This window comes from Puccinia triticina, chromosome 15A (assembly GCF_026914185.1).
Source record: "Puccinia triticina chromosome 15A, complete sequence".
NCBI lineage: Eukaryota > Fungi > Basidiomycota > Pucciniomycetes > Pucciniales > Pucciniaceae > Puccinia > Puccinia triticina.
This window is the reverse complement of record NC_070572.1, coordinates 344,647-397,977: the sequence shown is the minus strand read 5'-3', so window position 1 is coordinate 397,977 and position 53,331 is coordinate 344,647. Positions and strand designations below refer to the sequence as shown.

General features: G+C 46.0%; 5 protein-coding genes across 5 annotated transcripts; 2 read left to right on the top strand and 3 right to left on the bottom strand.

Moving 5' to 3' along the window:
* Nucleotides 1–28,307: 28,307 nt before the first annotated feature.
* PtA15_15A48 (uncharacterized protein) lies at nt 28,308–28,816 on the top strand (the record flags this gene model as incomplete). Its single annotated transcript, XM_053163699.1, has 3 exons — nt 28,308–28,494; nt 28,574–28,665; nt 28,730–28,816. 3 exons carry the CDS (start codon nt 28,308–28,310, stop codon nt 28,814–28,816), a joined length of 366 nt encoding a protein of 121 aa, XP_053027214.1.
* A 222-nt stretch (nt 28,817–29,038) lies between these two features.
* PtA15_15A47 (uncharacterized protein) lies at nt 29,039–29,649 on the bottom strand (the record flags this gene model as incomplete). Its single annotated transcript, XM_053163688.1, has 2 exons — nt 29,039–29,443; nt 29,590–29,649. 2 exons carry the CDS (start codon nt 29,647–29,649, stop codon nt 29,039–29,041), a joined length of 465 nt encoding a protein of 154 aa, XP_053027213.1.
* A 6,634-nt stretch (nt 29,650–36,283) lies between these two features.
* On the bottom strand, nt 36,284–36,967 carry PtA15_15A46 (uncharacterized protein; the record flags this gene model as incomplete). The annotated part of the gene is made up of 3 exons (XM_053163677.1): nt 36,284–36,303; nt 36,388–36,759; nt 36,910–36,967. The coding sequence occupies 3 exons, from the start codon at nt 36,965–36,967 to the stop codon at nt 36,284–36,286; spliced, it is 450 nt and encodes a 149-aa protein (XP_053027212.1).
* A 428-nt stretch (nt 36,968–37,395) lies between these two features.
* On the bottom strand, nt 37,396–42,623 carry PtA15_15A45 (uncharacterized protein; the record flags this gene model as incomplete). The annotated part of the gene is made up of 10 exons (XM_053163666.1): nt 37,396–37,821; nt 37,902–37,965; nt 38,094–38,217; nt 38,383–38,548; nt 38,611–39,501; nt 39,812–39,852; nt 39,928–40,350; nt 40,399–41,961; nt 42,082–42,187; nt 42,255–42,623. The coding sequence occupies 10 exons, from the start codon at nt 42,621–42,623 to the stop codon at nt 37,396–37,398; spliced, it is 4,173 nt and encodes a 1,390-aa protein (XP_053027211.1).
* Nucleotides 42,624–45,107: 2,484 nt separating this feature from the next.
* On the top strand, nt 45,108–49,678 carry PtA15_15A44 (uncharacterized protein; the record flags this gene model as incomplete). Its single annotated transcript, XM_053163656.1, has 6 exons — nt 45,108–45,210; nt 45,283–45,441; nt 45,514–46,589; nt 47,657–47,915; nt 48,001–48,689; nt 48,716–49,678. The coding sequence occupies 6 exons, from the start codon at nt 45,108–45,110 to the stop codon at nt 49,676–49,678; spliced, it is 3,249 nt and encodes a 1,082-aa protein (XP_053027210.1).
* Nucleotides 49,679–53,331: the final 3,653 nt, after the last annotated feature.

Here is a 53,331-nt window from a genome sequence, read left to right as displayed (position 1 = left end):
TTTCCAATGCTGGCAACAGATTGACCCAATCATGTGTGTACCCGTCACTGTTTTTAAACTCTAATCCAAACGCACAGAACCTTCTGAGTAGGTCTTCTAATGTTTGTATCATGCGTTCTGCTAAGCCATCTGTCTGCGGATGGTATGCAGTGGAAAAAGCTAGTTTAGTACCCAGCATATCATGCAAGTTTCGCCAAAATTCTGACGTGAATTTAGGGTCCCTGTCACTTATAATAATTTTTGGGATACCTACGTCAGCCATTATTCTATTCCAAAATAATATGGCTACTTCCATAGCTGTATCATCTTTATGATGCGGGATAAACCTGGCTCTTTTCGAGAACCTGTCTACTACTACTAGAACAGAGTTGTAGGAGAAAGGTCCTCCCGGAGGTAGGCCAGTTACAAAATCCATGTTGATAATTTCCCACCGCGTTTTTGGTTCTGCAACGGTTTGTAATAATCCAAATCTCTTGCCGGTTTGTTTATTAGACTTTTGGCAAATTTCACATGACTTAACATATTCTTTAACTTGGGTTTTCCAGTCAATCCACCAGGCAGTTTGTTTGACTCTTTCAACGGTGCGCTCTTCGGAGAAGTGACCAGAACCAACATTGTCATGGCATTCTTGTAACATATTTTTGATGTGACTCTCTTTGCTTAGCACAATTACGCTAGAGTGTCTATGACGAAAATAAATTATGCCGTCTAAGAGCGTGAATTGTCCGGCTTTGTAAGGAGTAAGCCATTTCTCCTGTAGACTAGCAATTAATTCTGGCGCACTGTTTTCATTGTCCAATATATTGATTAATTTAACTAGCTCCATATCTTCATTGTAACTAACTCTGACTTCTTCAAAGAATACATCATCAATGTCACATACATGAATGCCCAAGATTGGAAATACGTCCTCATCTTCTGGGTCGTACGCTGGGTTATCTGGAGTATTGGGTAGAGCCCATCTACTTAGTCCGTCGGCGTTAGTATGCTTAGCTCCCGCTCTATGAATTATAGTCATGTGGCCTCTATATTGCTGAATTGCAATTTGCCATCTGAGCATGTGACGGTTAGGTGTCTTCATATTCATGAGAGTTTTCACAGCAGTACAGTCGGTGACTACTATGATTTTACAACCTTCCAGATAGTAGTGTAATTTTTCTAATGCCCAAACAAGGCAGAGACATTCCATCTGACTGGCACCGTATCTCATCTCTGTTTTACGGACTTGTCTTGATATGAACAAGATTGGTTTTTCTACTGGTACTCCATCTATGATGAATTCTTGGTGTAACGCGGCACCTATTCCCTCAAAACAGGCATCTATGTACAGGATAAATGGCAAAGCCTAATCTGGTTGAGCTAAGACAGGGGCAGTAGTTATGAGTCTCTTTAGCTGCTCGTAGTCTTCCACTATCCCGTAGGTCATCTCAAAAAAGACATCCTTGCTACATAGTTCATACAAACTTTTGGTTATATTTGCAAACCTAGGGATGTGTTGACGGTAATAGCTACAGAATCCAAGAAATGACTGCATTTCTGTAATTGTCTGTGGCATAGGTTTGAGTAGTACTGCCGCCACTCTATTTTGATCTATAGCTAGTGATAACCCTGAGACAATGTGGCCTAAGGCTTTAAGTTCTTTGAATCCAAAGTTGCATTTCTTAATGGACATTTTCAAACCGGATTTTATAGCTGTGTTGAGTACTAATCTTATTTTCTTAAGATGTTCCTCCCAGTCCGCAGAATATATGATGATGTCATCTATGTACACCATCATCCAGCTTTGTCGGATAAAAGATCCAAATATGGTATCCATCATACGCTGAAAGTGGGACGGCGCATTTTTAATACCAAAAGGCATGCGTAAATATTCGTAAACACCCAAGTGGCAGATAATTCTCATAAATTGCCTACTCTCTTCCTTAATAGGAATTTTGTGGAAACCTTTAAGCACATCCATTGTCGTGATAAACTTCGCGTTAGCCAAGTTATGTAACAAGTGGTCTATACGGGGGATAGGGTAATTATCCGCTTTCGTATAATTGTTAAGCGCTCGAAAGTCTCCTACCATGTGGGACTTCTCATTATGCCATGCTATTATTACTGGTGTAGTTATTTCTACTTGCTCATTATGGCCTACTTTCCTCAATACTTTAAGTTCTAGCAGTTCTTTAATGTGAATTTCTAGTGCTTCACGGGACTTAGGGCTTGAGGGATACGCCGCTCTCCTCAGCGCGGGGGGATAAGGAGGTTTGCAAGTAAGTTCTATCTCAATGTCATGTCCGGAGATATTACCTATGGGCTCCTCTTTTGTGCAGAAAGCTTCTTCATGTTCAAAGCAAATTTTTAACACATCTAGATGTTGGTCTTTGCTCAGCGTGTCACTGACGGCAGCTTGAGACATGTAATCTTGACGGAAACGGTTCAGCTCTTTCTCGTCTTGGTTTCCTTTTACAGGGCTCTGGAAATTGATGTTACATATCTCAAACTTCCTTTTCCAATCTCCACCTATAGTGTAGAACCTGTCTTTACTTTGGAAAACATCTATCCCGTAAAGACAGAATGCATCATTTCCCAAGATTAGGTAATCACACACAGCATCTTCTAACACTACAAATTCTATATGTAGTCTAAGTGAACCCTTGGTGTGCGGGAAAATTAGTGGCATCTTTACAACTCCTATAGGCTTAAGTGCAGAATTACAACTACTAAACTTGGCACGCGGGGTTGGGAGTAATTTCTCCCGCCATCCTGGATAGTACCGGCTCAACAAGTTGGTACTGGTACATGAACAGAAGGCTCCAATATCTAGGAGAGCTTTAACTTCTTTACCATCATAGAGCACAGTAGTGTAACTTGTTTTGCCTAGGGTATAACTCATACCTTCTTCTGGCTTATTAGTCATCAATTTGGCATCAGATACATGTCCGACTCCAGCGGAAGGGTTCCATTTTTGTGGCAAGTTTGAATCACCTTGGATTACTGTAATGTGAAGGGGGTCACCCAAGTCTGCTTGAATCACGTTGCAGCGGGCTATTGGTTCGGATCCACAATCCCCGGTGACACTCTCCCGGTCATTTTCAAAATGTACTATATCAAACTGGGATCCAGTGTCAGAGTCGCCTTCGTCATCTGTAAACACCTCAATGTTGTTAATCCTTCTGCGGGGTTTGGGGCACTCAGGTCTCTTATGGCCCTTTTCCCCGCAATTATAACACTCAGGAATATTAGCCTTTTTTGGCGCAGTTTCAGCAGGTTTTGTGCCGGTGGGCGCATTATCTCTATACACAGCACTCTTTCTTTCTTCATAAGATTTGGGCTTCTTATCTAAACCTTTTGCAGCAATCACCAATTCTATAACTGAGACTAACTCTGCTAAGTCTACGTCAGGATCTCGCAGGCGACACATTACATCATGCTCTAAGTCACCCCGACACTTTTTCAAGATTTTCTCGGTGACAAATTTTTGAGAAGGTTGATCATATATGCAGTCAATTCTCTTCTTTTGTGTCAAGCACCATTTGTAAGGCACATGTTTCATAGGGTCAAAGAAGTCGGTTTCATATGCGGCAAGCATTTTATCTTCCCAGACGTCAGTGCCGTATTGTAAGTGGATCAGTTTCTTCCATTCCTTCCAGCTGATTTTGCCAACTGATTTCTTTTTTCCTACAAACCAATCTAAGGCCATGCCTTCAAACAATCGGGGTAATCTGGATGTCACTATTTCATCTGACGCTTTGTAGGACTCAAGGAGATGATCTATGTAATTCATAAAGTATATGTGATCATATTCTCCTTCGCCGGTGAATTTGGGCCATTCTTTGATGGGTGGCAAGAGTTTGTTCATTGCAAACATATCAAAGTTGCTCAAATGTGATGAGGTCTGTCTTGCTTGGTTTTGGTAAGGAGGGGTTTGTTCAACAGGTTCCTCTTTTTTGGGAGGCATTGATCTTTCTTTATGTTGAAAGACTCTCTCTTTTGTGTTCAAGAAAGGGTTATTGAATTGTAATTCTTCTTGAACAATGGATTCCGCCTTATTGGTCATGTGGGGCGGAGTTTGAATACCAGAGGCTGCCTGTTTAAGGGACTTAATCTCAATTTTCAAAGTGCTAATTTGTTCCGAAACAGACTGAGTGATTTGTTTGGCAACTTCTTTGATTGTGTCATCCTGGTTGCTGACAAGGTCAATCAGAATTCTTAACTGAGCAGATTGGTGCTCCTCACGCTCACGCTGAGCTACCATTATCTCAGATTTAATCATGGTGATTACTTCATTTTTGAAGTCCGCCAGGCTGATGTCAAGATCAGTTAATTTGTCCTGCGCTGTGAGATTGGAGTCTCTTACTGCAGCAACAGTTTTAACTATGTCACGGAGTTCTCTCTCAGTTTTCTGAACTATTTCTCTCAGTTCTGGGATCTTAACAAAAGGCTCTTGGGACAATTCCAGCGATTTTTTTACGCCGGTCTCAATCATGTTACTTGTGGCTTTATAACAATCAATAATTTTGGAGACAGTAGTTTTATGGTAATTATTTGAGTTGTAATGTAATTTGTCTAGATTACTGTATACATTCTCAAACAAAGAAAAAATAAAGTCTCTGTCTATTGTAGGTGATCGTAAGCCTTGTATAGTGTGTCCGCCACCTTCATCAGGCGCTTCCATCGGATGATGTCGTCTCTGGCTGCTTGAGTTGGGGGTGCTTTGCGCTTTTTCCCGGTGTTTCTGGCTGGGTAGAGTTGCTTCATCACCGTCCAAGGATTCCAACCCTCGACGTAAGACTCTAGCTGTTTTTGAGTCATCAACTTCTGCGCCATTTTCTGGCTCTCTTGAGCTCTGCGGAGAGCTGTTCGCAGCTCTTCTGTCGCTCCTCCTTTCGCTTGGAGAGCTACACACTCCTGCCAGTTCAGGACGTGGTCGCGGACTAAGTCCTTGGTCTTGTCCAGCTTGATTAGCTGTTCTTTCGTCTTGAGGATAGTCCTCGCTGGATTGGTCGAGGTGGTCGTCGAGGTACTCGGAACCGGAGCTGGGTCCTTCTTCTTGAATTTCAAGGAGCTCAGCTTCGGAGTCTTCTCCTTGGGAGGCTCGGCGGCTACCTCCTCGGCTTCCTCTTCCTCCGCGGCTTCCTCCTCTTCCGCCACTTCCTTGGCTTCCGCCGCCAGTGGCTTGTCGAGGATGCCTCTTGGGGGTGGGCAGAGGTCCTTCGAGATTGGGTCTGCTCAATTGGGTGGACATGTTAGTTTATGTTTTTTTTTTTTTTTTTTTTATGTTTTATTGTTTTTATACGGATTATTTGCTATAGAAACTTGGACTAACCGAGTTCGTCTGCTTCAGAATCGCTTAATACGGGATTCTCAAACTTCTCGGCTTCCTTTGCGGTAAAGGAGCTTGTTTTTTCCTTGTTTTGTTCGGCCACTAGGCGGAAGAATTAATAATTTGTTAGAATTCTTCAAAGTAAATTTTTAAGTACGCGAAAAAAGGCGATTTAATTCTTTCTTTTTTTCTTTGAATTCTATTCAACCGGTGTTCGTTGAGTAAAAAGTTCAGAGTGATTCGAGCCTCTAAATCCTTTTTCTTGCTCTTTTCAACTAGGATCGTGCCGAGTTGGATTCTTTCTTCGCAGGTTAACTTTTCAAAGTCGTCCGGCTGGTAGTTTTTAATAAACTCTTTGTTTCTGAGTTTAAGATAGCGGAGGTAATATTGGATCAGCTCGGCGTTCTGTTGTAAATGAGCCACTGATGTGGTAAAATAAGAACGCAAAAAGCAAGTTAGGGAGGTTCAAAAGCGAGTAAAGAGATGATAGGAGATAATTCTGAAGGATTAGTAGCTTCTGAATTGTTCAGGGGTAAGTTGCGCGCGAAAGAGCGCGGTCTTTGAGCTTTACTAGACTAAAAAGTCAATCTAATGGTGCGATATAGCGCGCCGTGCTCAAACTGCAGAGTTTTCTAGACACAATCTAACGGTGATATAAGCTAAAAGAGCTTTAGGGGTTGGTTTGGTTTGGTTAATTGTCAGATAGACGAAAAAGTAGGATTTTTTCTGGTTTTTTGGGATAAGTTCCCGGCCAGACCCCCAATTGTCAGGCTCGGTGATGCCAAGACACGGAGTCCTCTAGCTACACGAGTGACTGCGGCGAGTGGGCGCGTCTGTAGACGCGGTAAGATGATGGTTTATAAAGATTTATATCCCTGATGGGATGTAACGGAGGGGCCGCAAGAGCAGCGGAATGGTTAAGGTGCCCTCCGGGGCGGTTCTTACAGGGCCTGACAAGCAGGGGTAGTATGTCCTGTGTTGTCTGGGGTCCGACAAGCGGGGGTTGTTCGACAAGTTCCCAAGTATATAATTGATGGGGATTACTCCCGAGATGATAAAGAGAAAATGAGCTGGACTTACTGTTGGAGCAGGAGTCCAGCGACGAGCAATGAATCTAAAAACAATCTAACACAAGCTGAGAGCGAACTGATCAACGAATATGTTTGGCGAAGTAGTGCGCTGCTGGGCGGTTAAAGTGATTGACGATTCTGGGGAGCCAGAGTCCTCCCAACACCGGCTTTTTATGCTGTTTCTGGGAGGCTCGTCGGCTCGCTATTCTCCTGGCTGGCCTTCCAATACATTTTGTTTGAAGGCACAGCCTCTTTACTGGTCTTGCTACTCTTAAGACCCGTATCTCTTGGATACTGGTCGCAAGGAGGATTCTTCCTTCTCAGAACCTGTTTACTGAGTTCTACTCGGAATGACACGCTAGAGATCTTCTGCTCTCGAGTAGAGGATCACTAGGAGTCATTTCCTATGCGGAGCTCTTCGGCGATTCGTATCCGAGTCTTTCCGCTACTGTTGCTGCGACGGAGCTCGGAAGAAGATTATTACCACGCGACCAGGTACTGTAGTTCTCTGAGTCGCGTGGCTTGGTTGTTTAGACGCCTACCGGCGACTGTTGTTTCCATGCGACCAGGTATTACAGGCTGAGTGATTTAGCCGCTACCAAGCCCACGTAGTCTTCACACAACCAGTGGCTTTCTGCTGAGTATTACGTGGGTTTTCTGAGGGGGTCTTTTCATACAGGCTCCCTTGGTTTTGTTACTTGTACTTAGTTGGAATATATTGTACAGAAGAGGTTCTGGACCGCGCGGCGGTCCTCTTGGTGTCTAGCTTCTCTAGGAAGCTATTTGCAAGTAATTAAAACAATCAAAACTAATCTATGCTGCGCAGAGGTCCGCGCTGCGGTCTGCTCTGCACCCAGTTTACGGTGCTCTTGGCTGCGCTACCGGAGCTGCAGGCGGGGCTCTATTTTAGAATGGTATCCCGGCTGACAAACTTGCAGAAAAACATTCAAGAAGGTTTGGGGGTGTAGTACAATGTGACTTGCATGCAATTTTGCAACTCAGTGTTCAAGAATTAACTTGAACACAAACTTTCAAAAGTGCATGCAAGTCAGACCTAGCCAAATTTGAATACCCCTTAATTTATAATTAAGTTTGCTTTCCAGCTGAATTTGATGTCTGGATAATTGATTCTGTGGGAAGAGGTTTTGAAAGGATGTCAAAGGGAAAAATTGTTGGATGAAATGTCAAGTACATGTCACATGTAAAGTTGTGCGCCTGAACCACGTTCCAGAAGTTTCTCTCTCAGTCAGTGTCAGCGCCGGTCTCTTATGTGACTCGGTGCTGATGGGATTTTTGGTTGCGGTCCGCGGCGGTAAAGTAGCGGAAGCAAGTTTAGGGTCACACTATAGCTAAAAGCCAGTGGAAGAAAGTCCAACTCGACGCCGAGAGGCGGAGGGACTGGCACCCTTTACGTAAGTAAGGGGACGCGGCGAAAATCAGCCAAGCGCCGTTGCGGTATAAGGAGTAATCTCCCTTATCTTCTAGGTTACAGGTGTGATAATAACACCTGTACCTAGGGGAAGGATACACGAAGAGAAGATAAGGCTGTAAGGGAAGAAAAGGTTAGTAGATTATGTATAAACCCCACTCACTGTATTTTCAGTAAGGTACACGGGTTTGTATGGCAATAATCTTTGGTGGGAGAATCTCTACAGGGGAGAGACCTCCCTTTTTATATTGCAGGGATCAGCTCCCTCCTTCGAGTCAAGGTCCTGAAGGATCCTTAACTCCAAGGAGGAGTGATCACGGAATTCAGAAGGGGATTTACACAAATGGGTATGTAATCTCCCCATTTGTACATAAATTGAGCTTAATCAGGATAAATACAGAGAGATAAGATTATCTCTCTCTGTATGTACAACTATGTAATCAGTGTGAAATAAGGTTAATTACATATTCAAAAGAATGTGAAATATCTAATAAGTACATAATAATAGTACATATGAATAAAAGGTACATAATTAATGTAATGACAGGGAATTGAACTCTTGACTTCATGTACGTGAGGCAATTATTAAAGCAGTCTTTAACCATTAGGTTATAAGACATGTACTATCCATTGTAGACACATGGACTTAGTGTCTCAGTGTCTGACATTCGCCCCCACCAAAAAATTACTCTTCAAGAGGAATTTTTAGATCTCTTGGAAGCTCTGAATTGCCTAAGCAAGACTTGGCTGTTGCTGATATTCTCAGGTTCTAGCCATAGATCTTCATCTGGTTGGCTATTCTTGAACCTAACTAAAAACAACTTGCAATCTTTTCCCTGCTTCCTTACAGTCTTCTCTTTTAAAATTTTGAGGGGCAATTTTGAACTTTGGTCCACTTCAATTGGTGGAACAACTGGTACTGCAGAAGTTCTTACAGAGTTGTCATCAGGGTCAATGTACTTTTTACATAAGCTAATTGGAAAAGTAGGGTGTCTCTGATTAAATTCTTCAGACAAGATAACTTCTACAGCATTTCTTCCATGAAACCTATTAATAACAAAAGGGCCAATAAAAGCATCTTTTAACTTCCTTGGTCCTCCCAGGTTGTTAAAGTTTACAGTTGAGATAAGAACTCTGTCGCCTATTTCAAGGTTATGATCTTTATGGGTCTTATCCCAGCGTTCTTTGTTGTAGTCAGTTGCTTCTTTAACACATGTAGCTGCTTGTTCACCTGCCTGAAACATCATTTTTTGGAAACATTCAGAGCTAGGGTGTAAAGCAATCGTTTTAGAGAGCAAGAAATCCTTAGGCATATTTGGGATCCAACCTCTTTCGAGTTCAAAAGGAGTGATTCCTGTTGTGGAATGTTTGCTTGAATTATAAGCAAATTCTAGAGCAGGCAAGAGAGATACCCAGTCATGTGTATATCCATCACTGGTCTTGAAGTCTACTCCATAGGCACAATATCTCCTGATCATATCCTCTAAAGTTTGGATCATCCTTTCAGCCAAACCATCTGTTTGAGGGTGGTAAGCAGTTGAAAATGCCAATTTGGTTCCAAGGATTTCAAATAAATTTTGCCAGAAGTCTGACGTAAATTTTGGATCTCTGTCACTAATAATTACTCTAGGACAACCAACATCACTAACAATGTTGTTCCAGAAAATCAAAGCTATGTCCATAGCACTGCTATCCTTATAACATGGTAAGAATCTGGCTCTTTTGGAGAATCTGTCACAAACTACTAGGACAGCATTATAGCTTTCTGACCCTGCAGGGGGGAGTGCTGTAACAAAGTCCATGTTAATGACTTCCCATCTTCCTTTAGGTTCTTCAATAGTTTGTAAAAGACCAAGTTTCTTACCTGTAGACCTATTTGCTTTCTGGCATCTGTCACAGGAGTCACAGTACTTAGATACTTGGTTTCGCCATTCAGGCCACCAGGCTAAACCTTGTACTCTGTTGATGGTTCTTTCCTTGGAAAAGTGTCCAGCAGTAATGCTGTCATGACATTCATTCAAAATAATATTCTTATGATCATCTGATATGAGTACTACTGAAGAATTATGTTCTCTTCTGTGGTACAATAACCCATCTAAGAGTACAAATCTTTCTTCTAAAAAATGCTTTTTCCAAACTCCTTCAAGTTTCTCTACAAGACCTTGATCTGAATGTTTAGATTTAAGCAGCTGGAGAAGAATAACTGTGTTTTTGTTGGACTCATAGCTCTTCTCAATTAAATTCCAAAATGAACTGGCCAAACCTGAGACAGAGACTGCCATTATTGGTTGAGTGTCATCAATAATCTCTTCTTCAAAAGCAGGATTATTTTCGTCATTAGGTAGAGCCCAATTAGCAAGACACTCAGACATCCTCATGGGAAAAGGCAGGATAGATGTAACTGGAACAGCTGTTTCTTCATCTTCTGCGTCATAAGCTGGATTATCTGAATTGTTTGGAAGAGCCCATCTAGAAAGTCCATCAGCATTTTTATGGATAATACCATCTCTGTGAATTATAGTCATAGACCCACGCCATTCTTGGATGGAAATTTGCCATCTTAGCATGTGTCTATTTGGTGTTTTCATATTGACTAAAGATCTTAGTGCAATACAATCAGTGATAACATCAAATTCACAACCATCTAAATAATAATAAAGCTTATCAAGGGCCCAGACTAAACAAAGACACTCTAGTTGAGAAGCTCCATACTTTTTCTCTGAGTCTTTGAGTTGTCTGGAAATAAAGCAAATGGCCCCTTCAATAGGTTTATCATCAATTATTTGGATTTGGTGCAATGCTGCTCCTATTCCTTCCATGCACGCGTCGACGTACAATATGAAGCGTAACTTAGGATCTGGATGGAAGAGCAAAGGAGCATTTGTTAAAGCAAATTTAATTGCTTCATAAGCGGCTACGCGTTCTGCAGTCATTTCGAAAACTACACTAGGGCTACACAGTTTATACAGGCTGGAAGCCATAGCTCCAAAATTTTTAATGTGTAACCTGTAATATCCTGCAAAACCTAAAAACATTTGCATTTCTTTTAAGTTTTGTGGTATAGGTTTCAAAAGAACTGCAGCTACTCTGTGCTTGTCAATTCCTAGAGAAAGTCCACTAACAATGTGTCCCAAGGCTTTTAACTCAGAAAAACCAAATTGACACTTGGAAAGTGAAATTTTCATATTCATTTTAGTGACTTTGTTTAGGACTATTTTTAATCTGCACAAATGCTCATCCCAATTATCAGAGAAGACAATAATATCATCTATGTAGATAATGAGCCAAAGCTGATTCAATTCATTGGCAAATTCACTATCCATCATTCTCTGAAAATGTGATGGTGCATTTTTAATACCAAAAGGCATGCGCAAATATTCAAATACACCTAGATGGCAGACTATTCTCAAAAATTGTCTGCTGTCTGGGTGAATAACATTTTGGTGAAATCCTTTAAGTACATCCATGCAAGTGATGTATTTAGAATTATGCAGTTTACTTAAGGATTCCATAATTTTAGGCATAGGGTACCTGTCAGGATTAGTATAGGTGTTAAGTGCTCTGAAGTCTCCTACTAGTCTTGACTTGTTGTTATGCCAGGCAATAATAACTGGTGTAGTTATATCAACTAATTCATTTGCTCCCACTTTTCTAATTACTTTGAGCTTAAGTAGAGCCTGTATATGTTCTTCTAAAGCTTCTCTGCTTCTAGGACTAGCAGGATATGGTGCTTTACGAAGTACTGGGGGATAAGGTCTATCAATACTTAAAGTAATCTTAACCTCATGGCCTTTAATTGCGCCAAATGGTTCTTCTATCGTGGCAAAAGCTGATTTATTGTCAAAAAGTAATTGAAATAATTGTTTTCTCTGAATTTCAGAGAGATTTACATTTATTTTAGAACTCTCAATTACTTCTTGAGTGAAAGCTTCTTGTAATGATTGAGTCATAGCTACTACATTGTTTTTATCTTTCACAAATTGATGTTTAAAGTTATCTGTACCAATTTTGAAATAGCTGCCTGAGTCATTCATAATAGAAATTTTAAAGTGACTTAAGTAGTCATTTCCTATTATGAAGTAATTGACAACTGCATTTTCAATAACAATAAAATCAGTAGGGAAAACATAGTTGCCAAACTTAAGATGCACTTTAACTATTCCCAATGTGTTAAGCTTGTCTGAGCAACTGTGGAATTTGTCATAAGATTTTGATATGACAAATTTTTCCCAATCAGGGCAGAATTTAGATAAATAATTCTGTCCTACAACTGACTTGAAAGCTCCAGAGTCTAACAGGACTTTACATGTTTTTCCACGACATGTCATGGAAACAATCTTATTGCTACCACTGATAGGTGTGATGAAATAATCCAAAGTGTTAGGAATTACACAGAGGACATTTGGATCAGCCTTCTGGTTTCCAGAATCACTTTCTGAATCTGCTTCAGGTTTTTCTGTGTCATCCTCATCACCTATAGCAGCTACCTTCTTGGAATTTTTAGGGCAATTCCTTGAAGTATGCCCTGTCTTATCACAAGAATAACATTTGACTTCAGTATTGGACTTAGTTGAATTATCCTTATTTTTGTCTGATCCATTAGGATTAGAGTAAGTTTTGCCATTCTGCATATAACCAGGTTTTCTCTTGCCTATGTTAGTATATTCTGCAATATCTTCTAAAGCATTAATAAGAGAAGTTAAAGTCTGATTGTCTTTCATTGCATTTTGAGCAGCAAAACTAACATCTCCTTCCATCTGGGTCAAAAGCTTAAACATAAGACTTTCATGATTTGTTTGAGGTTCACAAGCCATGATCCTTTTATACTGTCTTGTGACCCAAGTTGCTGCTGGTGTAGTACCAGGAACAAATTTGTCTTTCTGGTAAATAATAAGAAGTCTGCGTCTCCATGCTGGAGTCCCATACTTCTGATTTATGGCATCTTTCCAGAAGGACCAAGGTTTATCTCCCACCATAGATCTAACACTGGAAAACCATGCATGGGCTACACCAGTGAACATGTTTTTCAATTTAGAAGTAATAACAATGTCCTCAATTCTAGAGTCTTGTTGAATTGTATCAATCCATTCAATAAAGTCTACGTGATTATATTCTCCTTCTCCAGAGAAGGTAGGCCAGGCTTCCATTTTAGACAAGCCTTGTAGTATAACTTTACTGGACTCTTGAGAAATATCTTGTCTAGTTGTTATTTGGGGCTGGTGAGGAGTAGTCATAGGAATTTCAAACAATTCATTTAGTCTACCAGGGTCCATTTCTGTTTTGGTCTGGTTAACATTGAAAAAATTCTCCTTTCCTTGTTGTTTGGGTACTACTTGTGGAATTTGGCCAGGAGAAAAGGTGCTTGTGTTATTTGGATTAACATTTACATTACTCGATGGAGCACTGGACTTAGTAACCAAAGTAGTGCTCAGAGTTTTCAACTCTTCCAATTTATCAAGTAAAGTAGAAAAGCGCTCCTCATTCTTCTTCTCCATTGAAAAAATTCTCTCATTAATGTCTTTAATAGGTTGTTCTCCTATTTCTACAAGGAAATCAAGTTTGTCATTGACTTCTTTAAGGAGCTCATGCTCAAACTTAAGTTCAGAGATTTTTTCATGGCAAGAACAAATTTGCTCTGGATTTTTATGACTGTTGGAAGTTCCTACAGCAGGTGGCAATTCAACAGAATGACATTTCTCAACATTTTTCCCTTTATCCCTGCTGGATTGAGCAGTCAGGTTTGAAGGAGGAAAAAAGTCAAGAGAATTATTGCGAGAATTTTTTAAAAGAGTTTGTTCACTCAAGGGCTTCAACTTATTGACAAACTCATTCAAATTGTTTTTATTGTCTTCCAACTTATCATAGACAAGTGCAAAGAGATTATCAAACGCTTTTTTAGAGAGGTCTTCTCTCTTATTAAGTTCGACCAAAGTATCTCGAATGTTTTTGATATCAGTAATAGAGACAGTTTGTTTGATTACCATGTCAAGCTTAGAAGAGAGATCTTTACAAGTTTTATTTGTATCTACAACAAGCGGGGATTGTTTGTACAAATATTCTACTTGAGGTACCGCTCTAACAATTTGTTGCAAAGTAGCAATAGAGTTATCGGAAGAAAAAATGAGAGAGCGAAACTTCTGCTCATACAAGTCGGATTGTCTATTCAATAAGTTACCCAAGCTAATAGTTACATCGCTGTTAACCTGTTTTGATAACAAAGAGCAGTTAGAATCAACTACCTTTTCGATACTTGTAAACAAGTTCTTAAGGATTGGGATGAGCTCACCTGAGGTTAATCCTCGAGCATCTGCTCGTCCTCGGGGTGTTGATGATGATTGTCGTATCCGGCGTTCTGATTGCGCAGAGATTCCAGCGCTTGATATTGCGCTTGGGTCGTACGGTTGAGGCGGATCATCTCGTAATGTATGGACATTTGATGAGAGATCCGCCGGCGCTCTCTGGCGTTGGTCGAGTTGTAAGGTTGATGATTCCTCGATTGTGCTGGAGGAGGGATCCAGGGGTCGGATCGGTTCTGTCTGGAGTTTCTCCGGCCTCTCCCCCTGCGATTTCCTCCCGACGGAGGGTTGCGGCGGTTCTGATCTGAACTCTCGGCAGCTCTTGGGGGAGGAGGTTGAGGAACCGTCGCCTGTGGATACTGGGGCGGAGGCGGGAGGGAATTTATGTTCTGAGTCAAGTTGGCCGTATGCTGAGGAAGCGGCCAAGCTGTCGACGGAGGAGTGTCCGTTACCATTGGTTGGTGGCTGGACAGCGGAGGGAAATGGAGCAAGGACTTCTCTTGCATCTGAGGGGTCATCGGCTCCAACGACGGTGCTAGAGGAGTCGGGCTCAACTCTTCCATAGGTTGGGGACCTGGGGTCGGAGTCGGTTCTTCGCCCCTCTTCCTCATATACATCCGGTGCTTCGGGCCGGATTGGTAATCCTCCCACTCCGCTTCGATGTCCCAATTCCCGTACAGTATTCGGAATTGTTCCGGACTGATGATATGAACGATCGTCGAGTTGAGACTCTTCGCTGCCTCGAGGCACAGGATCATCATGTCGTCGTCCTTCGTCTCCTCTGCTAGATTCCGGCCGTCCAGTTGACTTTTCAGTCCCTGGAGCATCGGGTGGATTCTGGGGTTGAGATTTTTTAGCATGTCGGCCCCTAGGGGCCCCGGTAAGATCTTGGGCCTCGAGAAGAGCTGGGCGGTTGCTCCTAGTACGCGAGCGAGACGAGTTGTTAGAACTCATCTTCGGTAGTTAGGATAAAAATGAAAGAAAATGCTGACCAGTGATGATATCTAAATCACTACTGTCAGCAAGTTGATGAGATTCACGAGTATCTTCGGAGCTCGGGATGATTGACGAAGTCGTAGAGTAGTTTGATACGACAGTTCTTCCCCGAGGGACGAAGTAATTCTCGAGCTTCTCTTTCGTCTTCGGATCGAAGGTACCGTCGTCAAATACGGATTTTTTACTCGAAGATTCACTTAGAGCGGGTTGAGAGGGGTTAGATTTCGTCTTTGACTCTACAGTCGCGGAACCTTGAGCAGGTTTGTAAACCTTTTTTATTTTAATCTGAGTGAGAGAGCCAGGAGTGTCTCGATCGATAAGCTTAGAGACTGGTTCGTTGCTTTTGAAGGGATCAGCCGATGGGGCGGCCTTCTTCGCTTTTGGTTTCGTCACCGTAGGACCGGCGGGGTTAGCCGAACCGCTGGGAAGATTGGGAGTTTTAAGGAAGGGAGAAGGAGGACGAGCGTTGTTATCGACAGGCTCCAAGTCCCACTCAGAAGGGACGACAGCTGGGCTTTTTGGTTTGCGAACTATTTTCGGTTTCTTGGGGGCCGCTACCGTTCGAGAGCTCTCTGACGCTGCGGTTGGGATCTTCTTGACAGGTTGTCTAGTGATCGCAGGGACCGGATCGGAGGTAGGAGTGGTTGAACGGACGGCTCCAGCGTACGTAAGCTTAGAAGTAGACACTATTGAAACGCAATAGAAAGATTATCGTTAGATGGTACCGAAGAAAAAAAAAAAAAAAAAAACACTAAAATATTAGATGATCTCTTACTGTTTATGATACAGGATCAGGTGAAGAGTTCGGAGAGCTCAGTCGTTTCAGTCAAGAGTACTGGTTATCGTGCGATGACCGGAAGCGAGGCTCAAGTCTGTGAGGATAGCAAGAAGAACTCTTTATCAGCCAAGGTGTTAAGTATGAGCCGACCGTGATCGGGGAAAGAGCTATAAAAGCTTCTAAGAGAGGAGGGTTGTCTTAGAAACGGCGACCGGAGTCGGAGCGGACTTTTAATGTAAAGAGATTCTTTATATGTAAGAATTATATGGTTTGCTGGGTACACAGGAAAAGTCTCCCGGCCAGACCCCCAATTGTCAGCGCCGGTCTCTTATGTGACTCGGTGCTGATGGGATTTTTGGTTGCGGTCCGCGGCGGTAAAGTAGCGGAAGCAAGTTTAGGGTCACACTATAGCTAAAAGCCAGTGGAAGAAAGTCCAACTCGACGCCGAGAGGCGGAGGGACTGGCACCCTTTACGTAAGTAAGGGGACGCGGCGAAAATCAGCCAAGCGCCGTTGCGGTATAAGGAGTAATCTCACTTATCTTCTAGGTTACAGGTGTGATAATAACACCTGTACCTAGGGGAAGGATACACGAAGAGAAGATAAGGCTGTAAGGGAAGAAAAGGTTAGTAGATTATGTATAAACCCCACTCACTGTATTTTCAGTAAGGTACACGGGTTTGTATGGCAATAATCTTTGGTGGGAGAATCTCTACAGGGGAGAGACCTCCCTTTTTATATTGCAGGGATCAGCTCCCTCCTTCGAGTCAAGGTCCTGAAGGATCCTTAACTCCAAGGAGGAGTGATCACGGAATTCAGAAGGGGATTTACACAAATGGGTATGTAATCTCCCCATTTGTACATAAATTGAGCTTAATCAGGATAAATACAGAGAGATAAGATTATCTCTCTCTGTATGTACAACTATGTAATCAGTGTGAAATAAGGTTAATTACATATTCAAAAGAATGTGAAATATCTAATAAGTACATAATAATAGTACATATGAATAAAAGGTACATAATTAATGTAATGACAGGGAATTGAACTCTTGACTTCATGTACATGAGGCAATTATTAAAGCAGTCTTTAACCATTAGGTTATAAGACATGTACTATCCATTGTAGACACATGGACTTAGTGTCTCAGTGTCTGACAGTCAGTCTCAGAATCAAACAAGCTCACAAGCTCGGAACCATCAAGATCAAAGTGAATCAAGAAATCCACCATTGTGAGAACTCCTTTGGGACGGGTGGCAGTTCTGCAAGGGGGAAATATCAGTTATAATATTTCAAAGATGTGAGAAGCTATTACAACTGTTACGGGTGGTTTGAAAGACCTGCCCCTCTATGATACTACACAAGAGCTATCACAACAAATTTATTTATTGTTGTGGCAAACTAATGATAGAGAAAACTATGTGCAGCAGTCTCTTATCAGACCTAGATCAAACTTGAATTCAGCGGAAAGTGGATTTTGTATGGGAAATGGAGTTAGAGTGGTTTACAGCAGCCTTGAGTCAGATAATGGAAATGAGTCTTAACGTAAGATATGTTTTATATGGTTTGATATGTTTGTGATATGAAAGTGGAGATAAACTGATACAAGAATTCTGTTAGAACTGATGTTATATGTGAACTATTCAAAGTGTCTTTGCCCTCTTCCTTAACCTTCAGTTAAGAGCACAATGGGTTAAGATCACTTTGACTTGTTAAGAGCACAAGTGGTGATGCTTGCTACTTGACTACTTAGAACTACAGTTGCGCAAGGCATCCTACTGTACAGCCTCGCCCGCAAAAAGATATTTGAGACGCGGGCCAAATGTACGGCCCGTCATCTGAGTAGTATGTCATGTAGATGACATTTTTGAGCTGTTTGGATCATGTAGATTCCAGTTCTAAGTGGGCTAAGGTTTCTGACCAGCCAAAAAAAAGTTTCATTTTTTTTGGGTCTGAAATTACGGACATTGGCCTAACTACATACTGTAAAGCCATACATATCAGCTTACATATGCTAAACCCATATGTATGGGTGTATTGCACCTATAAGTCCATAGATATTGCACCTCCAATCAACATTGGAGGCCCTCCAAGCAACATCAGAGCACCTCCAATGGCCCTGAGGTGACCCAGCTGGGCAATTGGGGGCCCTCATGGCAAACATGGAGTGTAATACATATGTACACCGTGATCCCAACACTTCCCAACCCCTTTTCCAAGTGATTTTGGCCGTAAAAAATCGGGAAAAAACAAAAAAACCGGCCCTAAAATTCCGGACGGGGGTCCCCCAGGGGTATTTCTTGTACAGTAGGATGCCTTGTGCAACTGTACTCTGAGGCATGAAAGATTTTGATGGGCAACTTGATTGAGATCACACTACTGGATTTTATGTGGATGTGAATTGTAACTCTGAGTGAGATGTGTGTTCTGGTTAGGATTGCCTGAGTGGCATGCTGAAAACTGAGCAGGGAAAATCTCCTCCTTTTATAGTAAAATGTGAGGTATTTTTGCTGGTGGGGATCCTTGTGAGGGATTTTTGCTGGTGTGACCACCACACAGGTGTCCATGTGGTGATGGTATCCACGTGGTTGTGGTGGTGGTGTCCATATGGTATCCACATGGTTGTGGTGGTGGTGTCCATGTGGTGTCCACGTGGTGGTGTCAATGGCGCCTACACAATTATGGAGGTGTCCACGGGTGGAGCCATGCTGTGGTACGTGGGTGGAGCCAAACAACAACCCTGGAGGTGTCCATGGCACAGGTGGAACCATGCCGTGGTGTGTGGGTGGAGCCAAACAACAATCATGGAGTTGTCCACAGGTGGAACCATGCCGTGGTGCGTGGGTGGAGCCAAACAACAATCATGGAGTTGTCCACAGGTGGAACCATGCCATGGGCAGAGCCAAACCACGCCACTACATATACTATAAATATGTCCTTGAGTCTAATTCTATACTATGTACTATCAAAATATCTCTACAGTATGTAATTATGCTTATGAACACAGTATAATACTAGTAACTTTTGACTGAGTGCAGCTAGCCTAGTGGTTCCAGTGAGTGACTAGGGGTTAAATGACCTGTAGAATCCAATTATGCAATAATACATCTGGAAATATGCCTCCTTCTCAATAGTAAACTGTAACTTTATGTGATTTGACACCACACCATCCTAGCTGAACAACGGTCTCAACACCAGGTAAAGTCGTTGGCATCAAACATCCGAGTTTCAGTCACTTATCACTCTTGCTCAAATCCGCAACTCAGTGATCATCGGGAGTTATTGCAGAAGTCAAGATGTTTGGGTGCAACTGTTCAGGGGGAGGAGGATAGGTACTTGGATCTTGTTTGGTTATTGTCTCTTGGTTCTTTTACTTAACTCATGTTTTATTGTTTTTCAGTTCACTGTCTCTTAAATTATACATCTTCTCAAGTCTGTTATTAGAGCACTAAAAATCAACCTAGGTAATACTATCACTCATTTACCCCATGATCAAATGCTCTTTATTAACTTTATTTTTCTATTAGTATTTTACTACTACTGGTTTTCAAGTGTTTGCAATAAAACAAGATCCCCCTGAAGTTGAACTACAAAAATATACAACAAATAGTTTTCTAAATGGGAAGTAAATTATTATAAGATTTATTTCTCAATCAGTGATCCTCCAATTATCAAAAGGATCTGGAATGTGCAATTTGCCAAAAAATGAAGCATAAATCTGCTCAGATTTCTTTTTCTTGATCAATGGGTCCACTGTGAACTTTTTCATTTACTTTGTATTTATTTATGGTGTTCAAAGTTGGTTTGCATAATTTTATGCATGCATAAATCATAAAATCATAAAAATATTTTGGTGAGGAAATTTTGTATCACATAATCAGACCGTCATATCCCCTGCAAAAAAGATTTTATGATTTTATGATTTATGCATGCATAAGATTATGCAAACCAACTTTGAACACCATAATTAGGGGTGTTCAAAGTTGACTGCATAAAATTATAACACCATAAATTCATAAAATTTTAATCTGAAAAAAATGTGTAACACCCAATCACTCAAAAAAGAGCAACAATTCTAAAATGGTACATAAAAAATGATCACTCAAAAGTGTTATGATTTTATGATTTTATGATTTGAAAAAAATATGATTTCAACTTTGAACACCCTTATTGGTGATGTATTGATCCAAGTTTAATAAATTCACAGAAACAAGCCAAGCAAGATCTAAGTTTTGGCATAAATTTTTCTAATTTACCATGCCAAGCCACTCAAAACTCCTTATGGGCCTGACACATCCACCTTTGACTCTCTCATACCCCCGAACACCATTGGTGCCATGGGTAGGCCCTCTAGCTTGTGCCACAGCAACAAGCAAAAAAGGACTGGCATTTTTTGTCTCAAGCAGGGGCCTAATCAAGCGAAGTAGGGGGCCTGCAGGGAGGGGCCAGGACGAAACCAGAACCCCTGGGGAAAAGTCGCTTCACCAGACCTACCCTCTATTTATGCCTCTCACAGGTTATTTTGGCCCACTACGCCTGCATTCGACATCGCCACGCCAACAAACAACCCGCCTAGGTACAGTCAACTATCCCCTGGCAACCTTCACCGCGCCGCTGCCCAGTCCAGCACACCTAATGGACCGCGCCCCGCCACGTCTCCGCTGAATTGTGATAACAGTAACCTTGACCCGTTGTGGTAGACGGAAAAGTGGAAAAATAAAAAGTTTTTTCTATACCACATAATTACTCATACTAGGCCTCAAGATACAACCAAATGGACCCCAGAAATGGATTCTACGGCCAATTTCACCCTTAGTAACCACTGGAAGCACCCCTGGACCCCCGCTAGCATGGAAGTTACACCTCATGGACACCTATCACACGGCCAGCCCAGTAACCCAGCTGTCACCTGCCCCAACCCAAGTTTCACAGTAGTACACTTATACATATCACAGGATACAAACATACATCTCCCTGTCAGGCTACACTCATTACATATTAACTACATACACTCCTTTATATACATAGTATGACATCATTTACACTGTTTCTGCAGCCTCAGACTTTGTGTATACACTAATTCCCCCTGTATGACAGCTCATGCAGTCTACTGTCACCTCATGCATGCGTTAGAATGTTCTGTTGTATATTCTGACACCATTCATGCGCCCCTGAGGGGCTATGACATCATTTGTATCTACTCCCACCAGCTAAAATCCCTCACCCTGTTGTCTAGATTAGCTGAAACCCTAACCCACAAGCCCCTTTGGGGCTCCCCTTTTGTCTATAAAAGGAGCTCTCTCCACCCCCAGTGGCCTGCTCCCCAGTTCCTCACCCAGAACTCACAAGTCACCCAACACTCATCCACACTCAAATCCTAAAACCCTTATAACAATAAATCAACCCTTATAACAACATTTCAACCCTTATAACAAAGTAATTGAAACACTTACACGTTGCCAGTCAAACAGATTTCATCTGGAACAGACCAGACCTATCACTTAATAAAACTTGCCAAGCTGAGCTTGGTGGGTCTTGTTGACTGATAACAGAAGGGCAGAGCTTGCAACTCCATCATACCCTTCACCATTCAGCAAAAGGGTTTCATTACCACTTTTGAGTCTTACAAGGGAGTCTCCAACGTGATCGGATAACCCTGTTTGATCAACCACGTGTAACGAACTTCAATTCAACCCAAAGTAATTGCCAAGGGATCACAATTGTGCTAGTGAAAAAGGATCAAGTCATCAACAACTCTAGTACGGACAGTGGCATATTCATTTATTCCGTTGGACAACTAGTCAACTTTTGAACCATCCCAGGAACCAATTTCAACTCAAACCAGAAGGACTTGTCAAAGGATCTGAACTTCTAGCGGCGAAAAGAATCAAATTTATCAACAAATCTAGAACAATCAACGGCATATTCAGTTATTCTGTTGGACGACTAGTCGACTATTAGGAACCATCTAAGGAACCAACTACGAACCTCTGAAAGGAACACATAACTACCAAACCTGAAAGGAGTGTTTCGAAGGAAGCAGCTAATTATATACTGGAAGACGGTGTGTAGTACCTAAGGATCTGGATAATTAGATACTGTTAGAAGAAAACTCTGGAGCCAACTCGAAGGAAACAGCCAATTATATACTGAAAGACGGTGTGTAGTACCTAAGGATTCAGATAATTAGGATACTGTTTGAAGAACCCTCCCAGCACGGTAAAGTTATTTATATCAATATTAAACCCCCCCCAATTTGCCCTGGTAAAGAGACCAGAGACCAGATATTATTGTTTCTTTTTCAGAGCACAGTAACAGTTACCAAGGATTGAATGTATAATGAAACTACGGAATCAACAAGAATCAACATGAATTTATTGTTTGGCGTACCAGATTTTGAAGATACAATTCTTCCAGAAACCACTTCAAGGAAAAGGCCTTTTACAGGAACTCCAGCTATGATTAGGAATATGGAAAATACAATGTCAACTTGGCCAAGGAAAGACAAAGGGAAAGGACGAGAGAATAAATTCAGAGATCCTGCTGAAGAACACTTACGTGACTCAGATGAAACTCAACAAAACCAGAATATTCCACTCAGAGGCACTGTGTCACATCAACAACCATCTGCTTATGGAATCAACAAGAATGAAGCCATTCAAGAACCTACATATCAACACAAATTTCAACAAAGACAACATTCAGAACATCATCAATATCAACAAACAACATATTATCAACATCAACCAATACCTTATCAACAACCAAGTCTATCATACCAAGAATCCGATTATCCACCGGGAATCATTGATGACAATGAATTATTCTACAATGGAAATCAATTCTTTGAATTCCTACGGAGATACGAAAGGGCAGCAGATTGGTTTGGTTCAACAAAATTTCAAAGAGCTCTTCAGATTGGACGATTTATACGAACAGAGGAACTGAAGTGCCAAATTGAGGATATGGACGGTTACGAAGAATGCAACTGGGATACCCTGCGTAAGGAAATGATTGAAACCTGGGGAGAATTTGATTCTTCAGTTTTGTACACCAAGAAGGATCTATTCAAGGTAGCAGAACAACAGGCCCAACAAGGAATCTTAAACTACCAGGCTTACAGAAGATATCTTGGAAAATTCAACACAATACTTGATTACATGATGGAATCCTACCAGGTTTGGAAGAAAGAAGAAGCCAGTGTTTTATTCTTAAGTGCCTTTTCAAGAGAAAGTCAGGAAAACATCAATCAAACCTTATTCAACAACGGCCAGCTTCAGAGAAGTAGGAAATATGAAGTTACCGAATGGAATCACCTGGTTGCCGCTGCAGAAATGGAAGTTATACAGATAGAGGAATACTTCTGGAGAAAAATCGAAACTCTGCAGCAAGAACTTGTGGAACTCCAAAAACAAGCAAAGGCACTAGACTTACCTCCGGATTACAACCAGCAACTCAAATTCACAGAAGAACCAAGTGAACATGAACCGGCCATGGAAATCACACAACCTGTTATGGATGTTTTGGAACCAATAACAGATAATTCAGAACCTATTACGGAAACGGAAACTTACTCTCAGGAATTGGTTTTTGAGCAAGCGGCCTCAACAATTCACCTACAGGATATGGTGGTAAACCAGAAAACAGTGTCAAACTTAATGGATACACCAATGGAGCTTAAACACTTTGTTATTGACATACCAGAATTTGTCTCCAATGATGTGGATATGGCAATCAGCATGGATCAGGAAGGAATTTTGGATCAATCTATTCAACAAAACCAAACTGTGGATCATCAGACACCTCAAATCAACAATCATGACTCACAAATTGAAGATTCTATCCTTACAGAAACAACAGTTCAGGAGTCTCAATTTTCTCACATCCCGGCTATAGTTCTGATTGAAGATATCAACAAACCGGGAAGCAAGATTTTCAACAAGCACCTCTTTAAACCTCACTTGGATCAACAAGAAGAAATTTTCAACAAATTTAACCTTCAAGCCCCAGGACCCACAGATACAGACCCTGGAGAAAATGAAGGCAAGACTATCAGTATATGCAACCCAAGTATTAGTACTACTACAGATCTCAGCCCAACAGACTCACAAATTCCAATCGGTCCAAATCCAATCTGTACACCCTCTGAAGACATGTTTATCTTGCTGCCTGCACCGGTACCACCAGATATTAACTCAACAAAAACAAATTCAAGTAGCAAACACAATGAATACCATTCAGAACCTAAACAAGAATTGAAAGGATCAATCAATGATCTATATCATCTTGAATCACAAAGGAATCAATTTATTTACTTATTTTACTCACTCAGGAAGCTCCTTGTTCAACCATCACTGAAGATTCCGCCTGACCTCTTTGGACTACTTCAGACACACTTCAACCGCCCAAGGCTCCTTGTTGGAATTGGTTAAACATTTACCATTTTTCTATTTTCTGAATCATCAAAACAGATATCAGCTCTAAATTCTGAAACTATTGGGGCTTAAATCTTTCAAGTTGGGGGAGGAACTCACATTCTTTCAAAAAGTCACTCTTTTATCACCATCCTCCCACCATCAATCTCACAATACACAATTCAGAATATCTCAAAAGTCTATGGAAACCTCCAACTAAATCTACCTCCTCAGCAAGAGTTTAAACTGCTTATCAACACTTGTTTTTAAAAAAACCACACTCTTTTTTACTTTTCTTTCTTTCTTACAAATAACTCACTTTCTTTGAGGTTGAGGACAACCTTCTCAGTTGGGGGAGAGGGCTTTCAACTTCATTCTGGGATTCAGAATTTTCAAATTTCATGATAAAAAGGATCAGTAGAAACCGCTGGATCAACGCTATACTGGATCAACATTATTGATTACACAGCTATTGTTACACATATTTAGTCTTGGGAACGAAGGATGGCAGCTCCAGATACAAACAGCTTTGCTTGTGTTAGGACGATTGGGAACGATTGGTCGGACGTGAACTCAATATGGACTTCAAAAACCCAATCATCATTTCTACGCTTCTTGGCGCAAGCGACAAAGCTCACAGAAGGACAACTCACCTTGTTCCGGGTTGATCGGGCTCAAACTGGAGGGCGGGCTTTGCAACAGTTTGATTAGCTTTATATCGCGCCACTCGCTAGTCAACGATAGTAACGTTTGGGCAATAGGGGGAAGGAGGACTTATCAGTTCTACACCCGAAAGCGATCATCAAGGACAAACGAGATCGACAACAATCTTTGCAATGGTTTGGGGATAACAAGCTATGCACAACAGTATCGTTTGGACGATATGGTAGTAGAACAACTAGTTAAAATGAGGACCCGATGTGGTACGGGTGAGGATGGAGATGACGAGGCGAGGCAGACCTTTTATACCCTCGCAAAACCCTCGGTAGACTCACTGGGGGGGAGGCACTCAAATCCGAACTACTGAGGCGATGACGTCGATGGAGGAGGGCTCGGCCCATGTCCAATACACACAGCTGCAGGGCTTAAAGGACCTTTGATCGACCTCGTTTGATCAGCGGCAGCAATGCGCATTAGAAGTCGTTGGAAGATCTAGAAGAACGAGACAAAGAGACGGTCGTCAGTCTCTCCGTCTTAGCACCGGTCAAAAGAAAGGAACATGTATGTACATACACTGTTGAGGGTATGGGCTATCGAGTCCAGCGAGCGAATCTGTCCGCGGCGGTGGTACGAGGAGCGCTGTCGAAGTAGAATAGGGCTGTCAGCTGTCAAATCTGGTATACACAGATGGGTTCTGTTTCTTTTTTGTCTTCTTTGGAACCAAGAAGAAGCGGGCTCCAAATCAAAGAACCGCTAGCAGAACAGAAAAGAGAAAAACCCACTCCATATGACGAAAGTGGTCCGAGGTCAAGAGAACCAACTTGAGGAAACCAAGCCAGCGGCGCCGGTGACGTATGTAGTCAAAGAGGTTGGAAGATCGGCGAAGTCGAAGGGTTGGGTGCTGGCCAAGGACGAAAGGTAGAGGATACATCAATACCCCCCCTATGGGGTAAGGTCAATATACATACACATACCCCGTGGCGGGGTAGGGAGTAAACACTCAAGACCAAACGAGAGCTTGACGGGCGGGTACGATCATCACTGTGTACCCGGGCCCCAAGCCCGACCAACCAATCATCGGAGACGGGTCGAGTCCCCGATCACTACTCGACACCCGAGGCCCGCGGCTTCAATAGCGCGCACCCTAAGGCGCTAGAGCAACAGCTGCGGCCGCCACCACAGCACAAGCAGCACTACTGCGCAACTGCGCAACTGCGGACTGCGGACTGCGGACTGCGCGCAGCACTTTAACTCCCAGAACCAACAAAAAGTTTTTGTCAAGAAAAACCCTAAAATTAACAAAAATCAAATTTTTGGCCAATTTTCACCCTGCGCAGCCTCTCAAGCCACGTGGCCCAGAAGACGTCAAAATGGCCAATTCTCCAAGGATCCTGCAAATCATCACGTAAATTCACCATGTCACAGGTTCAAAAGTTGACAGAAAGCACTTTTCACGTCAAAATTGTCTGGGGACAGACAATAATTTGGGGGAGGATGTGGTAGACGGAAAAGTGGAAAAATAAAAAGTTTTTTCTATACCACATAATTACTCATACTAGGCCTCAAGATACAACCAAATGGACCCCAGAAATGGATTCTACGGCCAATTTCACCCTTAGTAACCACTGGAAGCACCCCTGGACCCCCGCTAGCATGGAAGTTACACCTCATGGACACCTATCACACGGCCAGCCCAGTAACCCAGCTGTCACCTGCCCCAACCCAAGTTTCACAGTAGTACACTTATACATATCACAGGATACAAACATACATCTCCCTGTCAGGCTACACTCATTACATATTAACTACATACACTCCTTTATATACATAGTATGACATCATTTACACTGTTTCTGCAGCCTCAGACTTTGTGTATACACTAATTCCCCCTGTATGACAGCTCATGCAGTCTACTGTCACCTCATGCATGCGTTAGAATGTTCTGTTGTATATTCTGACACCATTCATGCGCCCCTGAGGGGCTATGACATCATTTGTATCTACTCCCACCAGCTAAAATCCCTCACCCTGTTGTCTAGATTAGCTGAAACCCTAACCCACAAGCCCCTTTGGGGCTCCCCTTTTGTCTATAAAAGGAGCTCTCTCCACCCCCAGTGGCCTGCTCCCCAGTTCCTCACCCAGAACTCACAAGTCACCCAACACTCATCCACACTCAAATCCTAAAACCCTTATAACAATAAATCAACCCTTATAACAACATTTCAACCCTTATAACAAAGTAATTGAAACACTTACACGTTGCCAGTCAAACAGATTTCATCTGGAACAGACCAGACCTATCACTTAATAAAACTTGCCAAGCTGAGCTTGGTGGGTCTTGTTGACTGATAACAGAAGGGCAGAGCTTGCAACTCCATCATACCCTTCACCATTCAGCAAAAGGGTTTCATTACCACTTTTGAGTCTTACACCGTCAGATATCCAGACCCCTCGTGCAGCTTCACCTCCCCTACAAGCCCAACCCGGCAAACAGGAACCATCCGTGTAGTACAATTCAACGGGCGCCACAGTCCCTTCCCCTTTTTCTTCCACAGCATGCGGCTTGACTCGAAATTCTGACTATTGACTTAGCCGCTCCAGCCCCCTTACTCCCCTTACCTTAACATCAGGCCTACACAGTGCTTGACAACGGAATTGCCTCCTTTGGGACCCTCGCCTCCGTGTTGATACCATAATATCGTCTCCGCAGCGCTGGTCAACTGATTGCTCTTACCTGAGCGCCCAATTTTTGGCCGGGTCAGTACGCTTGCGCATTCAACTGGCCACACCCTTCCACAATACAAACTTTATACCGTTAGTCTTGTCCCTCTCGCCTGAAGCCTCAGAAAACTTGAAACCAACTAGGCGTACTGACCTAATCATCTCGCTGCATTTGCCTGGATCTAGCAACCAACCCAGGCCACTTTGCTAATTACCTGAGCACTCAATTGTTGGCCGGGTCAGTACGCTTGCGCATTCAACTGGCCGCACCCTTCCACAATACAAACTTTATACCGTTAGTCTCGTCGCTCTTGCCCAAAGCCTCAGAAAACTCGAAACCAACTAGGCGCACTGACCTAATCATCTCGCTGCATTTGCCTGCGTACGTTTTGTCAAGTGTAATCGTAAGGTGTCTTGATTCCCCCTTGCGAACAATGCGCTCCATTGCAATGATAATCGGTGACTTTTGCTGTGGAGGGGGGGGTTTTTGGGGACTGAGGGTTTTGCCGGGGGGTGGCCTTGGCGGACGATGCGGGTGGACAAGCTTAGTTGGGGCTGACGACTATCATAACTTGATTGGCGTGTGGGCTTATGAGATTTGATTTCAATACCCCACTGGCGAGTCGAAATCCAATGTCGGAGTCTACTCACCATGATAGGCCCTTGAGGTTAGTGACGATGAACACGCCGAGCGGACAATCGGCCCAGATTTTGGTTGAGGAGCTTCAACTACGGTACCGCGCACGAATCGACCATCTCGTCTTGGATGTCAGGACCGGAGTGGAAAAATCGAATGCATTCCTTGCCCTCAGCCCCAATGGTTCGTCATGTGGCGTCATGGCTTGGTGTATATTGCTTAGCCGTGACCCCACCGCACTACTGACATGTCACTGATTCAGGCGAGATTCCAGTGCTGATTGATAACAACGCGGATTACTTAAACAAGTCGGCGGCGCCCTTCGCTTTGTTGGGAGCTGGCGCGATTATGCTGGTAAGACGTGTCGTGTTGAACATCCGGATTAAACGTGCTGACCGCTTTTCTCAACAACGGCTAGCACTTGGCGAAACAGATTGACAAAGCTAACTTATTTTATGGCGCGGGTGAGCGTGAAGATTCCAACGTGGTCAACCTGATGGAGTAAGGCTTGACAAATATTGCAGTTCCCACCAATGAATTGATCCATTTCGAGCGTGCGTTTGCGATCTGGCGCAATCTGGAGTCTTCAATGGTGTTGTTGATGCTGTCTGTGTCGCAGGTTCTGTCGACGGCGAGGCGCCATTGCTTAGAGATTACTGGAGGTCTCGTCTTATTGAGGGGTACAAGCATTTGGAGAAGCTGCTGGGCGGAGCAGGTGGCGGCACATCTAGGTGTTTTTTCGTGGGCGGAGGTGGTGGGGCCTATTCGTTGGCGGATATGATGATTTGGCCGTTTGTCGCCCTTGTTGTGCAAGTCTTGGCGTAGTTTCTAACTTGCTGGTCTCGTCAGCTGGGTAAACGTATTGAAGGTCTGCCAAATCGAGATCGGCGAATTCACAAACGTCGAGCGTTGGCGTCTTTCCTTGTGCAACAGGCCGGCGGTCATGGCGGGAATTTTGGGGAAGTACAAGTGAGCGGCAGCAATGCTCTTCTCGGCAATAGTTGTGTGAGGTCGGGCGAACGCTGATGTGGTTGGCGGCTTCTAGGATGAATTCAAGCCGCGGGTAGGTGGTGAAATGGTGGGCGATGGGAGGATGGCTGTGTTTGGTGGGTTCGAGGGGCTCGTCGAGGCCCTTGGATTGCCGCGGCGGTTTTCACGGCGTGGATTATGATGGAGCGGCGAGCGATCTGTGTTTCGCGAATTTAACTGATATTAGGCGTGTATAGCTTGCTCAAATGCTAAGCAATCAACTTGCCCCGTAGTTAAGCAGGGCTCAACTTCGTGATTTGCGAGGAAGATGGTGTCAACCTGGGTTTGGTCCGTTAGGTCTCTACCCATTTGAGCTCCTGTCAATTTTTGGTGCCGTTAGGGGCTGAAGGGGTGCCAGCGCCTTCATGCTGGAGAAATGCATCATTAATTCATGGGGGATGTGTTTTGCACCGCTTTGCCGGTGGCGGCGGGCGGCTCTCTTTGGGGGGAGCTCGGGGGCAAGGAGGCTTGGTGTGGGAATTTGGGCGGGGGGCCTGGCATTTATGATAATTCTCCGGGGGACGTGGTTGCTTGCGGCGGCGAAGCCGCTTTGGCCTCTAGTAATTCAAATAGAGTATGATTTTGTTGATTATCTCAACCAAATCCAGATGATATTCTACTCTTTTTGAATTATATTTTTTGAACAGAATTTGTAAGTGGAACTCTTTTTTCATTTTCAGCCCAATGCCAAACAATCTTCCAAGCCTTTGCTGTAAGGTTACGTGGAGTACTCATGTTGTTTGAATGGAATGTTTTGTTTGATTGACAGTTCACCATTTCATGCAGTTTCTGTTCAAATTTATTCTCACCTCTTGTTACAAAACCTTCACCAATTTCAATCTTTTTCCAGAAAGATTTGAAGAAATCCATGATGTACCCAAGGTCTGTTTCTGTCAACTTTCCCCCTTCATGCTCACCAAAGAGTGAAAGGTAAATGACTATCAATTTTGTTGTGATTTTGGTAAGTTTCTTCATATATCTAATTCTTGCTTGGACCAGATTCAGTTGAGACTTGCATCCTGAATTGGGAAGGCAGAGGTCAGATTCAAACTTTAATACCAATTTATCCTGAATCTTCTCAAAAAAATCAAAATATTTGTCAAGTTCCAATTTTTCATCAGATCAAGATTCTCAACATTATTTCATAGGTTTCTTTCTCTTTTTTTCCTTGTTCAATGAATTTTGGATAGCCAAGTGCATTTCTTTTTGCATGATATCTAGGAAAGGTGTTTACATCTTCATCTCTTCAAATGGAAGAGAAGCCCCCAGAAGAATATTTCTCTTCTTTCAAGCTGCTCAGAAATTCAAATAGTGTTCTTATAGGGTCAAAGTCTTTAAGAATCTGATGGTTCAATTCCAAGCTTGTATCTATCATAAAAAAAAATTCAAGTTGGAGACATTGACACTTCAAACATTGTCCGATGTTCCGGACGGAATATCCTGTAAAGGTCACGGAATATCCGGTAAATATTCGGAATATCCGGTCATTTTCTGGATCCGGGATCCCTCTCTCATTTACTGTCTCACGATCATTTCCAATGTCTGATGCTCACCGAGCACATCCTCGGGGTCCATCAATGTATATTGTGTACAAAATAGCAGACATGATACAAAATGAGAAAATTAACAATCAAGGGAGACTACTGCTATAGTTTCAAAATCTATAGCCGGGACAAGCTCTTTGGGCTTGTAAGTCATCCACGCGCATTGTGCCAAAACCTCCTCAAGAAGTACTATGTGCTTGTCAGCCTTAGAGTCATCACAGCTGACCTAAAAGCTGCCTGTTCTACCTTTGTTACATATAAATTACTTTATATCTTTTTCATCTTAAGAGATAACCTTGTTTTGACTTCATATTCTGTTTCCTCATGCAATTTTAACCCTAGTTACAACTTATCAATTCCTTGTAACTATACTCCTTCCCTGAGTTACTGAGTTATGGCGCCCTTGCGCAGTTGTGACGTGTCAGCGCTACCAGGCGCGCCAAACCACATGTACATATGTAAATTACATAAGCAAACTGTGAAAATTTTCGTAGTCAGGATCCCCCTTGCCTGAGGCGGATCTACAGACTTCAGCACACCAGAACCACCACCCAGATAACCCCAGGATCACCACCAAAGAGCCTACTCTACTCCCAGTATACCTACCGTCACAGGCGCCTAGGATATTGACAGTAAGTAACCTCTTTCACTGAACCTTGATTATCTCAGAGGTACAACTCTGTGTCTTGCTTGATCTGCCTTTTCTTCTTGCTTTGCCTCCTCCTTGATCACAGGGCTGTCCCTCCAATTCTACAGGCCTTTGCCTCTATCTTGATCACAGGGCTGTCCCTTCAATTCTACAGGCCTTTGCCTCTATCTTGATCACAGGGCTGTCCCTTATAATCACTTGGCCTTTGCCTCAAAATCTAGGTTGCAGGGCTGTCCCTCAGGTTTCCCATTAAGAACCTTGACTGTCCAGAGAGAAGTCTAAAAAACTGTGGCTGGATTAAACTTATCTAATCCAGATACCCTCCTGAGAGGAAGCTGTAGCACTTCTAGCACAGATTAGCAGCACTCTTCTGAAGAGTAGCATTGCCAGTGGACGTGCATTCCCACTAGAATAACCTAGTACTTCTCTTCTACCTTATCCTGCTTGGTTTCTTTCTCTCTCTTTCTCTTTTTCTCTTACAGTTGTATTTTCTTTATCCCAAGAAATCAAACTGTTGTCCCCCATTTCTTGTGTCCTGCTGTCACTATAGAGACTCAGGCTCACAGTGCTCTTGATTGTATTCGACTTTTCGCAAGGCAACGCCAACTGCGTCGTACTGTTGGCACCAGCAAAAAAAAATAGTCACTTGATGACATGTGACATCATGCCAGCTCCAGCGGGCTACCCACCATCTACCCATCATCTACCCATCATCTACCCATCATCTACCCACCATCTAACCAGTTTAAGAATTTCCACAGGAGATCCTCAGTTTTTGCTGGGCACCACTGATCCCCATTTCTGGTCAGCTGATACTCAGCTTTAGCTCCCAGCTTATGCTCAGCTTTGGTGCCCAGCTCATGCTCAGCTTTGTTGCCCAGCTCAGAACCAGTCCTGGCCCAGCTTATTTTCAGCTTTATTCCAGTCATGGCTCAGCTTAGACTCAGATTAGGACTATCATTGGCCCAGCCAATGCTCAGCTTTGGACCAGTATTGGCTCAGCTGATTTTTAGCTTTGGATCAATCTCAGCCCAGCCAATGCTCAGATTCTGAGTCTGACCACTCCTGTAACAGCCTATGCTCATCTGTGGACCAGCCTTGGCTCAGCTGATGCTCAGCTGTGGACCAACCTTGGCTCAGCTGATGATCAGCTGTGGACCAGCCTTGGCTCAGCTGATGCTCAGCTGTGGACCAGCCTTGGCTCAGCTGATGATCAGCTGTGGACCAGCCTTGGCTCAGCTGATGCTCAGCTGTGGACCAGCCTTGGCTCAGCTGATGCTCAGCTGTGGAAAAGCCTTGGCTCAGGTGATATTAATCTTTTGAATAGTCTCAAAACATCTGATACTCAGCTTTAGCACAGCCTTGGCTCAGCCAATGCTCAGCTTTGTACCAGCATTGGCTCAGATGATGCGCAGCTTTTGAAAAGTTTTGGCCCAGCTGGTGTTAATCTTTGGAACAGTATTGTCCTAGCTGATCCTAAGCTCTGCACAAGCCTTTTCCAAGATGATGCTCAGCTTTGGACCATTGTTGGCTAAGTTGATGCTCAGATTTGGAATATTCTTGGTCCAGCTGACACTTGGATTTGTTTCAGGCTTGGAATATCCAATGCTCAGCTGTGGCCCAGGCTCAGCCAATGCTCAGCTTTGGCCCAGGCTCAGTCAATGCCTACTGCTCAGCTTATGATGAGCATCAGCTGTTCCTGGGAAAAAATTAGGATCAGCTGACTGTGCCACATTGAGTGCTCTGGTGCAGTCCTGCAAGCTCTAAAAGTGCTGGTGGAGCAGACTTGGAGCAGCGCTGGAGTAGCTCTGGAGCAGAAACCAAAGCTGCATCATGTCACTTGCCATCAAGTGACTATTTTTTTTTCCTGGTGTGGAGTTGGGCAAAAGGGTTGGGGTTACGACGGACGGTAACCAGCGGATGTACTGCTAGCCAAGTATCTTTCACAGCTTCGGAACCGGGGGCCCTTCGTAAATGAGTGAAAATCGTTTTGATCATCCCATACTTTGTTTGAGAACCCGGCTTCAGCTTGACTACACAGTTACTTTTGTTAGTTTTCATGCTTGAATACACCACGTCGCCCTGCTTCAAGTTTGGGAAGATTTGGATTAGTGAGTTGACAGGGGCCTTGTTCACGGATGCCAAAGACATGCTCCATTTGCTGGACGCAGTCCACTGGCCGCCGTTCTCGAGGGGGAAAATTTGATTTAGCCAATCAATTAGTTGGTTTAGCATGCCAACTTCGAGGGTGCTTTGACGCCGATTGGTCGCGGTTTCCGCGGCGAATGGGATGGGTTGGTAGAGAGCTTGTATCTGTTTCACATAGGGTTTGAAAGATTTGGGAAAACTACCACTCGCCAGCGCTGCCCGCAGATTGCCGATTCTGGCGAAGTTTGTCAAGTATGTTATTTCGAGTTGACCTGTGAATACTCAAAATCAGTGTTTTGATTCCTGTTTTCTCCTCACAAACAAGCACTTACCTAGTCGGTTATTTCCTGTACTCTTCAAGACATGAGCCATGAGTCGCTCCATCGAGAACGACCACCATGCACGACAAGGTCCAAATCTGTCCAGACAGTCTGCCAGGTGGAACACCATGTGGTGATTGGGAGCGAGGTTGACATCCGGGAAAAGAATTTGGCAACTTCCAATGTACTGATATATGTGGTGGCGGTACTTCTCCACGCGGTCGATCGTCATTTTCCTTTTGAGCGCGAGGTTTACAAGAGAAACCAGATGAGCAAAGTTATGGAGTAGAGACTCGGAAGCGGTGTGATTGTCATTCCAAATGGCCGGCAAGATGAGGGGAAGCTGGACCGTAAATAGATTCCGCCATTCGTCAGCCTTGAGGCAGCCGAAGGCCGCCTTTCCAAGCACCGGGATCACTTGTTTGATCCATGTAGGGGTGCGAATTCGCTTAAGGGATGAATTGATGCGAGCCAGCACAGGCCCGTCCAATACGGCCATGCCATCGGAGGGGGGACCCACTTCCCCCCCCATTCATGAGTGCTGGCATCAGGTATGAACTCGGAATCATGGGTTTCCGTTGCGTCACCAAACAACAGATCCAGAAAACCCGGTTCGCCCTGCTCGTTCGGTGGTTCGCGAGGTCTGGGCCTTGGAGCTTTTTTGCGAGGTCTGGGCTTTGGAGCTTTGGGAGGATCCTCATCACTACTAGAGGATAAGTCGTCGAGTTCAGCTTGGGAGACAGATTCTATGTCTGCTTCAGCATCATCGTCAGACATTTGCCAAAATCGTCGACAGTGCCAATTAAGCAGGCCTAGGAGTAGATTGTGCATCGAATCCACCACGTGGTACTCGAGGATGTTCCAATATGGAAGTTCCAACATGACGGAGTAGCGTACCCCGTGCTCAAATAAGATTTGGTCTTTTTCTTCTACACTGGCTGCTTCACGAGACTTGCTCGCCCAGCGTCGGTGGTTGTCGAGGGTCCGTTTAGGCCACGATTCGACTTTAATTTTGCTTATCTCATTTTTGGGCAGAAGACAATAAGAGCACATGCGCGTTGCAGTGGGGCCTGCAAATCCAAGAGCCCGACGAAGCGCTGGCAAGTCCGCAAAGAAGGTCAAAAGGGCTGCCGAAACCACCCGACCATTGGGGTGTTGGTACGTTTTGGACAGACACAGAGCTGTGAGCTGTTTGACGATCGGTTGCATAATCCAATTAATTTGTTCGAGAGAGGGTTCGTGTGGGCCAGGGGCAATTCCTACTAAGAAGATATTTTCGGGATTGTAGCGAAGCAAGACAGGTAAACTCATGCAAACCATGATCATAAAAGTGATTGAGACGTGTTTGCCAGATATTTTATTCCCATGGGAATTGATACCATCCATGAACATAGCAAATGTGATGTTGCTGCTACTGGCGGTGTACTGTTGACCGTCAGGACCAAGGAACTCTCTCCAGCCACGGGAGTCGTGAATGTCAGTCATCTCTTTCTTCTTGTCGTACAGAGTCCTGGACTTCTCGGCCGTTTGCTCTAGTGCCTCTTTGATACCCTCTCTGCTGAAGAAGCGAGCGAGCCAGCTGTTGAGATCTTGAACGGCAAAACGACGAAGGGGCGAAAAATATTGTGAGGTTTCGTCAAAAAGTTCGGCCCCGCATATATACAATCGATCGTCTAGTGCAGTTTTGGCAGATTTGTCTCCGTCTAACTGAGTCCCGGGAGATCCGTCTTCGGCAGCTCCGGAAGAGGTTTGTTCGAATCGTACCTGTTTGACTTGTTCAGTTCCGGCAGATGTTTGTTTGGCTTGCGCAGCTCCGGTAGAGGGCTGCTCGTCTTGTGTAACGTTGCCTTGTTCTGCTTGCTTGTCTTGTGTAATGTTGCCTCGTTCCGCTTTGTCTTGTGCAGCTTTGCCTTGTGCAGCTTTGCTTTGTTTGGCTTTGCTTTGTACGGCTTTCGGAGGCTTTTCAGGAAGGTGGCGAAAAGAGCATGTCTGGGGTGCACTTTTGTCGTCCGGGTACATCGCAAAACACTTGGGACAGCATATGCGATAAATGAGATCTGGTTCTATCGCTAGGTTCTTCAGGACCGTGCGAGTGTCACCAGGAATAGCTTTGATGGTTGAGTTATTGGCGAAGGATAGATCAGTGGGGGTAGAAGTGCCATGCAGCCCCTGAGTGACTATTAATTTAACGAGTTCACGATCCATTTTCAGCATGCAACTCGATGTATAACCTGAAACCATTTTGGTAACGTAGAAAATCGCTGTTTTGAGAGTGATGAACGTTATGGAGGGACTAATTGAACTGATAGAGAATTGCGAGAAGAAGCGAGCTGCAAAGGGCATGTTAGTCTATGTGCTAATCAGAGCCAATGAGTTAAAGACTGACAGCAATTGTATTGAATCGTGGCTGGCGCATGAACCGTGGCTGGCGCATGAACCGTGGCTGGCGCATGAACCGTGGCTGGCGCATGAACCGTGGCTGGCGCATGAACCGTGGCTGGCGCATGAACCGTGGCTGGCGCATGAACCGTGGTTGGCGCATGAACCGTGGTTGGCGCATGAACCGTGGCTGGCGCATGAACCGTGGCTGGCGCATGAACCGTGGCTGGCGCAGGCTCCGACTCCAATGCTTGCAAAGACATATCAGCAATCGCCTGAGTGAGTTGGTCTTGTACCTCATTATCATATCCGGACGATTCGTCTTCATTCTGGTTTCCATGGTGACGAAATTCACTAATTTGAAATTCAACAGACGGTCCTTCAAGTAATTCATCAGAATTGTCAGCAACGCCACTGAAGTGTGAGTGTCAAAAGAGTAAAGTAGTTTACCGTCTTCGTTTGCCCCCCGGGCCCAACTTGCTAGTTGTTGCTCTTTGATAAGATGTGACTTTCTGGTGTCCCCACTTACTTGCTGTCCAGGTCGTGCAATTCTGGTCGAGGGATCGATGCTTTGGAATACAATGCATTGTTGACAAGTACACAAAACTGTGGAACGGCCGGTGGGCATGGCACGTCTTGAACAGGATTTGCGAGATGTGTAACTGATGTGATGGCCGAGTGTGGAATGGGGAAGGGTGGATCTGTAGCTGTTGGGCAAGCTCGGCCGCTACAGCCGCTGGTTAGCCTGGCCCAGGCCCGTTGGGCTTACCTTTGTCATGACTCCGATCCGTTACATATGCGCAAATCAGTCCCATATTTGATATTCTTACATACCTTCGTACACAAGTACATAATTTTCTACCAAGCCCATCATCTTGTGCCCCGCCCTGCCACAGATCAACAAGCAAATAGAATTTGAATGTTCTTGTATTGCTTCAGTGGTTCTAATATTACAAACAAGGACAGGATAAGATGAAAGAAAAATGACAGGTTGGCACATCATTGCACAGCCGGTTCAAAGAGTCTTGAGGACCTCGATGAAGTGACCAATGGCGGGCGCTGTCGTGGGCTTCAAGCTCTCAGCGTCGTAACCCAAAAGTTGGCGCAACCAGTCTTGGTTGTACGTTCCTATTGGTAACCCATGCGGGGCTGAGACTGTACTTTGATTTGGGTTTGCTGATTGCCTGCGTGTACGCGTTGGGGGTGCATTGCTGTGCTTGTCCCGGCGATTGCTTCTTATTCGATCGAGCTCCATCATGAGACGAGTGACTCGTGAATGGCGCCATGGCATCGTGAGCGTGACACAAGATTTTTGTCGCGCATTCGGCGGCTCGGGTGCCTCGTCGTCGGTCTTGTCTTCACTGCAGCAGCTTTCCACAATTGGCAAGAGTTGGGCGAGAGACGGCTCGGACAGAAGTGTGGAGATGCGCCACTCGCGAAGCTATGTACATATTATCAAAAGAGTCGGGAGATATCAGCTACCATGCAAGCTGTAGAAAAGGGTTTCAAAAAATGCTTTACCCTTGACCGACGGGTATTTCGTCGGTGGGCCTTGTCGCGTAATGCTCTCTGCTCAGGTGTCATCCTATTTTGTTCCCGATACCTAAGATCATGCATGTTAGTTACCAACGCCAGCTACAGTGAAGAATTTGAAATCCTGACCTTTTCATCAGAATATTGGTAGCATGATTATATATCATTGTGGCAGCCAACTCTTCACTACATGTCTCCCGCGTGACGTCCTTGTATTTGCCAGCATCCACTAATGTCATGAAGATCCAAACGGCGAGGTCCCACAGGAATGTGTTGGCGGCCGTGCTTGTCGGCAAACCAAGATCTGGCCGGAAAGATTGAACCCCTGCTTGCCGCATCATGCGTCACATGATTTGGAGGGTCTCTCGGGAAGCTTTTGGGTTGCGCGGCCGACCACTTCGATACTCAACATCTAATTCCATGTGATCCTCCTCACCGTCTTCGCCGGCACTGTCATTTTCTCAGCTACTGTCACGAGCGACGCTGCTGTTGCTATTGGTGTCAGACGCGTGTCCGTCGGATTGCTGCTCTAGCGTGTAAATCCAGGATCTCCGTTCCGCGGCAGTTGCAGGAGGTGGGAGTAGATCTCGCGGACCGCGCCCAAGGAGGGTGGCACAGTGTTGCCGTATTGCATCCTAATATAGGAAAAATAGATCAGTAATACGGTATCATCCCCACTAGGCTAAACAAAGCATACCGGGATGGGTCCACCTCGTGGTATGGGTCCAGAGGGTGCAGGTCTTGGGGTCGCCCTGCGGCCACGGGGCCTTGCACTGGGGGTTTTGTGAATTTCTTCTTCTTGGTCTGATGGCACAGCTCGGGAGGGTGGGCGCAAACGGGAGGCAGCGCCCGAATGAGTCGGATCCGAGGCAGGTGTGGCTTGGAGTGATGAGACACCAGTTGCTATGGTTTGCATAGATTGTAGTAATGACTTAGCAATATCCAATAAATTCCCCGGTACAGCAGGATCATCGGGTTTGTCGGTGTGAATGGGGGGATCATCTACATCCATTTGGTGCATTGCGTCATCCACGGTTGCGGCCCATCGGATTAGCCGTTGCGTAGGAAACGGGGTTTTGAACTGTTGGGCGGTCGATGGTCCCGGCTGCTTGTGGGAGGGTAACTGGCGTGGTGGATTAACCGCCGGTGATAGGTTGATCAGATCGGGGATCTCCGGAACTGGTTCTACTGAATCCTTGTCGCAAAGATTCGGGGGCTCTAGCACTTTGACACTTCGAACGCTCAGAGAGCCACCTACATGGGCAGGATCATCCGCTCTCTGTTTACCTTTTGCTGTTTTGGATTGGGTGACGGGAACGTTTACCGGTATTTCTTGATCAAGCTGGGGAGTCTTCTGCGTCTCCTTGTTTGCTTGATGCCTCTCGCATGACGGTCCCGAGTGTTTCGCCCACAATTCCTTTTCTTCCAGGTATTTAGCCCACACTTCCTCTTGCTGTTTAGCCAAGGTTTCGTAATGCTTTACGTAGTTTTCCTTCTTGTCACTCGAGTGCGGTTTGATTGCAAATTCGGTCAGTACCTCCTTGATCTTCGCAATAGTAAGTTTCTTCGGATCTGTGTGCCATTGTCGCTGTGGGTATTGGGGGGGGGGTGGGGGGAGGGGGTCGAAGCGCGACAAGCTGAGGTGTAGCGGACTGATCAGGGGCAGCGGGCTGAGACGTCGTGGGCTGGGGGGCAGCGAGCGGAGGTGTTGGGGGCAAGGTGGAATCGAGTTGAGGGGAATCTGCCCGATCTTTGTTTGCAAAGCCTGGCCGGCTACCAATTTCTGGGCAAAAGTTGTGACCATCTTCCTCATCTGATGACGTTGTGATAACAATGCGTCTTCTCGTTTTTTGGGTTCGATCGGATGGGGTTGCAGAGTTGTGATTTTCCTTATAGACCTCCTTTAAACGCTTGCGTCTCTGATCCAAGTCCTCTTCACCTGGTATGTAAGATGGCACAAGGGGGTTAGGATGGTGACAGATTCTTCGAAAAGTATACAATTTGTGAAACTCACGCGGGCTTTCTGTTGACGCTGTTGGGGGGTGCTTGCCTAGATGTGAAGAAGGAATTCCAACGTCGCAACTAGGCAATACCTGCAGCAGTGGGTCCGGTAAGTTCTGATCGGCGATGTTACAGTCCGCTTGGTGGTGATCAGCGGGCTTGTTCGCAGCTTCCAAGCTGGCAGGCAGCTGCTGGGAAGCATCACCGCTAGGAGCCACGCTCGGCGGCAGCGGGGGTGGGTCCGGTAAGCTCGGATCGCCCGTGTTGTAGTCCGGTTGGTGTCGAGCGGGCTCGTTGACAGCCTCTGGGCCGGCAGGCAGCTGCTGGAAAGCATTGCTCCTTGGAGTGGCACTCGGCGGCAGCGGCGGTGGGTCCGCTAAGCTCTGATCGGCCGTGTTATGGTCCGGTTGGTGTCGAGCGGGCTCGTTGACAGCCTCTGGGCCAGCAGGCAGCTGCTAGGAAGCATCGCTCCTTGGAGTGGCACTCGGCGGCAGTGGCGGTGGGTCCGCTAAGCTCTGATCGGCCGTGTTATGGTCCGGTTGGTGTCGAGCGGGCTCGTTGACAGCCTCTGGGCCGGCAGGCAGCTGCTGGGAAGCATCACCCCTGGGAGTGGCACTCGGCGGCAGCGGCGGTGGGTCCGCTAAGCTCTGATCGGCCGTGTTGTAGTCCGGTGGGTGTCGAGCGGGCTTGTTGACAGCCTCTGGGCCGGCAGGCAGCTTCTGGGAAGCATCGCCCCTCGGAGTGGCACTCGGCGGCAGCGAGGGTGGGTCCTGTAAGCTCCGGTTGGCCGTGTTATGGTCCCGTTGGTGTCGAGCGGACTCGTTCGCAGTCTCTAAGCTGGCAGGCAGCTGCGGGGAAGCATCACCTCTAGGTGTGACACTCTTGTAGTCCGGTGGGTGTCGAGCGGGCTCGTTGACAGCCTCTGGGCCGGCAGGCAGCTGCTGGGAAGCATCGCCCCTCGGAGTGGCACTCGGCGGCAGCGGCGGTGGGTCCGCTAAGCTCTGATCGGCCGTGTTGTAGTCCGGTGGGTGTCGAGCGGGCTCGTTGACAGCCTCTGGGCCGGCAGGCAGCTGCTGGGAAGCATCGCCCCTCGGAGTGGCACTCGGCAGCAGCAAGGGTGGGTCCTGTAAGCTCCGGTTGGCCGTGTTATGGTCCCGTTGGTGTTGAGCGGACTTGTTCGCAGTTTCTAAGCTGGCAGGCAGCTGCGGGGAAGCATCACCGCTAGGTGTGACACTCCGCGGCAGCGGCGGTGGGTCCGGTAAGCTCTGGCTGGCGGCGTTATGGTGCGGTTGGTGGTGAAAAAGCTCGCTCGCAATGGTATTCGAGCTGCCTGGCCGTGGGTTTGAGGCCATAGCAGCTTCAAAGGTTGTAGGATCTGTTGACCCGTGTAATAGTAGTCGAGGACTGTTGAAGCCCTCCGGCATCAAGCCTGCAAGGTCCCCGTGAATAGCAGTAGGAACCCTCGAGGACGATTGGTCTTCCGTTACTTCTACTGAAGGGAAGCTGTCTAAGTCAATCAGCAGATCCGGAGCTTGTATTTCTTCCTGGTTGTACTCGACTGATGGTAATTCCTGTTCGAAGGGAATAGGATTGAGAGAGGTGGTGACCGGGGTTGGGCACTCGATGGGATGGTAGTTAAGTACCAATGGGAGCAACTGCGGCACACTTGTCTGTTCGTCGGATAGGCCATTCACTGGAATCAAAGGATCCTCTGAACTGCTTCCCCATTGTTCTCCATGAGCAGGTTGGATCTTCGATGTAGAACTCGCCAGATCAGCCGGTTCCAAAGCAGTTTCTTGAAAGGGGGATCGTGCAGCTGGAGAGCCGAAGTCATAGGATTGTGTACTATGACCCTGAGCAGGTACCTGAGTGGAATTGGGGCGTGGGTCAACACCCCCATTGTGATCTTTCGTACTAGGGGAGTTGGGGTGAATGCTTGAATTGTTGTATTGCAACAACGCAAGCGGTTGAGGCACCTCCGCAGAATCGGAAAAGTTTATCAAGTCGACGCCGAGGCACGCTCGATTGCTGTTTTTACCATTATCCGCTGTCTCAGGAAGTACAGAATTGTGAGCAACATGGCCCAAAGACACTTCACTATCATTTGCCCCATTATCCATAGTCCCGGGGCTCGTGTGATCCTGAACCTCTCCAGAATTAAGCTTACCGAGCGTGGCCAAATGCCGCTCAACAATCCATGCGGGTCGCCGGCGGATAGGGTCCAACATTGGTGTCGGATAGCTGCGTGGGCGTTTCGAAGGATAAGCAGGGTCCTGTATGTGGATTTCAACATCCATCGTCAGTCAATTTTGGAAAGGAATGAATCAAGTTACCACTTACCAGCTGAGGGGTTTCTGAGGATATATGTGACTGAGGCAAATCGGCTAACTCATCCTCCTGAGGAAGGCTAGATTCAACTCGGGGCCTTGACAAGGGATTTGGCTGAGGCAAACCATTTGAAGCATCTTCAGGGAAGCTGGACTCAGCCCGTCGCTTCGATGAAGTGGGCTTGCTGTGTGATTCAGGTTGACCATTGGTGGACGCGCCCGACTGCGCGTTGGTCTCTGAAACCACGGGCGGTACAGAATCCGGTAGAGGCAAACCGTTTGCGCTGGATTCAGCCCGTTGCTTGGGGCAAGGGGGGGTGCTTTCGGGTTCTGGTTGGCCAGTGGCACTTGTGCCGGGCTGTGCATTGGTCTGCGAGATCATGGGTGATATATGATTGGACCGAGGTAAACCGTTCAAAATAAGGCTAGATTCCGTCCGCTGGTGGATATCTGGTTGCCCATTGATAATTTTGCCCGGCACTGCGTTGGTCTTTGAGACTACAGGTGGTATAGGATCCGGTCGAGGCAAAACCTCTGGCGCATCTGCATGAGGCAGGCTGGACTCAGCCTGTTGCTTTGGGCAAGAGGGGGCGTTGTGGGATTCCGGTAGGCCGTTGGTGCTTGTTGTGGTAACCCTGTTCCTGTTCATACTATCACCCTCATATCACCAAAACCCTTCATAAATACTTCATTATTACTTCATATTCAGATTCTACACCCCATTTTACCCCTAGTCACCCACTCATTTCACCTAGGATTTCCAAATGGACCAGCAGTTATTGGCATGTATAGTTTTGGCAGGTATTTTCTTCATACATATCCTTAGCATTATTACATACATCATTCATTAGTATCATAGCTACATAGGACTGCAGATCTTACATAACTTCATTACTCATTTTTACCCTTCATATGATATCAGCAGTACATTCCTTCATAGCTCTTGTAGTTATTATCAAATGCTCATCATTATTTCATCTTCTACATAGTTACCTTTCATGTACACTCCTTGGTCATTGCACCTTCATCATTACTGCTCATCTTCAGATATTGTTACTATGTGCTCATCATGTATCACCCCCCTGTAGTACTTCTCACATATATAAACACCCCTCTAGATGTTGTATTCCTGATCATGCACTTTCTACTACATCCCCTCTGTAGCACCTTTACACATCACACTTAGATACACTTTCATCACCATAGAAATATATCCCCCAGCATATATCTCATTACCCATCTCAGAGTGACTCTCAAGAGCTTCTGCTTTTCCCCTTCTCACTTCTCCTCTCTCACTCAGTAGGATTGATACACCTCAGACTCATAAAGTGTTAAAGCCATCTAAGTCAAAGAGAATCATCAGCCACACCCTTTTCTTTTTCTTAGTGTAACCCTCTCTCCATCAGCATTAGTCAAGAGGGCAGCCTCACCAGCACCCGTAGCCTCTTCTACATTATTAGTAGTGTAGTTGACTATTTCCCCTCACAGCTCTTTCCTGATCTTTTAGGAGTTCCACATCGTGCCGGGCTGCGCGTTAGACTTTGAAACTGCCTCTGCCTGAGGCTCCGTTGGGCGTGTAGGCTGCTTGATTACGCGCTTGCCTCTAGGCGGCGGGTCCGCTGGAGATTCCGCTTGACTACTTGCCGGCTGGCCTCTACGTGGACGCTTAGTCGTCTGGGCCAGTGGGTTGTCCTGTGCCTGATCAGGCACAAATAATCTTTTTCCGCGGCCTTTGGTAGTGGTGCTTGGATTACCACGCAGGGAAAGCGGTCTGTTGTCCTTGTAGATTTGAACTAATTCACCGCGACGAGCTTTTGAATCAAAAGGTATACCCCAGCTCTCGAGGTGCTTCTTCAAGCCCGGAACTAATAGCTTCTTGGGGTCTTTGTATTAGATAGATGGATAAAATCAGTCATAAGGATCTGATTTGTGGATGAAGAAAATTCCGGAATACTCACCTGGCCATTCCTCTTTCTCTGCTGAAGGCCGTCATGGAGAACAGTTTCCCGGTCAGTTATAAGCAAGCTTTCAGGAAAAACCGTTGAATGTCTGGCAAAATACATATGTACAACGCACCATCTGCCGTCACTGACATCATCCTTGCAGAAGCTTGTTGATCTATCATCTATCAGCTACTGTGAAACCAAGAAACCAGTATATTATCTATTGTCCGAACCTAATGTTATCTATCGACTATCAACTTCAACTTATAAGTAGTGGAGGTCTTGCTGATGATTTGAAGTTTCTCAGCGCAGTTGATCTGGTCTACTCCGGTACACGGTATTATACATATGAGGCCAAAATCTCTCTCTGGCTCAACTATCCCGGCATGCCCGGCGGGGGTCTCTCGACTCAGTGTATTGCATCCATCAACTCTCAGACGGTGGTAGCTCCGTCAGAAGAGGCCGCTTTGAAAATTGAAATCGACTCTATAGACTCACATTGGAATGCTTGAACAACGGCTCCGTGTACCGTACAGTCTGACACCAGAAAGGTTCAAGTCCAATCCTCCGTCAGATCTTACAGATCACTTGTGTTGAAATCATCACTAATAAACTACTGAAACCTAGGCCTGCGACCAGAAATACGACAGGTGACCAGCACAGCTCCCGGTCGCACCCAAGCAATCGGCTAACAAAGGTGTTGTTGTTCAACATTCTCATCGATCATGAGCCTTGCACCGGCTGAACTGGAGGGACTTGGAATATATAAATATGTGATTGAATCCCGTTCCAGCTCCGCTCTCCCTACCCCAGCATACACTGACAGCGCTTCATAACCCCTCCAGCACCAGCCAGGCCTTCATATTATTAATCGTACAATGACTCCTTCACGCAGTGGGCCATATGACTCTTGACTGGTTGGAATGACCACGAGGGACATTGTCAGTTTCCTCAAGCGACTGGACGGCACAATCGATATACCTCAAAAGATCAAGATTGACGAAATCAGAGAGCTGGCCACTCGACGTTTGCAAGCTGGTGTGCCTTTTACCATGAACTGCTAATTCCGTGTTGCTAATTGCCTGGAATGTACGCCAGTGTCACCCGATCCTGGCAGATTTCCCTATGACCCCCGTCTTGTTGGCAAGACTATCGCCCAAATAAAGGAAATGCTGCGTAACCTTGAAAACCCAATTGAGGCCCCTCGCAAACTGAAGATCAATGAGCTTAGGAAATTTGCTACAGAGAAATTGCAGGGTACGTATTTGTTGATCCACTGGTTTGAATCTATAGCTGACCGGACATTATATGTACTAAAACAATGCCCAGAACAAGACTTGGACTCAGGCTCTGAGCTGACGGCCATCTCTGATCGCGCCACATCTGACTCTGAGAGTGGATCCGAAGATGAGGACATCGAACCGGTGAAGGATACCCGCACTGGTGGTCGCGTCCCGACTTCAAGCCCCCCTGCGCAAGAGCTAACCAGCGGGAGTCCCTCGTGTTACCGTGATGACACCATCAGTACTCCAGTGTCAGGCAGTACCTGTGGCCCACGAACGCGCTCCGGTGCGCGTTTCAAGACTCCAGAAAAAGGCGACACCATCAGTACTCCAGTGCCAGGCAGTACTCGTGGCCCACACACGCGCTCCGGTGGGCGTTTCAAGGCTCCAGAAAAAGGTAAATCTGTTGATGTCAGTCCAGCTTCAAACCCAACTCCGACGAAATGCCCAGCTCCCAAACCGGCGAAGCCCGTAACCCAGCACAAACCGGCTAAGCAACCACCCGGTGAACCCCAACGGGAAGTGAACAAATCGCCACATTTGTGGCATCCAGGAATGCCGCTCATCTTCTCTACCCCGCGACAGGATGAAGTTCCCGCGGCGTCTTGCTCCATGCCACACCCGCCAGCAACAACCTCAAAGAACGTTTCCATCATTGATTCACCAGTGGGACGCACCAAATCTGAACCACTAACCCCGTCCAAGCTTCAAGATCGATCACCGGTTGCATCATCATCCAAGAAATCCTCTGGCAGAATCAGTCCAATCCTAATCGATATCATATCCAGCAAAATTCCCTCTGACGCAGCGCATCTTGCGATAAAACCCGACCTCTTCCAATCCGACAACATGCAGATTTTAACGATCATCAATTTCTCAAAGTCATTGCCGGATAACGCCAATTCCAGTGTGAATGATACTGCCCCGGCCATCTACATGGATGTGCCGTTGGACGCGGTTAACGTTCCCATTTCGCCCTCAAATGCCAACTGTAGTATGACTCATATTCCCTCGGACATCTACTCGAATGCGCCGTTGGAAATGTGTAACATCCCCCTCCCGCACTCGATCTTACCAGTGAAAAGTGTATCCCTATTGCCACAGAAGAACGATAGTCTCAAAGTCCAGGACAATCAGCTATGCGAGTCTAAGTGTGTCAGCCTTAGAGTCATCACAGCTGACCTAAAAAGCTGCCTGTTCTACCTTTGTTACATATAAATTACTTTATATCTTTTTCATCTTAAGAGATATCCCTGTTTTGACTTCATATTCTGTTTCCTCATGCAATTTTAACCCTAGTTACAACTTACCAATTCATTGTAACTATACTCCTTCCCTGAGTTACTGAGTTGTAGCGCCCTTGCGCAGTTGTGACGTGTCAGCGCTACTAGGCGCGCCAAACCACATGTACATATGTAAATTACATAAGCAAACTGTGAAAATTTTCGTAGTCAGGATCCCCCTTGCCTGAGGCGGATCCACAGACTTCAGCACACCAGAACCACCACCCAGATAACTCTAGGATCACCACCAAAGAGCCTACTATACTCCCAGTATACCTACCGTCACAGGCGCCTAGGATATTGACAGTAAGTAACCTCTTTCACTGAACCTTGTTTATCTCAGAGGTACAACTCTGTGTCTTGCTGGATCTGCCTTTTCTTCTTGCTTTGCTTCCTCCTTGATCACAGGGCTGTCCCTCCAAATCTATAGGCCTTTGCCTCCATCTTGATCACAGGGCTGTCCCTTCTTATCATCAGGCCTTTGCCTCAAAATCTAGGTTCAGGGCTGTCCCTCAGGTTTCCCTTTAAGAACCTTGACTGTCCAGAGAGAAGTCTAAAAAAACTGTGGCTGGATTAAGACTTATCTAATCCAGATACCCTCCTGAGAGGAAGCTGTAGCACTTCTTGCACAGATTAGCAGCACTCTTCTGAAGAGTAGCATTGCCAGTGGACGTGCATTCCCACTAGAATAACCTAGTACTTCCCTTCCTTCTTATCCTGCTTGGTTTCTCTCTCTCTTTCTCTTTTTTTCTTTTATAGTTGTAATTTCTTTATCCCAAGAAATCCAACTATTGCCCCCCCATTTCTTGTGTCCTGCTGTCACTATAGAGACTCAGGCTCACAAAGTGCGACGGCACCATCAGCGAAGCCATTGTGCCCATGGAAGTGGACACTGATTATCACAAGGCCCCCATTGAGGATCCTATTGAAGAACCCGGGCCGCGCACCGTCGACGATATCTTCCAATGGCTTGACAAGGATATTGAAGCGGCGAAGTTGCGACTTCAGTCGCCCCCCCCGCCATTTGTGCCTCTGACAAGCATCACGCCACTCCAACAACAACCAGAGAGTCAACTCCCACCAGCGCCCCCAACGACCCACTTCGGATCCGCTACTTTTGAATTTTGGGTTCCCGCGTACACTCAGCCGGTTGATTTTAAGCAAGGTTAGTGCCTATCCGGCTTCCGTGTGGCATCTTTCACTAAGCTGACTATCAGTCTTCCTGAACGTATTCGGCTGCTCTACGCCAGAGCAAACTGAAGCTTTCAAAACTGGCAAGCCCAGCGTCTGGGACAGGCCTTCCATCAAGGCTGAGGAGAACACCCCAGCCCTTGAGACCGCCCCTGCCGCTCCTCAGCTCCCAGAAGCTGGCTCAAAGCTCCCAACCGTTGACGAGGAGGAAGACTCGTCTTCCCCGCCACTCCCGAAGGCAGAGGACGACCCCCCAGCCCCTCCTCAGCTTCCAGGGGCTGTCTCGGAGCTCCCAACCATCAACGAGGAGGAAGCCTCGTCTTCCCTGCCATTCCCGAAGGCCGACGACGGCGCTCCAGCCCCCCCTCAGCTTCCAGGGACTGTTTTGGAGCTCCCAACTGCCGTCGAAGAGCACGTCCCGTCTTCCCCGCCACTCCCGAAGGCCAAGGACGACGCCCCAGCCCCTCCTCAGCTCCCTGAAGCTGCCTCAACGCTCCCAACCGCCGACGAGGGGGACGCCCCCTCCTCCCCGCCGCTCTCAAAGGCCAAGGACAACCCCCCAGCCCTTCCTCAGCTTCCGGGGGCTGTTCCGGAGCTCCCAACCGTTGACAAGGAGGAAGCCTTGTCTTCCCCGCCATTCCCAAAGGCCAACGACGGCGCTCCAGCCCTCCCTCAGCTTCCAGGGACTGTTTTGGAGCTCCCAATCACCGTCGAAGAGCACGCCCCGTCTTCCCCGCCACTCCCAAAGGTCGAGGACGACCCCTCAGCTTCCAGGGGCTGTCTCGGAGCTCCCAGCCACTCCTGAAGGTCAAGGACGACGCCCCAGCCCTCCCTCAGCTTCCAGGGGCCGTCTCGGAGCTCCTAACCGCCGTCAAACAGCACGCCCCGTCTTCCCCGCCACTCCCGAAGGCCGAGGACGACGCCCCAGCCCCTCCTCAGCTTCCAGGGGCTGTCTCGGAGCTCCTAACCGCCGTCGAACAGCACGTCCCGTCTTCCCCGCCACTCCCAAAGGCCGAGGACGACGCCCCAGCCCTCCCTCAGCTTCCAGGGGCTGTCTCGGAGCTCCCAACCGTCGACGAGGAGCAAGCCTTGTCTTCCCCGCCATTCCCGAAGGCCGACGACGGCGCTCCAGCCCCCCCTCAGCTTCCAGGGACTGTTTTGAAGCTCCCAACCGCCGTCGAAGAGCACGTCCCGTCTTCCCCGCCACTCCCAAAGGCCGAGGACGACGCCCCAGCCCCTCCTCAGCTCCCTGAAGCTGCCTCAACGCTCCCAACCGCCGACGAGGGGGACGCCCCCTCCTCCCCGCCGCTCTCAAAGGCCAAGGACGACCCCCCAGCCCTTCCTCAGCTTCCGGGGGCTGTTCCAGAGCTCCCAACCGTCGACGAGGAGGAAGCCTCGTCTTCCCCGCCATTCCCGAAGGCCAACGACGGCGCTCCTGCCCTCCCTCAGCTTCCAGGGGCCGTCTCGGAGCTCCCAACCGCCGTCGAAGAGCACACCCCGTCTTCCCCGCCACTCCCAAAGGTCGAGGACGACCCCTCAGCTTCCAGGGGCTGTCTCGGAGCTCCCAGCCGTCGTCGAGGAGGACGCCCTGTCTTCCCTGCCACTCCCGAAGGCCGAGGACGACGCCTCAGACACTTCAACTGCCCCGGCTCTTCCTCAGCTCACAGAAGCTTCATTGGAGCTGCTAATCGCCGCCGAGCAGGACGTTTACTTTTCCCCATCACTCCCAAGGGCTGAGGACGACGCCTCAGGCTCAGACTCTACGACCGCCCCGGCGGCAAACCTTCATTTTGAGCCTTGTCTATCACCTTCTACGACAGTAATGGAATCAGCTGGTAAGCAAATCGAGATACACAACTCCCCCCAGAGCTCTGGTTCCTCAGCTGACAAATCCACATGGTCCCCATTCCTCCCCCCCTCCCCTCCCCATCCTCGCATACCCAGATTTGCACGATTTACGCGCTTCCGCGTCTCACGCCGACTTCCAAGGATACCAAACGTCGTCTGAAGCGAGTTATGAATCAGCTGATGCAGGTGATTCATTCGGCGACAACGTAAGTAGTAATGGTCTTTGGTTTACAGACCAATCCATCCCTGAAACGTACCACCCCCTCGGCGATAGTCCTTCAATCCGAGCCGTACACGCCTCTCTAGCATTCCTTGCAAGCCTGTCTAACTCACTCGCAGATGACAGTGAGGATGAGATCCTCTAAATCCAACGGAAGCATGTGTTTTTTTATTTTTCTTCCTCTTTGTCACTGTTGTTCTGTACTGTTACAACTGAAAATGAAATGAAGTCTCCAGACGTGCTGGGTGAGCGTGAGAAAGTGGCAATGATTGTGAGACAGTAAATGAGAGAGGGATCTCGGATCCGGAAAATGACCGGATATTCCGAATATTTACCGGATATTCCGTGACCTTTACAGGATATTCCGTCCAGAACATTGGACAATGTTTGAAGTGTGAAGCCCTGCTGATCTTTCTCCTGATTTTTCTCTCTTTCATTATAGTTATTGGTTTGAACATTGTGAGCATCTTGTGATGCTTGATCTTTTGATTCTTTTTTGATTTTTTGTAATAATTTGGATTGTTCTGGCATGATGAATTTGCTGTTGCCTGCCAGGTTTTTATAAGCCTTGTCTTCTTGTTTTGGTAAAGCCAGCTGTGTCTCTGCCCCACAGTCTAACTTCTTTGTTATTGGTTTGACATCCAGCAAGTCACTTTTACGTTTGCAAGCACCATTTGAATTGGGGATGGTGCAAGTGTAGTCATGGAGGCAACCTGCATAACAAGGGTCCACTGGTTCTCTTTTTACAGCAGGACAAGCTCTGGAAACAGAAAATGATGGCGCTGACAACGTATAAGATAACAAACCACTTGAAGATTCCTCCCGCTGCAGCTCGTTCAAGTCCAAATCAACTTTTTCTTTGCCTGGCAGTGTCATTAGGGCGCTTTTTGCGAAGAAATGGAACGCAAAAGGCAGCCATTGAGCCCAGGTGTGATTCATCTTGGCCGTCTTGTTAACTCCGCTCAGATACGTAAATACGCAATTCTGCTTGAAAGCTGGTTTGGCGGTGTGGGCGATGCCTGGACTTCAGTTCCAAAAATGGGGCCGATCAAACTTTATGTGCGCCATTGAAGAGGGGTTGAGTTTTTATGCAGTTGCGGACCCCCCCCCCTTTTCGACTGCACGGAGTTCACTCAGTATGTATGTCAGATACAGCGCGACTGCAATTAAATTTTGTCACAGGGCTCCCGGTGAAAACTGGGATCTTGGATGAGAATCAAGGTTCAGATGAGAATTAGAGCAGATATTAAGGAGTTGTTTGTTTAGAGAGCTAGAGGATAAATGCACGTGAGACAGTGTTTGGGATTTGAGAGAAAAAAGATTGATTAGTGACAGCAACGGTGGGCCGCTACGCTACATTTAGTCTGTAGTTCAGCGCAGCGTAGCGGATCTAAACTACAAATGACAGGGTTTTCCGTTAGCGGGCAGTGATTGCCCGCTACCGCTAACAGGCACCCCTTGAAACTACAGGGCCTCTATCGCCGCTATCAGCGCTAGCAGTGCTATTCAACCGCTAAAAAAGCTGATAGCGCTGTTAGCGCCCGTTAGCGTAGTTTAGCGGCCTGTAGCGGGCGCTACAACTAACCGCAATGTGTCAGGAACTACACAACGCTAAACTAGCGGATAGCGCACGCTACGGATGGTTTAGCGTAGCGGCCCACCGTTGGTGACAGGCAGGGGCTGTAAATGGCGGTATCATTATGTATGAAAGTACAAAAGTGAGAAAGGCTAGATAAGGAAAAAAAAACTAAAGAAAGTGCTGTCAGTTGACATGCAGCATACTCAAGTTCATACCTAGTTCATACCAGGCTCATACAAATTTAGGGCTGGGCCCCAGGTGATATCCAAGGCCTAGAGAGCATCCCGCGCTGGTCCCGGGTATACCCAAGCTCGGGTATCAAAATTTGCTATTCCCGGGCACTATCCAACGGATATCGGGTAGCACCCGCGGGGACTGGCAGTTGCACTGCTCCAGGGCGTGTAGAAAGATTTTCCCAGCAGAGAATTGAGATTGGTACCAGCAACACAATGTCAAAAAAAACGCTCCGCTCCAGAAGATAACCCACCGTCCCCTCTGAAAGCGCCTCAAACTTCCCAGTGAACCCGCAAGTCATGGGTGTGGAAGTATTTTTTTGATGATCCAAAGGAGGATAAAGTACGCCGTACAGCTATTTTGAAGAAAAATGGTCAATCGTGCAATGCTTTGCTGGCCCGTGACAAAAGCTCTAGCACCAAATCTATGAGTGAGTATTTATTCTGGAAACATCAGATACTCAACCCCAGTAAAGTGGAAGCTGGTCTGCAAAACATTGGAGCAATGATAAAAAAGCAGAAAAATGAAACGGTAAGTAAGATATTCTAACCTTCAAGGCCCAGATATTATGTTTAATTAAAATTGATGTTTTTTCTAGAATTCTGACAACAATCTCACATCAAACTCTCTAAAGGAAGCACTTGCTTATCTTGTTGCGGATGCCGACTTGCCATTTTTGTTTGTTGAACAACAATCTTTCCGGGATCTAATGTCTCTTTTGAATCCAATGGTAAGGCCTGGTAACATGATGTTTTCCCGGAAAACAATTGCAATGGAGGTGCACTACTTGCACAAGTCTCACACCTCTCATCTGGTCAACATTTTTGAAAATGTCAAACATATTGGAGTTACTCTCGATGCTTGGACTTCGCCAAATACCGCTGCGTTCCTGGGAATCACGGCTCATGCAATTACAGCGAACTGGGAATTGGTTGATTTTGTGGTAGCCATGCCTGAAGTTCAGGGTAACTCCACAATCAAAATGGAACAAAAAATTTCACAGCTTGAATAAGTGTGATTTTATACCCATTATAATCCAGGTTCTCATACTGGAGTCAACTTTGCCGAAGTCCTTATTGATGTCCTGGACAAGTACAAAATCACAGAAAAGCTAGTAAGCATCACCGCCAATAATGCAAGCAATAATTCCACCCTTGCAACAAGAATTGAAGAACTACTAGGCGGTGGATTCTATGCATCTGAACATCTGTTGGGATGCATGGCTCATGTCATCAATCTTGCTGCAAAGGACGGACTTGAAGCATTTGGTATTGAGCCTGAAGAGGCCAAAGCTGAGATAACGCTGGATCAGATGGACAATCCTTGCAGTCAGGCCGTAACTCATCGCATGGCCGAAGGAAGCAATGTCAATCTCAAGACCATTATTTCACGTGTTCATGGTCTAACCGTCTTTGTCCAAGCTACTCCGCAACGTCTTCAGCAGTTTCAAGGAATCATGGCCTCAGTTGGTACTTGACACATGGATCCATTGAAGTACAAGCATCTCTC